At 42.3% G+C, this 72089-nt stretch overlaps 1 protein-coding gene across 1 annotated transcript; it reads left to right on the top strand.

The window, feature by feature from the left end:
- Positions 1-20511: 20511 nt before the first annotated feature.
- Positions 20512-64134, top strand: tmem121ab (transmembrane protein 121Ab). Its single transcript, XM_069515449.1, has 2 exons — positions 20512-20892; positions 59861-64134. The coding sequence occupies exon 2, from the start codon at positions 60746-60748 to the stop codon at positions 61688-61690; it is 945 nt and encodes a 314-aa protein (XP_069371550.1). The 5' UTR covers positions 20512-20892; positions 59861-60745; the 3' UTR covers positions 61691-64134.
- The last annotated feature ends 7955 nt before the right edge of the window (positions 64135-72089 follow it).

The raw sequence follows: 72089 nt of genomic DNA, 5'->3' as shown, positions 1-72089 counted from the left end.
CTCACGACACCAAATTAGCCTGGTTCACATAATCTGTCATTTCTTTCCTTTGGTATGAGAAGGGTGCAGCGTGCAAAGAGAAATCTTTTACGAATGAGGCTGTGGCAAATAGAGGCCAACGGGGGAGAACAGGGAGGTACAGAGAACTGCCACAGAGAGTCTTTGGGAATAGATTTATTTTTTTTGCCAGAGCCTGCCAGCATTAGCCATCACTCCCATGTTGCTAGTGTTAACAGGCAGCAGCGTGTGCCGAAACCGTCCTCTGTGCTTTAGAGACACAATTTGCACCTCGAGGACTCGCTACATAAAATGTTTGGAAATGTGATACGATGTCTCAGAGCACAAAATCAGTGCTCTGAAAAGTTGCCCAGAGGATTAACGTCAGATCTACGGCCTTATGGTGGATGACTTTATCAAAAAACACCCAACGGTATTTTTAGCGTTGGTGGCCGCAGCGAGATTCAGACCCCCCCCATTCCAACGATACACCTGAGATATGATTCTTGGCACGAGTTTTTCTGCACCACTGCTTTGAAACGCTTGCATTTTCTTGGACCAAAAACACTTTCTCACTTCAGACAGACTGATTGGCAGGCCGGCTGATAAACAGAAAAACAGCCCAGAACTTATAATTATCTATGTTCACTATGTACAAATACTGAAACAGCAACATTTGTTTAGAAAACATGCCTATGATTGAAGTTTCAATTTAATTATGATGTCAACACAAAGTTTGTAAATTAAATTTCATTTCATCTTGACTTACTATTAAAGCTACTGAGACGTGACGAGCAGTGATGATTAATACGTTTTATTAATTAAATGTAAGTCATTTTTGCAGTTTTTCATAAAACTTCATATCTGTGTGGTGTCTCCTCAAATGTAACTAGGTGTTAGCTTGTTTTTGCTGCTTTGTGGCTTAAAGAAGCACAGACATGATTCCTATGTTGTTTGTGGGACAAATACATTTTGGGAAGTTAATCTGTGTCTGTGTGTCCTGTCCCATATGTTGCCACATTCTCTATAACTCCTGTTGTGTCTTCATGCTGATTTTGGTTCCATACCCACAAAATGAATATGCTGACAAGCTTTTTAGTTTTTCACGGACTTGATGACATTGAGTTTGACATGACAAGATTAACTGCTGAGTGCTACTCACAGTTTCTGCATTGTTATACCTCCACCCATTGGTTTTAGCCCCTGTTTGTTTGTGAAAAGGATTTCACAAAAGCTCGGAACAAATTTCGACAAAACTTGGTGGAAGGATGGGTCAGGAGCCAAGAGGGAACCCACTCAATTTTGGTGCAGAGCTTGACTAAGTGTTGAATCCAGGAATATTTTTTTCTTTTCTTAAACATTGTGAAATAGGATGGATAGATAGATAGATAGATAGATAGATAGATAGATAGATAGATAGATAGATAGATAGATAGATAGATAGATAGATAGATAGATAGATAGATAGATAGCAACTTGGTGCAGCTTGATTGAATTTAAGAGGATTATTTAGCCATGGTGGAGGTATGTGTTCTACGTAATGAAAGTTGGTAGAAGGATGGGCCAAGGGCCAAGAAATAATCCATAAAACTTGGCTCAGATTTGGTTAAAGTGGTGAACACAGGATCTTTCAGGGCTCAATTATTTTATGATACAAGCAACCAACACCGGCTCAACCACCAGTGCTTGGCTGAAACTCCTCGCCTGTGGACAGAGCACAGCTTTCTACCTTCCCACCAGCAGCTGGAACATCTCCAGCCCAACATGCTTCCCCAAGGAGGAGCATCCACACAACATATGAAACATGCCAAATTCCCTTGGGCAGCCATGACAGGTAAGGGGAACAATGGGGAGAACAAAAGGAAAAAAAGAAACATGAAAGAGATGCAGCTGGTCCAGCGACTTAAATCATTTCCAAGGAGGTGACCAGATTTCTTGGCCACGACCACCAGCTCAGCCACCTTTACACTCTGGGCTCATGCAGCCCACCTGCTTGAACAGATGCACGCTGGGAGAACATGAAGCGGAAAGTTTGGTCTCTCTTGGGGGCCTCCGCATCAGTCGAGGTCCCACACTGAGACCACCACGGGTTCCATCTCTGAGCCATTTCTCCACAATTGCCCCCCATACTGGGTCTATCTCGTTTCTCAAAGCATTCACAGTGTGTAGAAGCAGGAGGGGAAAAAACGCTTTATTTGTCAGCCTTCATGAGTATTAACAATCACCTATTAAACTTCACTATCTTTTTCCTCCAAACTCTTGGGCCTATTCCCCGCGCGAGGCTCAGAGCTGCTACTTTAAGCTTTGATTGTCAGATGGACTGATAACCCTTCTGCCTTCTATCCCCAGCGTCTGTCAATCACCGCAGTGCCCGCGAACCACAAGGGGCGTAAGACACAGCTCAGCCAGAAGGAAAGAGAGTGACACACACACACACACACACACACACACACACACACACACACACACACACACACACACACACACACAAAGAAAGAACGAGAGGAGGGAAAGCACAAACACACACACAGAGACAGAAGAAGACACCTAGTCTGGACCCATTAGAGGCAGAGCAGAGGATGCATCGGCTAAACTCAACTGATGCCTGTTTCAGCTTTTCTGATCATTAAACTAATGCCCAGAATTAGGGACGGAGCCCCCTGTTGTCTCCATTAATTTATTAGTTTGTATTGACCGGCTCTTGCTCAGAGCTAATCGTGTTTCCCCCAGCGAGCTACATTTACCCTTCCTTTCTTTGCTGATTTGACAAAGCTGCTTGTTGCTGAGAAAGACTAACATCCCCAAACTGTCACACGGCGCTTGTTCGTCCTCCGCTGAGGCTCGGCCCGCGTCCTCTGCAGACAACACGCTAAATACCATTTGATGAGTGTGTACTGAGCCCCATCTGAGCTGCTTAGCGAAGATGATTTAACCAATACAGTGCTTCATAATGGGGAGTGATCAATAAGTTGTTAAGATTGAATTCAGCCAAGAAGAAAAATAAAGTAAAAATGTGGCTTTTCATCACTTTCATGTTAAATGCTTAATGTTTAATGTAAATTATTCTGTATTCATGAGTTTTAAATAGAAGCCATATTCAGCAGGTTTCTTGTGTCATGTTTAATTACATGAATAAATAATGTTGACTTGACTCAAATGTAATTTGATTTCATTCATTGCATGAGTACAAATAGATTTAAGATGCAAATTAAGTGAATATGAAGAAAAACTCAACAAAGACCAGGTTTATTTATTTTGGACATTTTAAGATAATATCTGATAAATATTGTTTTTAAATGAGCATCTGATGAGGGTGGCACGGTGGTACAGTGCTGATGGTACTGGAATTGAAACTTGCAACCTTTCTGCAGTGTGGAGTCTGCGCCTCTTCCTCCCTTTATCAGATTGGATTGGCTCCAGCCCCCCTTGCAACCCTCTAAGTCCAGGGGACACTGGCCCCAGCTGAAATCTGATCGGCTCCTGAAGTGCCCCTGCCCTGCAGTCTTTGTTAAAACAATAAATTAATCAAAATAATAACTTAATAACAATACATTTGAAAATTGTTTTTTTCAATGTACAATGTGCTCGAACAAGGACCAATTTACAAAATATATTCTGTGATGGTTTTGCTCAAAGCTATAGAGCTGTTAACAACTTAAAATGTGAATCTAACTGAATCAGTTTTGAATGGATGTTGGACACATAACTGGCTCCTCTGTGTAAACGGGGGCCCCTTTATGGCCCCTGATTTAGATAAATCTGAGATCCGCCACTGAAAATTGAGCAGTTTCCCTCATCAAATTCATGTTTTTTCTTGAAATTTAAATTTGGTGAACTTGTGAAAACATAAATTTAAAGTCAATCGGATGACAGACAGACTCCACCTACAGTAAGATAAATATTAAAAATTGCAACTTTCTCATGAAAACATTTTCCATACAACCCCACCAGAAGCAGCAGACGGTGATTTCTGCAAATTAACAGTTGCATGCTGCCTTCATGGCGCCTGCCCCCTTCATCAAACTCTAATGACAGAATTGAGAAAAAAAATCCAGACAGGATTACACAAACAAAGCGTGGAGGTGTGATGAGGTGTCAGAGCAAAAAGAAATAACTGTCAGCATGTGTCGCCCACCGGAAACAGAGGGTGTGTGTGTGTGTGTCGATGCTAATGAATGTAAATTAAATAATTCCCATGCACATGTATACACAATCACACATATGATTGTGTTTTACTGAGGAATGTGTATGTTTTTCAGAGGATTGTAGGGAATCCATGCATGTGAGGGAATGTGTGTAGGAGACAGTAATAAATGTGGCGAGAGGGAGGTGGCAGCGGAGAGTGATGGATCATTTGTGTGCTGCAGGCTGAGTTCCCCAGGGAGGGACAGGGCTGCATCCTAATCGGGGGGGGGGGGGGGGGGACAACTTAGAGTAATTGGGTCACTGTTACTTGGAGGAGAGTTTCCACCGAGCAATGCTTTTTAAGTGTGAGAGTGACACAGACGGTGAGGAGGAAGGGGAAGAGAGCGAGGATAAGCAGAGAGGTAGGAAGAGTGATAAATATGGAGAATGTGGTATACGTGAAAGAAGCAGGCAGAAGTACAGCAGAGCAGAAAAACAGAAGTAAGAGCAACACAAAAAAGAATAATAATAAGAGGGAGCAGAAGCACATTTGGAAAGAAATAAGAAGCTGTTTTGTTTTTGATACCTCCTTAAAAAACTGCAGTGATTACAGGAAGCCGTAGATTCCAGGTTTTTCAGGAAATACAGTATGTGCAAAAAAAAAGACCTGTCTGTTATGTGCATCCTCTTCTTCTGCAGCAGTTAAATCAGATCAAACTGCCCTTTAATGAACACAAAGACGTATAAGACCTGTCTGAGGGGGAAAAAAAGAGCAGAGTCTTCTGGGGTCTGAGAGGGAGACTCAAGAGAATGAAGATGAAGTGAGAGGAGGAGATGGAGGTAGTGAGACAGAGAAAGAAATGTGGGCGTCCTTTGCAGCTTTGGCAAGACTGAAAGGTCAGAGATTGAGTATTGTGTAAATCTATCAATGCAACGCTGCGAGGCTAATACACCAGAGCTGGCTGCCACCATGCTGGTTCCAGGCTCGTCTCCTACACCAGTCTGAACAGGTCAACTAACACTTTTGTTGAAGACGTTGAAGTGTTTATGGGAATTTTTCAGTTTGTTGAATTTGGATCTTTTGTTTGCATGTTTTGAGTTTTTGTTTTTTTCTCTAGCTGCTTCAGCCTCCATCCACAGTCTGAACACAGGCAGGTCAAACTACATTTGAAACTTCACACTTTCAATAAGTGTGAAGGTGTTTTATTGAATCTGTATAAAATGATTGAAACCAATGATAAGATTTGATGTTTAGAGAAAAGTAAATAAATACGCAGGATCCCAGATATAGTGTGAACTCTGACATGTGATTTCTTGATTCGAGTAAAGCAACAAAACATGTCACAAGAAACTTTTCAGTCTTTTACTTTCAAACCAAAGTTCGGTATCTTTCTCTACTTTGTGTCTTATCTTGCTCCTAAGTCCTTTTTTTATCTTCCCCTCACATCTCTGGTTCCATTCTGCTTCTAATTATCTCACCTGCACGTCTCCCCCTCTTGCGACACTATCTTTAATCTGTTCAACCAGCCCCCCGGCCCTTCACACTTAATAACTGTGTCCTATAGGACTGCTCTCCTCTGGATGGACACTTCTCATGAATCTGCCGGAGCCTCTCTCCCAGTTTGTGGGGGTCACAGCTCCTAAAGCTCTTATTACCACAGAGCACACTTCACCTTCCACATCTGTTCCAGTTATTATTTCTGGCTCTGGTGCCTCTCCATCGCTACATTGTTACCGTCTGCTGGGATGGCCACATCCATCACTACCGATTCTAATCCATACTCTGCACAGACGTACATTTACACAACCTCAGCCACTTGGTTCTGCCTCTAAGCTGTCCCAGCTTGAATCCTACACCCTGCTGTGCTGGACTCTCTCAGGGGCGTCTCTGCACACTGTCTGCTATAATATAAGCCAAGTATGTCCAGGATTAAGTCTGCAGTGCAAGTATCTGCAGCGATGGGGCTTTGGCAGTGAGCTGGGGGAGTTGCATCCTCAGGTCAGTGGATGCAGCGGTCAGGACAGGTGGTGGGGGTATCAGCCAGTTCTTTAGCTCTGCTCCTCTGCATCGTGAGCTGCGGGCAGACAGTGTTGAGAGTGTTGCAGTGTAACAGGCCAACAAGTCAGTGTGAGCTCTGCTGGATAATATATATGATGGCATAATTTCTCAAATCTTTTTTGGATTTATGTCCTGTAAAAAAACATTTTCATATAAGCCGATACCATCATGTCTGTTATATAAGCAGATATATAACAGGAAGAATGTGGATCGACAAAGTGAAATTGAATATAATATAGAGGCAACATTACACTCAACTCTGGCAGCAACACATTCTCTACATGGCTCTGGCAGCACGTACCGTTATCCTGCAGTTAGCTAGTCACTACCTCAAACTCCTGCCTGAGGCGAAACAGTCGAAAGTGCGGAAGGAATCCAACACTGGGACATGCAGCAAATGTTTGAAAATGATTCAGAGTGAAGGGAGGAACTCGACAAACGTACTGAAGCACCTGCAGCTCACAGGATACATTAGAAAGCAGAGGGATGCACCGTGTTTGACTGGTTCTGTGACCCCGTGAAGAGGTCATCAGCCGGCAGAGCGGGTTACTGGACCCCGGCAGTGGAGACAACTGATGCCGAGTTTGGAGCTGGAGTATTCTGAAACTGGTATTTACTGTTTATAGTTTGGTTTGGTTTGGTTGGGTGACGGTCTTTGCACTCAATTATATTTGCATATTTAAGTTAGGTATACTTTTGTTAATGTGTTAAACTTCCAATACAGCTCAGCAATAAAAAGTGTCTCTTATCGTCCAACCGTTTATCCACTGGTACTGATTCTAAAAGGATCGATTTAGGATCCATATCAGAAAAATCACAAGTGATACTCACCCCTATATACCAGTAGAGCTCTCTAAATATAATGACAAGCAAAAATCTGTTTAGCTTTTAAGATTTACACATGAAATTAAACGCATTTCTAGCCACAAACTACACCGATCATAACAACTCGTAAGTCTCATCACAAGTTTATTTATTACTGAGGTTGAAAACAAGGCTCCACAGCAACAACAAGTCAAATGATTTAAGACAGTTAAGGTCTTTTCTGTTATCAAAATCTGGTTACAGAATCTGTAACCAGATTTATGAGCAGCCGAGCCAAAGCAAATTGAATTTTCTATAAAATTCATTAACCTATGACTTCTGGACATACATTGACTTTGTGTCTAAAATGAAAACCGGCTGTCAAACGTGAGAGGCCGTGAGTTAAGATTATTCATAAATCCAATGAAATATATTTTGCAGGTTGTAATTATTTCCAGTAAATGCAATTAGTCTCTGTTGATTTGCTTTTTTTAATTTATGAGTGTGTGCGATTAGAAAATTAACTTTTAATACTCAGAAGCATCATATCTGGATGTCATTTTAAATGCAATTCCCCACATAAAGTATTCATTATCAAAGAATACATTGTAATGCTGGACTCTGAAGTACAAAACAAGTTTTAGACCAGAATAACTTAATTTACAATGTGTATCATTAGTTCTGTGTGTGCCTGTGTGTCTGCTATTTGTTTATAATTTTGATATGAAAAGAATGGTTTGAAGATGGTGCTTCTACAGGGGGTTGATTGGATCCCCCGGGTCCCTTTTGCCTGGGGCCCCTTTAATCCCTGAGAACGCTTGGACTTTCTGAATCACAAGCAATCACTTCACGGATGCTGAGCTGAACACGTGTATCGCCAATGCAGCAACAACTAGGTCTGCTGAGCTCGGAGTATCTGTGACAATGTTGATGAAACACCAGACCTGTAACAAGCCTGCGACGCTCAGCACACCGATGTATGGCAGCGAAGCGTGAACCCTTTACTCTCACCACGAACGCTGACTCAATTACTTCCATTAACATGGTCGAAGAAGCATTCCAGGCATCACCTGGCCTCTGTATTTCAGACAAGAACATTCAGATTCATGCTAACTCAATAGCGCAGTCGTATCAGACACATGCAGGATGTACCGGGTCCCCAAGGAGGAACTGTATGGTGGGTTTTCCACAGGCTCCAGACCTGCAGGAAGGCTGCGGGCGACATCGACCCAGCAGGCTGGGGAGCTTTTGCTGCAGAATGCAACAGATGGACACTCGCCATCAAGGGAGACATCCAGAGTAAAGGAGGGAAGACCTGTGGGAGGAGAAAGCGCAGACGACAGACGGCAGAATCAGAACCCCGGACTCATGCACGGACTACATCTGCAGAAACAATAACAAACTGCCACTGGAGAACTGCCGTGTTCAGCCACGCAGACTAACCCTCCGTACACTCTCAGGAATCAACAACAAACACCTGATCAGTCATTTACAGTCAACAGCAGCAAGGAGCAAAATGCTGTGACGGGCAGTTGTTAGGGCTCCTAATACCTTAAATGCTTCCAGCATCACTCCAGGCATAGTGATGTCAATGGGTCCCAACCACCGTGGTTCTGAGTGAAATATCTCTGCTGAATGAACTGCCATGAAATTTGAAATAAAAAATGTAACCATTGGATAAATGTTGACATTTTTTACATTTTTTTGTCACAAAAGTCAAAAATTAAGTTTTAAAAATTGACTGGTGCGGAACACTTTTTTTTGGATAGTATGGATGTTCGGACGTATTTCAGGAAGTTAACAAAGCATTAGGGGATTAGAAAGTTGATCACAGGATGGTTTGCAGTCTTTACCTCCGATGATATAAAGTTTGAAAGATGAATCATTTGCTTGCAGTAGTAATGATCAAAGTCAAGTATAGTTCAACACATCGCGGTGATAATGTCAGGACGTGTGTGTGTGTGTGTGTGTGTGTGTGTGTGTGTGTGTGTCTTCAGTCTAGAAGTCTTAAATCCACTCCCTGAATTACAATGTTAAACTAGATTTAATCAGAATAAAAGTTAACAATGTAACAGACAACAGCCGTTAGTATTTAATGATGCACACAAGCTAAAATCCGTCTGTTCATGTGTCACACGTTTTGTGCACCTGTAACAACTTGGGTGGTTCTGCTCTGTGCCCAGGATCCGCTCAGCTGCCGTAATGAAGACCACATTAATTACATCCAGACCAAAGTTATTAATCAGTGTTTCTGCCTCCAGGCAAACACGCAGTCGGAGAGTGTCAATCCAAAGAAACAGCATCAATCCAAGGGAGATGAAAGCCTTGTAGAAAAGCTAATTAGTGTCAGTGATGGTGAGAGTTTGAGTCAGTTTTGTTTCCAGAGATTTCATCACATTTATGCACAGATATCATCGTCTGCTCTGGAAGGGGACGATCCTATCAGACCTTTGCACTTCTGCTCAGTGTGGCTTGACCTGGCTTCACCGTCACGCCACTGGAGGCGGATCTGTGTGATGCTCCAGGGTTTTGTGGGAAGTTCCAGAGAAAATAGAGCATGGGAATCCTAGTGCAGACAAACAGCTATTGCATTGATATATTGTTTCTGATGCAATGTTATTTGCTTCCAAACCAAAGAAAACATAAAAGCACTTTGACTATTACTGCTAAATAATACATAAGATGGTTCTTATTATGCGTCTCTAACTGCATTTGAAGCCACATACAGATTGAAAGCAGTGAAAACACCAGTCAAGTTCCATTGGCACAGGAATCTGTAAAAAGACTCAACAATAAATGGAACACGTGTTCTTGAAAGCTTCGTTATGTAATGTTTTTATATAAACACTATGGCTTTATTACTGGTTAAAAACAATTATATTAACCAAATAGACATCTATACAATCAAAGACGTAATCGTAGTTAAATTGGTTGCAGCTCTCAGCTGTAAAGTTATGTGCAGATAAAAGCAAACAAAGCTACAAGAATCTAAATGATCTGTATCCAAACCACAGATGTAAAAATATAAAAAACATAAAACAAATAAAAATAAAACTGATAAATGATTAATTCCAAAGAAACAAGTCTCAGCTGCCATGACAACAAACAGCAAAGACAGATGACAAAGAGCAGCAGTGGGTAAGATATAAATGAACAACCCAAACAGTGTTGACACAGTTAATGGGCACCATGCAGCATCACATCATATCCAGCTCTGTTGTGGTGTTTGCATGGTGATTAAACTACTTCAAAGCTTAAGATAACTCTTCTCTTCACGACTTGCACCGAAACAGTAAAGGGACACAGAGCAACAATCATTTTCGATCGACACGTCTGATATGCGTCTTTGCCAAAGACCCGACATACACCGCCTGTAATCTACAGCTCAATATAGTCGCCAACAAATATTGAATTGTGGGTAGCATTTGATAAAAACAAGTATTTGTATCCTCAGTAAGATGATGTGCAGCTGCAGCTCCATTGTTCAAGTTCTCTTCCACTTAAAAATGTCTTTTGCTCACTGGCCAAACACAGACTTTAACAATTTATAATTTACTATTTTAACGTCTAAAGCACATAAGCACAGGTGCCAAATCCACTTTAGATATTTAAACTATAGAAAAAACAGTCACTGCACCGGGTTCATGGTCGTCCTTGGTCTCTTCATTAATCATGGATGTGTTTGGGAGTAACGTGCAATAAACCATCACCATTTTTATTCATCTCCTCAAAAAGTCAGGTGCACCAGAGCAGATTCCTTTTATAAGACTGCACACTGAATTCTGACATCAACACATACATAACAATATAAAGGGTAGATGTATTTATACAGCACTCTTCCAGCCCTATCAACCATTCGGAGCACTTTGCAGTTCACCTTTCAGACACACATTACTGCAGCGTTTAAATACACAATGCTTTTACCATCACAAATCATTTACACACTGTCTGCACTTTTGGAATTAAGCATCTTGCCCCAGGACACTCAGGAATGTAGACTGGAGGAGCCGGGGATCAAACCACCGACCTTCTGGTTAGTGGACAACATCCTGAGCCACATCCACGCAAAACGTGTTCATTTGTCCAACTAAGAAAAGCAACATTGTGCTTGCCGGCGTTTAGTTCCGGGTGTAAAATAGAAGCCATGTTTCCATTTCTACTAAACGAGTGTTTTCCTGTGTTCATGTTAAATCTACGTTTTGTAGACGTGAGCATATATAATTACTTTGATATCCAATCATGGTCTAATTTACAGAAATGAGATGATGGACCGTCCTGCCGCCAGAGCACATACTGAAGGAACCTCGGTGAAGAAGGAGACATATTCAGTCTGGTAGTTAAACTCTTAAAATTCTGAGCAATATTTGCATATTCATAGCAATTTCCAATGAGGGAGAGAGTGCATGTAATGTTAATATATTTTAACAAGGTAATTGAGCTTCTTTTGTAGTAGAATTTATCAGACACTAAACGTGTTTCGTTACATGTCTCAGAACGTGGCTGGAGGGGACTTTAAAGACTCGCCTGCTCAGTGGGAACCAGCGGCCCTGGGGCTAAGTACCACAGACAGGAGGAGAGTCAAAGAGAGAGAGAGAGAGAGAGAGAGAGAGAGAGAGAGAGAGAGAGAGAGAGAGAGCGGAAAGAATAACATCTTGCTGTGTTTTCATGGTATTTTTTGACAACAAGGAAAATGTAGAATATTGTCAGATCCAAACTCAATGAGACAACCTCCTGTATAGTGTCTGTGCTGTGGGCTCATTGCAGCTTTATTCCTGACACTGTAAAAGTGTCTTGCAGTGAGTTAAGACCTGCTGCTGGATCCTGGGTCCCAAGAACCCTGAAGCCTCGCCACCGCTGCTGCACAAAGAGCTGTTCACCTGTTTATTCAAAGTTCAGTGAAGCTGCAAATTATTGAGAAGAATCCTGAACTGGAGAATCAGTCGTTATCGTGAACGCGCCCACGTCACCTACATTGATCAGCCAACGCTACCGCAGAGCGCTGGTCGCCTATTTATTCCAGGTTTATCGATATTGAACGTTTCCAAATCGCACCACATGTGACGCTGCACTTCCCCCGGGGCCTTAACAACACACATGCCAACACACAGTACAAACTTTGACAAATACCAAACAAAGTTGTGAATTTGATCTCAAACACATTAAGTCGGGGCTTCTTTCATCTTGAAAAGGTCTTGTAACCTCACATTTCCTGACCAGAAATTTATCCCAACCTCCATCTTCTTTGCCGCTGTGGCTACAAAAGATTAGACTGGGGCCCAACCCCTTCTCTCCTCATCCACCCTCCTCTCAATCAGACCCGCTGCTCCAGTCCCCCACCTTTCCATCCACGATCATCATCCATCAACACCCCTTCAATCAGCCGCCGCCCTATCTGCTCAGCTACTTGTTTCAGAACATGCTGATCCGCCGACAGGTAATGAGGCACAAACGGACATATGGTCACTATGGCGATCGAGCCACGGGAGGTTTCTAGGAGCATGCCCCCCCCCCCCCCCCCCCCCCCCCCCCCCCCCGATCGACCTGTGGCCCAGTCGGTTATAATCTCTGAAAGCTTTGGCTCACCTCACGGCTCACCTGGCAGAGCAATACTGTTTCCCTTTCACTCCCTCCTCTGCTAATCCCCCTCGCTCACCCCCACCCCAACTTTCACTCGCTCTAAGCCCCCTCTCTCCCACTCTCATCCTGCATGTCCATTCAATTCATCTCTGCCATTCAATTTCATTTACTGTATTAGTGCAGAAATGCTTATCATGCCAAAAAAATGCATGCAAGGAGTAAATGGGAAAAAAAACATAAAACAACAACAGGCCATAAATATGAATAAGGATTAAAGTTGGGTAAGCCGTCAAATTTACTCACAGCCAAAAGGAAGTTTCGCAACAACGGATTCATATTCATGAAACCATATGTGCCACAAGAGCTGGATGTTTGTCCCCTGGCTGCAGCAAACAATGTTGTTTTTTACATTCGGCATAATCAGATGCATTAATCAATATGCAAAGGACTGTAAGTCAGACAAATCTGCCAAAAACTCAACATGCTGATCTAAGTCGAGCTTCATCTTGGAACAGGCCCCTTGTCTCTCCGCGGAGTGCCAGGCAAGCTTTTAATGTACTTCACCTCGCTCGTGTGCTCACACACACAAACACAGCGTCGCACACAATACGCTTGAAAGCACTTGAGTTGGTTTTAAAATTCCAAACGCCTGCCTGATAATACAAACATGTTAGCACACACATAAATAACAATGCAGCCCCTTGCTTCCACATTTCCACATTTGTTGACTATACACAAGTCAAAGATACATGTGTCAGACTGCGGCTTCTCTAGCTCAGTGGCCGCGTTTCCATGGGAACCGATATTACCAGTATTGACCTTATTCAGAATAAGACATAATGTTATTATTGTGATAGAATATGTCAGATGTCAACAACGCTTGTCAACAGAATGTCAAGTCTGTCCCACTTCCAAGGCTCCTTCATATGCAGCCAAAAAATAAGTCCTTCCCTCCCAGAGAAACAAAGGCTGATCTTTCCCAGGATTCATTGCAATTCAGGAACGAAATGCTTACTCAAAGTCGTAGCGGCACCGGCAAGTGACGAGGTGTCACCCCCCCCGGTCTTTGTGGGCCTAGACTGCGTCCTCCGAAGAATGCAGCCGTAGAAAGACACAAACATCTTGTTTACAATTGTATGTCGACGTTGCAAAATGCTATGAAAACTATATAAATAGTGCATTATATTCCAATTAAGATGCATATACAACTACATAAAGCGACTAAAGTCAGAATTTTTAAATAAAAATAATTTATTGCTTATTTTGAGTATTAAGGTCAGACAATATTCAGACTTTTGGCCTTATCGTGATAATATCAGAATAATGGTGTCCATGTAAACACACGGTTACAGCATAAACCTTAACATGTGCTTTTCTTTCACCTGGACTGTGTCTGTGTTATCTCTGGCTCTTTATCATCCACCCTTAACCCTCCTACCCCGGCCATATCTCGCCACCTGTGCACTGTGGTCTGGTCCAGTTGTCCGCACGATGTGCCGACACCCTGGTTCCTCCCGGCGCTGCCTGGCCTGATGCCCGCTGCAGATGGGAGGCAAGTGAGAGGGGACTTTACAGGTTTGAGCTTTGAAATGGTAAGAAGCTCTGTTTATAGTGGCAGCACAGATGAAAGCAAGCAGCGAGGAGATGCACCAGGCCGACGGGGAGATGGGGGCGGCAGGAGGTGGTGCATACGTGGCTTGTTTTGGCAACTTACACCTCCCCACCTCTCCTACACTACCAGTTACTGTTACCTGGGAAGATTTATTCTCTTTCCATTAGCTTTTCCCTCTTATCTCACCTCTTCTTTCATTAATTTCTGAATGGATAAATATAACAGGTTCATGTTGGGGTGAAAATGAGATGTATAAAATGCATGGGCAGCCGAATATGAGTCTGTAAATGACCGTGTTCAGCACAAATCTATATTCTCCACATGTTGCACTTGCATCATTATGCATGAGATGTGTACACTTAGCTACATTATGTATCTGTGGAAAGAAAAGGGCCAAGCGCTGCAGCCCCCTCCTCTTGTCTTATATTACATTGCTACAATTTGTTACACTGCGCTGCTCAATCTCCCCATGGGGATCATTAAAGTTTCAAGTTTTTACTGTACCTTATTAGATATCCTCAGTCACAAGGACTCAGTGGAAAATTGAGTCCATAGTGATGTTTGGTGAACATCGATTTTAATGAGCTGAAAGCTGAGGTACTAGCTGACTTCAAAAAGGTTATAAGGGGGATTTACAGGTTTCTCTTTATTGATTTTGGTGGTGGTGGTGGTGGGGGGGGGGTTATCATTATTTTATGTGTCTTTGTTCTGATGTGGTTAAAATGTTTCAACGCTCCACACATAATTTAAGTTGTATATGTATTTGGTGTAATTCATATGAAAAAATTGAGTATTGAAGTTCAACTGAATGTAACGTGCTTAAAACTTTTAAATAAAGTCAGTATAAAATCCCCGCTCACCTGGTCCAGACAGTTGGGCTGCGAAGGCACCCCGACATCAAAGCACAGCTCAGAGCAAACACAGAAGGGAAAAAAAAAAAAAAACTGAACATGAGGACAAGTCTGAAGTGAGGAAAAAGCAAGTTGTGTGTGTGGAGAAGACATGAATAATGGATTACGAGTAGGAATAATGCAGATGAGAACAAACAGTAGCATCCCAATAAGAGCTGCATTAAAACAGATATTGCTGAGGAAGAGTTTCGTGGATGTGGTGGCAGAAAGGGACACACGTGAACCAAATTGGGAATCTGTCTTCTGATGTGTCTGACAGTAATGAGGCAGAGGCAGCGTGTTGGATTTGAGAAGCAGCAGCCGAGCGTGTCAAATCACCCTTATATGGGACAAAATCATTATATCACCACGTGCAGAGTAATCTGGCGCCCACAACATGCAATTGGTCTTTTGGCAAAACAAGGGTCAGTGGCAGATGGGGGGCTCCAACTGTGGAAGTGGAGCTGGAGCTGCTGGCCACACAAACATGGCCGCTGAAACGCTAACCTCATTTACACCAGTTTCCTGTTTGGCCCCCGAAGGCGTGACCAAAGTTCTAAGCCAGAGTAAATTAAGGCCAGGCCAAGGGAGACCGCGGCTTCAACGGCCCCCTGGTCACTGGAGGGTCGCTCGCAGCTGTTGCACAGTGTGCATCAAGCGTTAAAAATGCACATTTGCTGCAGAAACTCAAGAATATTATGAGATGGTAAGTGCAGAAAAAGCAGGGCCTGGAGGTTGTGTCCAGAGACAGAGACAAAAAAATAACCTGAAGACAGGGGCTCTTATTTTGTCTTCATGAAACTGGCACAGTCGTCTGTGTATTTCTATAGCACACTTAAAAATTCTTCAACCACGCTCTGAACAAGTGCAGACACTGGTGACGGAAGAATAAATATTTGAGATTAAGCTGAGAATAGAATGTTAAATTTTCTACAGTTAAACAAATGCTTTTAAAACACAGGGAGAAAGTTTTCAAGTCGTGTAAACTGTGAAGAAGTTTGACTAAAGCGACTTTGGATCATTATTTTAAGAAGCGCACAGTAAATATACCAATTTATTTCAGTTCTAGCTTTTAATAAATTACACCGTATGCTAGTTTGAATTAATAAAGGACCAATTTAGCAGTGAAATAAATACATAACTGATATCAATATGTGTTAAAATTCAGGTCTGCATGGCTGGGTTCAATTTTGAGTCTGAGAGAGAGAAATTTGGAAATATGGTAAAGACAATTGATTTTCAAGGCTCAAGACTTTTTGTTTAGTTCATGAACTTTCGTGACAAGTTTGTTGAAAACTTTGAAAAATGTACGACGTCAACAGCTTGATTCATCAGTTTATAAAAGATTAAACAATGAAGCGCTCCTTTGTAATAACTTTATCTTACAAACTACAAGTCAAAACAAAACAATATGTGCTCAAAGATTAATTTAACTGAGCGAGAGGCCAAGGACAAAGATATATCGAAACACAATTACAGTCCTTTTACTTTCATTGTGTAACACTGAAATCTTTCTGGATGAAAACATTTTTATAATTACCTTCCGCTTCGAATGCTGCGTGAACGATTTTCTTCAAGTCCACATGACTACTTAGAATTAACAGGCGAATGTAACAGAGAGCAGCTGCCTCAGTGTGGCAGAAAATGACCCTTTGAGAGCAGTGAGACAAAACAGTGAAGCTGCAGGACGGACAACGATCTGAAACTCACTGTAAAGCTCTAGAAATCCAAAGAGAGCTCCAGATAAGGATAACTACACATATAAAAATAGATAGATGTCATCGGGTGCAGTGTAAATCACGATAATAACTAAAAGGTTAACCGTTCATGAAGACCACAGATGTCTTCTTCCCGATATGGATTCCCACACCAAGACTTTGTGTATATCAGTCATTTTTTATCAGTAGTTATGTTTTTGAGCGCTGAAGAAGAAGTGATTTCCAGGAAAAGAAGTGCATCAGACTGTCAGTGTTGTAATTGGCTGGCATATGGTTCACGCCGCTGTTTTACTTTACACTGGTAAGTCCCACAAGTAAAACAGGGACGTGTACATTATGCAGTTTGCAGCTTCATTTGAGTGAAACTAACTAACTAACTAACTAACAAACTTTAAAGACTTGGTATCACATCAGGTTTTAGATTTGCGACTTGGCATCTTCGACAGCACTGGAGGCATCTCTGATGCTGGTACTGGTTTCGTAACATCGCTAATGCAGACTAATTGAGACTAATGAGGAGCCCAGAGACACGTTCTTGCATGAGGAGGAGTGTAAATGTAGAGCTGGATATTTGAAGTACAATTTGCACTGCTGCTTTCTGTTATAAGCCATTTGAATGGAAGTAGTTTTCATTATAAACTTGGCTGGAGTTGCACAGGTAGCTAGAGTGAGCCGCGGTGCCTTGGCCCTATGTGATGAAAGCCCACATCACACAGCCAACTTCCCCTCCCTGGCAGCCAGAGGACAATCACTCCCACACCCAGAAACATTAGAAAAAAACGTAGCATTATGCTGAAGCTGGAGTTGGAGGTCTAAAGGGGGGAGAGTTGAGGGATTCCTCAATATTTAACACCTCTCATCCCCCATTCACTTTGACTCTGACTGAGGAGTAACCTTCTGATCTCGCTCCATCAAAGCTCACTCAGACAGTCACCTCACATCTCCCTTTACCCCCGAGTCTAATCGGCGCTGATTGGCTTATGAAAACCCTAATCATTGAAAATGACTTTTAATGTGATGCTGGCATGTGTGGGTTCTGAATAATTTTAAAATGACGAGCGGGCGCAGGAGGGTTTTTCTGTGCCCACTCGATCTGAAGGAGCTGTGCGCAGTCACTCTATGTGGATGTGGTTTTGAAAGCTAATGAGACAGAGCAGGCGCCTCTCCTCTATGAAGAAGGGGGCAGCCAAATCCCCGGCAAAAAAAAAAAAAGTACAGCATCCTGTTATAACCCTCGGCAGGGACGTACTGCAGCCGACCTACAGACTGGGTATGCTACTTCAACTGTGACTTTGAATATGATTCTCATCCTCTCCAGCATCATGCAGAATGAAATAAATATTCCTATACTGTCTATTGATATGGAGTTAGAGACCTTATCCACTTTCACTTTCATTTTCTATTTCTACAGCGCTGCAATAAGCATTATAATGCATCCAAGGCATTCAGCTGTGAACTAATGACCATACCTACACAATGGCATTTTAAAATTTTGTGGTATTGTGTAATATAGACTGTATTTGTCTGGTCTCACACTGTTTCTGGTATTCAATCGTGGGTATAGTGGAAATATAGCTTTATATTTTAAGCTATAGGAATATGGCTCTATGGATGGAAATGTCATTCCATTCACTGGATATATTTAGGGATTTATGAAATATAAATTATGATTCACATATTCATAGTTTCCAGAGGTTGAATCCTAATAACTGTGGTGATCCCCTGACATTTTATGACATTCCCATGAAGTTATCATTTGCAGTTTTGAGTCAAATGTCGGGCGACTACAAATATTACAGTGGGGTTTTTATTTAAATTAAATGTGCTACAGATATTGTGCTGTCAGAGGAGGCAGACTCTCAACCGTGTTAACAGTTTCACTATTACTATAGAATATGTCCACGCTACACACTAGTGGTCTATGACCTCATCTTCTATTAAAGTCTTTGAATCATATTGTATCATGTAATAGATATTAACATTAGTGTCTCCTAGTTTGACTCAGGTGATAAATTCACTACACATTCCATTTTAATCTCTTATAGACTCGCTGTGTGAGTTTATACCGGCCTGACCTTGCATTATGGTGCCTCCCAGTCGACGTCACTAATTCTTTTTATATTGCTATTCACATACTGCTGTGTTACTTCAATGGCGCCGTTTCAAAATTAATTATCACATTAGTTATTTTCTTTAGACACTAATCCCTCCGCCAGTGTTGCTGACTGTCATTTACACACAGCACATTCTGTGGAAAACTGTTCAAAACAAAAGGCACAATGCACTAAATGACTGGGCAGGAGGTGCCATGAAGCAGATGGCTGCTCCCTCTACATAAGTAAATTGACCATAAATTCAATTCATTTCTCCTCACTGTGTGTTTGTGTGTTTATATAAGTCTATGTGTGTGTGTGTGTTTGTGTGAGAGAGGAAAAGGAAGAGGAAGAGAGAGAGAGAGAGAGAAATGTAGTTTATCTTATAGCTTGTATGCAGCAGAGACCTTTTTTGGCGCAGTCTGAATTAAATCAAATTGAATGTTTCTTTATCACATCACTGCCAATAAAGCTAATGCCAAACGACATCTGTTAAAACTATTGGCAGCCATTTGCCCATGTCTATTGTAGCCTATAGGATGCAGGAGGCGTCTGGTTTCCCTCTCGTCACTACAAACATATTTGAATTGAGCAGTGATTGATGGAGCGAGGAGATGGGGTGGGGATTCTTCCCACAAGTTTGAAAAATATTGCAGTGATTTCAAAAGTTTGAGACAACAGGAGACATGACCTTATATTGTGAGGGGCAGATCCAGGAATTTCTTTAACATTGTGAGATAGGGAGAATTTCAGGGGGTTGTGTCAGTGAGTGTGTGCAATTTGGTTCGGCTTGATTGAATTTGAGGAGACGAGTTTAACAGAGGTCCCAGTCTACACCATTCCTCATGCCGGAGCGTCCTTGGGCAAAATACTGAACCCGAAATTGTGCAATTGATGTGTGTTGAAGAAAGTAGATGCTCTGTATGAATGTGTGTGTGAATGGGATGAATGGCAAAACTGTACTCTAAAGCAAAACACTAAAACAGCATCTGATCATGAAATATTATTACAACCTGATCGCTAAAATATCCCGTTTCCATGTTTTTTGTTTCGGTAGCTTTAGTAGTTTTAGTCGAGGGTTAAAGTCAGAGGATGTCGCACCTTGCTAAGCCCGCTGAGGCAAACTGATATGGGAAAATGGGCTATAAAATGAATTATTGATTGATATGCTAAATTACAATTATTGTTGTTATTATAACTATCATGGTTGTGTGACGACCCTCCCACTCTGCCTGCCTCTGCTGCTGGTTTCACATACTGGGAGTTAGCTGGTGGGTGGAGCCGGAACGATCACCTGCTCCTACCTGCCCATGTGGGTGGGGCTTGCAAAAAGGCATGAATCACTTCCTTTCAGTGAATCATTTGCGCTTTGGCAACACATGTAAATGTCATGCCAATAAAGATCACTGTTGAATAAGAGCTGAGGGACATATAGGGCGAGCGAGAGAGGAAGAGAGAGAGAGGAAGAAGCAACTGGATAAGAGGGGGGAGAGGGAAGGAAAGGGGGAGAGGGAAGGAAAGGGGGAGAGGGAGAGAGCAAGAAAGAGAGGGAGTGAGAGAGAGAGAGGAGGAAGCAACTTGAGGAGAGAGAGAGAGAGAGGAAGAAGCGACTGGAGGAGAGGGAGGGAGGGAGGGAGGGAGAGAGAGAGAGAGAGAGGAAGACGCAACTGGAGGAGAGAAGCCTCTCAGCAGTAACAGTTGCCAAAAAGCTGCTCCATCATTCAGTCATTCAGCCAGCGGGCTTCACTTCTCACGTCCCCTGCACGTTCGCGTCTGAATTCCGGATCCGTTATTTTTCCTTTTCGCTCCGTGTGTGTCGGACACGCGGCTGGAATGGGAACGTAAGTTGACGGCAGCAGCAGCTGTTGGAACACCGGCGGTTTTCAGCGGCTCTTCCCACCACCACCACCAGCAGCAGCAGCAGCAGCAGCAGCAGCAGCAGCAGCAGAAGCAGAGGATTATCCGGAGCCTGCACGGATCTTCAGCACCGTGGACAGCGACTGAGCCCCGGCTGGAGGTGAGAGTTGAACTGCGGATCTTCTCTGTGATAAAAACAATAATGACTCTCGTGTAACATGTTGACTTGTCTCAACGCTGCTGCACGAACCAGATGTCACCAAAGGGAAGAGTAAGAACCAATAAGTTTAGAGACCGGAGATTATTTGTCAGTTTCACTTTCTGCTGGTTCAGTTGGAGACTCTCTTGACTGGTGTGTTTCAGCCCTCGATCTGTGACATGTGGTGTGATGTGGCGATGGGAGCTTGGAGAAATGGCTAAACGTTATTCTGAGTGTCATCGTCGCTGCTGCGCATCGGTTCAAACCATGAAGAGCCTCCGTTATCCGCTCGTGTCAGTTTTTATTTAAAGCAGCTGTCTGTTCTGAAGAGTCAGCGCGTGCCCCGGCAGCAGCGGCTCGTGCCTCCGGTCTGCGCACAGTCAAGCACACACACGTTTGTACTTCTATCTTAGTGAGGACACTCATTGACATAATACATTCCCTAGCCCCTTACCCTAACCTAATTCTAACCCTAACCTTTAAAACCAAGTCGTAACCCTCAAACAGCCGTTTGGAGAAGTGAGGACCAGTCAAATGTCCTCACTCTGTAGGGTCTATGCTTACATGGTCCTCACAGAGGTATAAGTACAGGAACACACACATTCACAAACCTCCTACTTCTATCTTGGTGAGGACACTCATTGGTGCAATTCCTTGTAACCCCATTACAACTAAATGCTTAATCTTAACCCTAAACTAAACCCGGCTCTAACCCTAAAAACAAGTCCTAACCCTCAAACAGCCCATTGAAAGTGAAGATGTGTGTAAATGTTCTCACTGCTGTAAGTCTAGGCTAAAATGGTCCTCACAAAGATATCTGTATCTCTACATACACACACAACCTAGTACTTCTATCTTGGTTCATTGGTAAAATGAATTTCCTATAGCCCCTCGCCCTCAACATTGCTAATTATTAATTACCATTAACGTTATTTATTAGACCTTAACCCTAACCTAAACCTAATTCTAACTCTGAACACTCAAACAGCCCATTGGAAGTGAGGACCAGCCAAAATGGTCCTGACAAAGACATCTGTACAAGTACATACACAGATTTACACACCTTGTTAGGACACTGCGTTGACTTCCATTCATTATGGTCAGCGTTACCAAAATCATGACCCCCGACCTTAACAATGACAAATTCATGCCAAACATTAACCTCGCCATAATTCACATCTTCACCTAAACCTTAGCCTGGAGCTCAGACATGGTCTCATGTTGGGTCACATGACAAGGCCAGTGTTTTTAATCAAGTAAAAGCAAAAGTTGATTTTGTCAAATTATAACTTTTATAATACTCACAATACTTTGAAGGCCTAAAGAAATGATATGTGCTAGACAATCTACAGTGTGTGTCTGTATATAACAAGATGTTTGATTGACTAGATAATCCGGTTTTATCAATGAAATAGGATTGTGTGTATGAGTCCGTTAATCGATTGGGAGATTAACAGATAATGAAGTTCGACCATAGTGTGCCTGAAAAATGTCCCTCAGTTCTGCTTTACCATCTTTAAATATTTCGTCTTCTTTTTATGGGAAAGTGAAAATATATAGAGGTTTTGGATTATTTTTAAATCTTGAATTAATCGGTTAATCATGTTAATAATCGACATAGTGATCGATAATTAAACAAATAAATGTCTGCCTCCATAATTTATTTATTTTACATCAAGTGTTTGTGATACTTTTCAAGCACAAATGCTTTAGCTGGAATGATTTGAATATTCTGCTTGTCTTTATCTTTTGGAAAAGTAAATTAATAAAAGTCTTGGCTTTAGTCAAGAAAATACTCAGCACATTGCTCGGTAATGAAAATAGTAATCTTCATTTGTTTTATTTATTTTACAGCCTTGTATTCCCAGCTGTACATTAGCTGTTGCAGGGATCTTACATGTAACCTTTTGGTTTCCGCTTGAAATTGATGTGGCCACCCAGCCTCCACTTTACATGAACTGTCTGCTTCAGCTTTTCTTCGCACCAAGAAATTAATTCTCACAATGTAAAGGAAGAAAAATGCCCCTGTCAGGCCTGCTTTGAATAAGAGGTGACCCCCGTGCTTTTTGCCTGTGGCGCTCTAACAAGCTGTGATGGCTCTTAACAAACACACACACACACACTCGCTGTGTAAAGCCTCAGTTTGTCAAGCCTTGATTTTAATGATGTTCATTAGGATTTTGATTACACTGAATGTGTGATAACTCTCTGCTCGGCGTTAAGTGTGTCTGATACGTCGGCTCAGACTGTGAGTGACGAGAATTTAGTGGGTGGAAGCAAGAAGGCTGAATCATAGCGGAGATGTTGCCATAGGGTCCCGCTCCAGTGTCCTTGAAAGAAAGGAAGCACATATTGATATGCCAGTTTTGCCTCTGGGTTATTAAACTCTGGGCACTTCTGTATAGAAATTGCTGCTCTATGTCATGGGGATGATGAACTAAATGCAAATTAATCTTTCATGCTCAATTTATTATCCAATAAACAGACCGTGAATTTGAATTTGAATAGCCGTCCTACAGAGGGTGGGCCACACAATTGTCTGCTACGTCTCTAAATTGTCTTTGTCTTGTTAGGAATGAAGCTCCCGGTGTTGAAGGTCAGGAAAGACTCTGCACTTTAACGCATTTCTCTGTTCCTCTCTTTCAATAAAAGACCAGTTTAACAGTCATTTGCACACAGATGGTTACCTTTAAGTGGATCACTGTCCTTATGCAGGGCACTAAAAATGGTGCCGCACACAGCCTGAGGGTCAGCAGTTACAGTCAGGTTGACGGCCTCTGCTGATGATTTTTTATTTTTTTTTGCATTTGCAGATCGAGTTGCTTTCCGTGCACTTCTACATGCTCGTTGCACAGTGGATCATATTCACCTCATGCCTAGAATCCCATTTACGGCGTCTCTTAAAATTCAGGCCCCGCGTTGGAAACGCAATTAAATTCAATATTGCTATAAATAAATGACGGTCCGGTTTGAGAGCCAGAGAGCAGGCTGTGGCGGTGAACGCCCACTCACCCTCATCACACCACACAACCACCACCCCCACACCCCCTCTACCCAATCATCTCAGGCCTGGAAAAAACCCTCCCCCCACTTGCCCCGCTGCACTGTGAATTGTGGTCAATTTGAATGATCAACTGAAGACAGTCTAAGAGGCAATTGCTGTCGAGCAGAATATTTTGCCACAATGTGAAAAAAGCTTGTGTGTCCAGAATAGTTGATGTGATTATTCGCTCCCGGTGTTGCTCCCTTTGGCGCGGATGGAAACCAGAGAAACGAAAGTGCTCCATTCTTTGCTGTGCTCTGCTCCACTCTGGGCAAGGTTGTGCCATGCTACACTGAGCCGCGTGCCTCTGTGTTATAGCCGCGCTCCGCTCTTTGTCATTAGCTGAAACACAGCTGATGCTGCATGTGATGCGGTGAGCACTCAGCCCATCTCATCAGTTCTCTGCCACCGGTTTTCCACTTCAGAATCATTGTGCATCGGAGGGCTATAATCTCATGGACATAATGGCGTCCACTCCAATCAATAGCCAAATGGCACAGCGAATCAATAACTACCATACTGTACAATAACGTGGCCTAGAAGTGTGGGGGAAAAGAAGCAACCGGCAGCCATGTTTAACCCTGTGTGTGCCTCGAAAATATACTCCTTAATTCTGGATCAAAAATTACCAACCTTGTTAACGAGCCATGTATTATGGATTGCTGCATGATCTATGCTAATGTAGGCACAGCAGTTGGAAAAAAAAGCTGGCCCCTATTTGCTTGCTTGCCTCTCTCTGAATAATCACCACGAATACACACACACAAAAACACACACACACACACACACTGAGTATGCCCTGCAAGAAGTACTAAAGCAAAGCAAATACTAAGATGAATATCCATGATTTGTCAAAGAACCATTCAACTCTCTTTGGATTAAAACTGCAATTTATCAAAATTAATTTAGCAGATTTTATCAAAACAACCCTTCTTGACAGACGTGTCCTACACCAGAAGTTTTCAATAAACTGGGCGACAACGAAGTGTTCACACATTCAGCCCATTCAATTAACAGTTTGTCGCTTGTCCCTGGGGAGCCAGAAGATTCGTGGGCCTTTTTATGTGTTCATGAAACTTTTATCCAGGCCGTGGCTAAAAGAACTCCGATTAAAAAAGGTCATTTTATATTCAAGGCAGTGGTAAAACCTTCCTGCAGTTTTTCTAAGAGAAAACAGGACTTTAAACTATCGAGCTGTTTGAAATGTGTTATCTACAACATCCCCTTAGATAATGTTATTCACAGCAAAAAAGGCATAATGGTTTTGGCATAAGGGGAAATTGGACGGGTCAGAGCTAGAGCTCAGTAGTTCCTGTTATTCCAACAGAGAAGCAAACTGCCCTGAATGGAAGATAAGAAGTTTATCTTCCTGTCGGCACCGCACTTTAACACAGTCAGAACTGTGGTATGATTAGATCCAGCTTTTAAAAAAATAACTGCCGACCTAAACGACATTGGATAATTTGGCAATCTGCTCAGAATCTCATAAGGCAGAGCTGCAGTGACTGGACATTTATAAATCACAGACTTCAAATACGAGAGTGTTGCTGGAGGAGAAAACAAATGTGCCGACGTGGATTTTGACGAATCACTGGTAGGATTGAATGAGATGGCTCGCCGTTATGGTGTCATATAATTCTGCATCATCTGCACTGTAGTTAAAGATTATTTTCTTCCCTCATCTCTGTTTTGACTCTGGGTATTTTCTGTCTCCCTCTGAAGCTAATTTGCTTCAGTGGAAGGAATGTTGACAAGAACAACAAGACTTGTAGCAGGAGCAGAATGCAAAGTATACATGCAGAAATGTTTGGCATGTCATTAACAGAAATGTCACTGTGTCACTGGCTGCTGCAAGTACACACAGACACACACAAATGTATTTCTCTATAGTTGTGAGGACATTCATTGACATAATGTGTTCCTTAGTGCCTAACCATAAGCCACAGGGGGCCACAGGCAACAGCCACAATTTGTGGTTTCTAGTACACACAACAGTTAACAGAGTCTCAAGTCGAACATTTCTGCACACAAAACACAAACAGTGACACTTTCTGTACGTGTTGTAGGTCTACACAACATTTTGGCTAATCTCTACTAACGGCTATATGGATGCAGATAAATTGAAAACCACACAGTAGAAGCATTAGGCCTCTTTTGCTCTCTCCACACAGAACTGCAGGCAACTGAAGCCTGTTCAAACGGGATGGGTCGAACTAGAAACAGAAACCTGAAGGCTTCCAGCCTCGAAAATAATGTTCTTAATGTTCCCACAGATTCTACACATAATTCACATGTAGAATCTGTTTATAAAGATTAATCTCACCCTGACCTAAACCTAACACCAAGTCTTCACCTCAAATTGCCTCTGAAGTAGTGAGGACCAGCTACAACTCTCACATGTCCTCTATAGAAAGTACACACACACACACACACAGACAGACACACACACACACACACACACACAGAGACAGACCCATCCCTGTGTACACATACAGGCTCTCATTTATCCATCCACACCCTCCACACACACAGGAAACCATGCTCTAAACAGAGCGTAGCTGAGCGGGTATATTGCAGTGAAATATTGGAGCCATTGCAGCCCTCCAGGCATGCAGTTATCAGGGATACAGAACTGATGGGAAATCAATCAGCTCAAGTGGAGTGGCCTGGACGATGGCGCGGAGAGGAGTTCTGCAGATGCACGTCTTGATGTCTGCGGCTGACTGTTCTAACCATTGAACCAAAACATACATGCATAGAAACACACTATCTATCCATCCATCTATCCATCTTTTTGAAATACTTGCTGTCTGTACATTGCAGCTTTATGGTTAAGGAAAGCCTTGAATTCTGGGTGAAGCATGTTGCTGTTTACCACCACAGGACCCCTCCAGTGAGGAGGTCAGAGTGGATGTTTGGGTTTAGAAAGTGTTTTTTGAGAGCAGCTCGTATCCACGTTCCCATCGCAACTTAACATTGATTCCTTTTACCCATGACCTCAATCTCTTGCTAATCTTAACCAAGTATTTTTGAAACTATGGCTATGGGGCTACACAATGGATTTTACTAATACTGACATAATCGGGCCAAGTCCTCGAGAGACAACATATAGAGTGAGCAAATGTTTTAATTTGGAATTTGTTATACTTCATTTAATGTGCAAAGTGTTTTGTTTTAGTGTCTGTAAATTAGATTTTTATTTTAAGATCCAAGTCTTCTCCGCACTGCCAGAGACGAAAAAAAATCAAAGTTGGTTTAATACTGAATCTGGATGGTTTGGGGTATAAAATACCCAGGAAGTGTTGCTCTTTCCTTGAGCCAGATGAAGCATTGAGGGATGTGTCCCTCATTATATTTTTATGGGTTGAGTGCGTGGTTTCTACCACTGCTGCCAATTTTCCACCAAGGTCTCTAACAACCTGGGAAGAAAGAAGCCAAAAAAATCCACAGGACACGACCTCAGGATCAATGATGGGGGGTTCAACTACCTCAGAGGTCACAGATTAGAATTTATGTTCATACTAGACCAGTGCCCATTTGAAGCTTCCTGTTTGTTTGGCCTGTGTTGATGCTCCAAAGCTATTCCACAATATTCTGTTACTTTATTATACATGTGCTGGGTTTTGTGTGCAGAGCTTTTCATGGTGCAGAGTGAAGTTTGTGTTAATCCCACCTGGTTTATCTGCAAAGATTTTAAGGTCAATGTTTTTCGATCATTTCTTTATTATTCACGTGTGTGGGTTGTTCACAAGTTTGAATGATTGAACTAATGTTCAGAGGTGTGTTAAACAAACCACACAATCTTCACCCATGTTCCAACCTTTCAAAGTAAAAGCTCTGTAACTCAGCTGGCAAATGCATCATTTCAACAACAAATGAACATCGTGCTTTTACTTTGAAGACAATTTGATTAAGAGGAAGTGATTCTATGAAGGTTGTTTCCATGACGTAGATCAGCATCTATATCAGCTGTGAACGTCTGTGTCAGTCTGATGTGTTGAAATAAAAATAATCAGATGATCAAGAAGATGTGGCAGGAGAGAGAATATTGGCGTCCACAAACTGAAGGCCCACTGCCCCACCCCCACTGACTGCCAAATTGTATGAATATTGAACATATCCCATGTTCTTGAGACACATGTTCCACATTTAGACAGACTGGAGTTTATGGAATTGGCAGGTCAAAGACCGATCTCCTACCTGTAACAGACATGAAAGTTGTTGGTCTATTTACCTCCCTGCCCTCACGTTTGCTCTGTACAGTGTGAAGGCAAACAGATCCGTTACATCTCTATGTCAACCTCATATCTAATTCATGCACTTTATTGTTGCTCTGCAGCAGCGCATATGTCCTTTGAGGCGCACTGGCAGCAGCTCCGGCCAAAACCAAATCAGAAGCAGAAACGAGACTGTAGCACAACACTGTAGCTGGAGGCTCGACAGAATTTAAGTGTCTATAAACATTCAGATGCCGTATTACCCTGAGACTGTCTCAGAGAGATCTCAATGGCTTTATGTTGACGGGAGACAAGGAACAGGCTCCCATTTCATCAACGCTCCGTTACAACAAGTGTAACCTGGCTGGCTTACCGGGACCGTCAGTAAAACTAGCCTCTGCATTAATCTGTATCAGTGTGTGTGAATGCACATGTGCACGTTTGCAGACTTCCATGCAGTTGGGCAGCCTGTGTACATGTCATTGCCTCTGATTTCATCATTACTGTATCATTACTGCATGTGCACTTGTCCAGAGGCTGTGTGTGATTTGCGTGTGTGTACATGTTTCCATATGCATGCACGTATGTGATGAGCCTACTTGATTGTGCTCGGATGTCCGTGTCTGCAGATTTTGTGCTTGCAGCGGTTTTGACTTCCACTGGTAAGTCGTCACTGGTACGAAGCTGCCTACCCTCTAACAAATGCACAAACTAGGCATTTAACAGTTTCGGAGTGCCGTGAATCACTTCGTGCAGTAAACAGCTTTTCATTTAACATCTCTGAAGGCGAGGCAAATCAACTGAGCATTTCACACTGAAATGCTTTATGATACTTTCCATTTTTGTGGCTTTGGAGTTCTGTAAGTCTGCCAGATAAAGCCACAGATGCAAAGGTGGGAAACTAAAAGGAAATTCAGGAGTAATCGAGTGAGAGAGAAACAAAACAAGTGCAGATGCTTCCAAGGGGTCATTAAGTATTAAAATTAGATTGTATGTATGCTTAATGCTCAAAGGGCAGAAAACAGGAAACAGAAAGGAAATAGGTTTACGTGTCTTTAATAAAAAAAAACACTGCAACTGATTAGAATGTGCACAGATAAGAATATTACTCATCAGTCAAGCATAGCAAAATAGTTTTGTCCCAGATAGTTTTTGGCCCATATCACAGCCCACTTACCGTGTAGAATAATGGCACTTGGGCTCATGTTTGCCAGATCTGGGCCACAAATAAGCCATAGCAATACCGCATGTCGACCAAAGGTGCCAGAGGTGGCCTAGATTTGTTTTGTCCTGTTTGGTCCATAACCACAATTTACCACTATAGTTTCCCATCCAGATTACACCATGCCTAGAGCTCTGCATGTTTGCCAAACAACGCCAACATTTTTTGCGAGTCCGTCTCAGCTGTCAATCATGACTCCACTTGTTTTTTATAGCATCAAATGACTAATCAAAACAAAATTGATCAGAAAATGAACATGGGCGTACATCAGTGTGATAAGGATTATTTTTTAGGTTTAATTCAGCACCTGCAGATCGACTCACGACACATCATGAACATAAGATATGAAATTGAGAAAAGGGAAGAAGGAACATCAGTGATTTACCTGTTTGTTATCTAACACTGAGTCATGCGTTATCAACACTTTGAGTACAAAAACAATATTTTAGTGGTGTCATATCATTTTGTCCTGTCCTTGGACGTGCAATGAAGTGCTGGAGCTTACGTAAGCGTGTCGTGCAATACTCCTGAGAAGGATCCTCCTGTTGGTTGCCGATCTATCCCAGGATTCATTGCTCTTCTGTGACAAACTGTCTTTCAAATAGATAGTGGCGACAGCAAGCGACGACAAGTGCGATGCATTCACTTTTAAATGTAAGTGTCACGCTACAATTCAACCTAACAACTAAGAATACACTCGTTACAAAACAAAGGGGCTTTAAAACTTTGTCGTCCTAACAAACTGCAGCTCTGTTGCTAGGCGACAGTGGTATGGGCGGGACACGCTTGTGATGCAAATCATGGAAATCTATAGCAGCGTGAAAAACTTAAGGAACACTTAATCCTCCACTTTATTGGAAAATGTCAAAATTCAAGGTAAGAGTCTCACTGTCACATGGTGTTCTGCTCTGTGTTCCCAGCATATAACCAACGCTCCCTTTAACTAGACCGTGTACTTCAACCATCAGTGCTCTGCTCACTCTTTCCTGCTACATCACTTAACTGAACGTTATGCTGCCACTGGCTACTTGTGTTCGTCTAGCATTTGAAAAACCCACACGCAAGGTCGCCCTGTAAGGAGCTTCCTGCTGTGAGGTTCAATGTCTGCCTCTCCATGTCTGAGTGAACTTAGTATTCCTCTCAACACTCCCTCCTGTGCACAAGGTCACAACCAAGACGCCAAACATGGCTAACTGAAATTGTTTTCACTGGACAATGATGGCACAATATTCTGTGGCTTCGTCACTCATCACCTCTCGACCCAAATTAGCATTTATAGGAGCTTTTAGAGCGACGTGTGAGATGTTGCTGTCTGATACTATCATTAAAATAACAAATGTGCTGTACTTTGAAGAAGAGTGTTTATTCCTCCAGTGGGGTTCCGTTGACTTGTTGAAGAAGAAAGATGTTTTTGAAAGACTTCCTGCTGGGTTTTACTTTAAAAGGAGACATATTATGATTCTCCTTTTACTTTAGAGTGTTATAAATGTTGAAGTTCTGCAAATTTAAAAAGCCTAACGTCTGTGGTAAAGGGACAGAAACACTGATCCTGAAGTTCCTGAAATGTCTCGTCATTATTCCGACTTATACTCCTGCATTATTGTGATGTCATACAACATGACAACGGCACACATTTGTGTAATGCACCCCTTGCAGTACACAAGGCCGGCACGGCCCCTCACAAAGCCAGGTGAAGAAAGAGCAGAGGCTGACATTACCAAATCGCAACAGAGCGAAAGTTGGAGCATGTAAACCTTTTCAAGTTATAAACACATTAAATGATATGAGCACAGTATGTCTCCTTTAATTGGTCAAACATCTGCAGAAATTCGGATCTTTTAGATTTTATTGGCAAATGCAGAAATGTATTTGTACATCACATCAGAAAAATGTCACAGTACGTTTCATAGTGATTTATTTTTATTTATTTCTATATCCCATTAGCCGTGTAGTTGGTTTGACCGTCCGGTGACCCGTCTGTAGGCCGACATGCAGGTTAAGAAGCAAGACGAATGGAGATGATCTGGAAAACAAGCTGATCTGAGACCAGATGCAGCTCATCGCTAAGTGTGCATATAATGCCTGGATGCGTTTGTCTAGTTGTGAATTTAGAAAAGTGTGGCTCTTTGGACGATGTACACATCTGTGTGTATGCAAGTAATTATGTGAGACCATATGTCTGCCTGTGCAACTGCATGCTGCTCAAATTGATTATGGCATGGTCCAAAAAGTTGAATAAAAGGTACGTACACACGTGACATATTCCGCCCAGCTGGAGGACATTAAAAAATATTATCATAATAGCCGCAACATATTGTGCTGACAGTCTCCTGCTGTCCTGTTTATCTACTTGTTAATGGAAACAAACAGCCCGAGAGAAGGTTACATCAGTTAAAGCGCTGAATTCATACAGCAGATAATTGGGGAAAAGTCATCGGGTCGTCCTCAACAGAGCAAGTTGAAACTGTTCCCGTGGAAACTACTGTTTGGACGACTTCTGTCGGAGCTGCTGCTGTTGTGCAGGTGTGTGTGTGTGTAATTACAGTGCGTATGTTTTCTGGTAATTAAGTCGGGCCCAGCGAGTCAGCACCTGAGCTAGTCTAGGCTCCGAAACTGAGGCGCTCATGATTTAATTACACACACACACACACACACACACACACACACACACACACACACACACACACACACACACACACACACACACACACACACACACAGAGACAACAGAGCGTCTCATACCCTCTTGTGCAGCCCTCTGTATTCCCCTCTCGTTTGTCACTTGCCCTCCACAAGCTCACTGGCTCTGTGAGGTGCAGGAGGGTGGAGAGGAAGGCAGGGAATTAACCCGGCTGCAACAGGCCACCCGACCCGTCCACAGGGCTTTATCGCCTGTGTGTTGTACGTTTCAGCCCAGCGAGCGTGGTAACTATTGTGTATCAGCGTCGATACAGATCAAGCATGACGAGGGGAGAGAATCCAGACTCCCTCAGCCGTGCCGTGAAACTGGGGCCGCTGGTCTGAGTGCTGGTGGTTGTTGATGTGGGTTTAAACGTTGCTTCGTATGACAGCGACTGTGGCTCTGAACGGCAGAAGCAGCTGCTGCTGTGTCACTGGCCTTGGGCTGTGGAGGGCATGGGATGGGTACACTGGAGATACTCTCCTCCTTCTCCCACTGCTCTTTCTGACATTACTCCTCTCATCCTCTCTCTTTCTTTCTTTCTTTTTTTCTTTTAATCTCAGCTGGACTTTAACACCAGCACCAAGAGGCAGGAGATAATGCAAGGACACAAACACTCTCACGTGTGCTGCTTCGTTTTCTGTGTGTGGGCTTGAATACAAAAAGTCCCTCGTTTCTTTGCTGGCTGTGTCTATGTCCATGTGTGGTGTGTGTGTGTGTGTGTTCTCAGAGGGAAATAGAGAAGAATTAATTTTCATTCGATGTGTGTGTGAGTGTGTTTCTTTTTTATTTTATTTCCACTGGCCTGTCTTTCAACTCAGCGCTGCTCTAATAGGCATTCTGCAAACCACTCTGCTCTGCAATTAGCCAAAAACCATGGGAAGAACATTGATAAACAAAGATGAAACAATTCACGTCTTGCCCGTCACAAAACCCTCAATCGAAGTCAAATGCTATTATCATCCCGACAGTGCATTTCGGCAGGTAGAAGCAGGCGCAGCAAAACAGACTCTACTATGCCCTTGAAACACATCAAACAAAAGCAGATGCAAGAGCCTGTTTGTTCAAACACTTATTAAAAGCCCATACAGGCCATTTGTGTGTGCGTTGTAACTGGAGCCGGAGCTAAGGCGGCGGCCGCTTCATCCTTGTCCACACAGCTCTCTGGCAGCGTGGACCTCGGGCTGCTGCCCACAGTTTCATGTCAGAGCCAGAGACGGGGGACTGCAGCCGCCACCAGGCTCGAGAAGCTCCATCATCCAGCAAACATGCTCATCCATCCCGTGCTGGCTGCAGAGCTCCAAAGATGGCTCCAGGAAAAAAACATGCACATGAATTGTTCTCTTTCTTTTCTTGTTGGCTTTTTATCTCTCCCTCATTTCTCATTCCTGAGATTTCTCTCATTTCAGGCTATTTCTTTCTTGAAAATGTTTACACCGAGACGGAGTGAAACCCCACCAGCCAACTCCCTGAAGCCCGCTGCCTTTGAACATTATGCTCGGCCTCAGCAGATCAATATCAACTAGGTTCCCCGTCCGTCTGTTCACATTCTCTAAAACTTTGTAGCAATAAATACTTTTTTTTTTTTTTTTTTTTTTAAACTGCAAAACTGCTCTGGAGTTGTCTGATGAAACCAGAAGCTTCTGGGTCCTCCAGTGAGCTTTTCCTCTGAATGCTGTCATGCCAAATAATATCTCTTGTATCTCACATGGCTCATAATCTGTCGCCAATTATTGAAGTGTGATGGTAACGAGATGCTCACATTCCCAATCACAGCGGCCCCTCACAGTGATGCAAGCTGACGGAAATCCAAAGCACAGGCTGAAATTGGACAAGGGACCGAGTTGCATCATGGCAGCCAACAGAAAGCATATTGTATCGGTCAAACGAAAGCTCCGCCAGCACTGTGCTTACATCAGAGCCAGTCAGTGGGAGCCGTGGAGGTGAAGCAGAGGTTGACTGCTGCCTTGCTTCGCTGGACTCAGTGAGTTTTACAAGGTCTCTGTCAATAGCCGTGACAAGTTACAAGCGACGTTTCTGCAGTCTTGACTGCACTGGGGATTCTGTGGATCTGATGCTCAGCGGGCAGAGTTGAACACTAACGATTCCCACCGAGCCTGCAAGATTGTTTACAGTGTGTATTTGCACAGTGATAAAAATACAGGAGTGAAAAAGAAAACAGGAATAAGGTGCGGGTAAAGGAGAAAAGGCAGCTATTGGGATAGAGAAAGAAAAAAAAGACCTTGTTAAACCAAACTAGAAATGGCACACGGAGGCAGAGGCAGACTGAAAATGATAAGACCAGGCACAAAATGGGATTTTACTAACGTCAAGCGCAGCTCACACAGCGGGATTCAGGGCTGAAATTCTGAGTTTGAGCTTCTCCATTGTGGGAATTCATTTTCTTTTTCTTTCTATGATCATACCTAGAACTTTTTTCAATTTGGGATTTTTAGTTCTGAAGATTACACTTTTTAAAAGCTTTAAAATGCCTGTGCCCTCCCTGAAAACTTTGTACAAGTATACAATCTAATGTAAGACAATAAAATGGATCATGTGTGTTCATATAGAGTGGAAACTGCTTATAGCGATCAAATTTGTCACTAGAAGTGGTGGATTGCTATAACCTAACTGGTTATAGTTTGGCTTCATTCAGTTGGCAGTGCTCAGTGCAAATCATAGAGACACAGAGAGGAGCAGTAAATTACTGACAGAGCTGGTACAACATGTATCGAAGGACATTGGTCAAACGTTAAACTGATCCTTGGGACCAAACTTGGTCTCTAAACTTTGTTTCCTAGCAATTTACTAAGAGCGCAGATTAAGAGGAGAGCTGCTGATAACCAGCTTGGCTGATAGTTGTGCTTGTCTCAATAGGGGGTGACTCAGTTAGGTGCTTTATCAGCGGGTGTGGGATAAGCACTTAGATCCCGGCAGTTAGAAACTAAGCGTGTCTCCTCACCACCAGATCAATTAGTCTTACAAACTTTATTAGAGTAATTTTCTTTGAGGCTACAAAGTCTGATGCTCTAACGGGTCCTGTGCTGGGTTAACCCTGGGATCCAACAGTCTGTAAAGGAGGATTATGTAAAAACTACTGCAACAATAATCGGGAAATTTAGTGGAGGGGTGGGACATCACCCAATAAGACGAGCCACTTAAAGTTTGGAGCAGATCCAGATAAACGGGAGGATCCATGCATTTTTTTCCACTTTCTTTCACATGGTGAGATGTGAGGTCTGTGTTCTCCGAGCATCCTCCTAGTTAAAATATGTGCTTATTACTGATGGTACTTAGTGGTGATGTTGAACTGGACTGTATTATATTAGCACAGATTTCAAATTTTCTCTACCCTAATGTTTGTAATGTAAATGAAGTGGGCAAAACATTGGAGAATAAAGTGGTCCACTTCAATGCAGCTAAAAACGACTGGTTTAATAAAGAACATTCAGGTAAATTAATATCACCCTGACAGTGTCCATCAAAACCGCACATAATTATCTTTTTAAAATGTAAAATTTCTGGCTGAGCCGTTTAATCAGACAGGATTAATTTGAACAAGTGTGAATATTCTGTGTTTGAACGTTATATTACATAGTAGCAGAGCCAAATGAAAATGAGTTTCTCCTCCTCTGGCCTTTGAATTCTCTGTGTCTGTATTAAAAACTAGTTTGCACAGATACAGCACAGCTCCCCCCGTTCTTCATTCCACAGCAGACTTACATGATTCATGATTATTGTCCGACGACAGCCCTGCATTATGCTCCCCTCCCTATTGCAGCTCCGTCACCGCAGCTGTGGTTTGTGCCTGATCAATGTCTGTTCTTAGCAACTCCATCTCTTTCTAATTAAGATATTTCATTGTGTTCACCTCAAGTTTTTCACAGAAAGGTCACGCTGACTATTCTGCCATTTAGGCCTCAGAGCGCTCACAAAGGTCTCGTTCGTGATGATGACGATCCAATCCCAGTATTTCCACGTGAGGAAAATGCCAGCGACTGATGACATTGGGGGTTTTGGGAAGTGTGCGATGTTGGCCCCTGCCTTGTTCAACTAGCTCCGACTCCGTCAGACTCACTTCCTTACCTCATGTTTCATCAGAGCCTTCTAATAGGACAAATGATCACTATAAAATACAAGGAAACAAATTAACCACCAGTGTCAAGATTTTAATGGTTCCAATTAGTCAAAACTTCGGGGAATGCACATTATTAAGAACAATAATACGTCAATTCCAATCTGTAGATTCAGCCTTGTGCCTTGTTCTGCAGTAGTTGACATGATTTCCTACAGGGACAATATTACTGTGAATAGTGTTGATTAATCACATTGTGCGTAATAGAAGAGCTAGGTATTTAGTCGGACTGACAATGTGTCTCTAATGAATGAGCACACACAGACACACCATCAACAACATCAAAAAGAAGTATCCTGTGTGCATGCTGAAAATTATGAAAGTTCTCCACTTCGCCATCAAGTTTCTGTTTGTTGTTGATGAGTTGCAGTCAAACATTCCACATCAGGAAACACTTCAAGGGATTTGAACCCCTACATCTGGTGCAAACGGTTGCATATGTCTGCAAGAAACTTCTTTGTCAATTTCAAGGTACAAAACGATAATTGTGACAAGTTAGCAATGTTGCAAAGTAGGGGTGGGTTTTCTGATGGCAGTAAGTCCAGTCCAGACCCAAATAACAGCTACACAAAGAGCACCAGTGTTATGCTGAGTTCTGGCTTCCTGCTGAGAAGTGCATGGTTATCACAGAAATGCAGAAACAATACAATGGAAACTACTGGTGTCTGTCTTCCTGTTGATGACAGTATTGGATAATGGATTGTCCATCAGGCCATTGATGCAGCAGGAACTCTCCCTGTGCACTTGATGGCCATTCTGAGTATGACAATTGTTCCACTGGGCAATTGTTCCGACAGTGGGCCAATTGGAAGAGCTGAGCAAATCAATGTGCTTAGTGCAGCGTCACAATGAAGCGACAGCAGAAAACCCAAAGGGATCTTTGAGGTTATGAGTATTGCAGATTTTTGGTTCTAGTTCATAATGAAACTGTGGTAGGCCAGTCCAAGTAATTAATTCGGAAATATCCATCTATCCATCATATTCTACTTATCTGAGCTTCGGTTGCAGAAGTACTATAGCCGACTACGTAGGGTATTCCGGACATTCCTTTCCACAGCCAATCATTCCAGCTCTTCCCAGGGGACCCAAAGGCATTCCCAGGCCAGATCGGATATGCAATCCCTATGAGGTCTAGGTCTCCTCCCAATTAGACATGCCTGGTAAAAACCCAATGGAAGGCTTGATTAGATGCTAGAACCACCTCAACTATCCCATTCCAACATGGAGCAGTGATTATACTCTGAGCTCCATCCTATCTTCATGGCTTAGCCCAGGCACACAACAGAGAAAACTAATTCGGCCACTTTTTGACAATCTCGCTCTTTCAGGCACTACTATAAGACACTGCAGTAAATATTCCTGAATTACGATTCCATATATCATGAGTGTTTAGAGAAATGAGAATAAACTGCTTGACTGGTTCTTCTAGTTTTATCATTGTCTTTAAAAATGAGTACCACAAGTCTAGCAACACCTTTTTGCAAGCAGCTAGCTACCTAGCAGTTCTATTCTATTCTATTAGGTTGGAAGGGACCTGACGATCTTGCACTTACAAGAAATAACTATAAATCAAGACATTAAACACAAACTACATTAACTAAAGACAAACTAAATGAGTAGCTAGAGCTAGGTTGCAACAAGCCTGCAACAAAGGGGAAAAAATAATGATATGCATACAGAAAAGGCAAGTACGGGAAACAAAATAAATGTATTCTGTTTGCTAAACTAAATCTATGAAAACATTTCTTTTGGGCCCTGACTGCATGAGATTGAATGAGTCTACAAATTTAAATGTACTGTATTCTTTGGGATACTTTTTAAGGAGAGACCAACCAGTCAATCTGCAGGCAGGAAATATGGTCACAATCTCTCCCACTGCTCCTGAGTTATGGTGTTGAATAAAGGCCAGTTTCTACAGAACAGCATGATGTCATGATAAAATTGACCTTCATATATAAATGCCATCACTATCATTTTATTCTGTTAGACATTGGTGTGAAAATGTTCCCACAATCGGAGCAATAAGAAATTAGTTATGGCCAAAGTGTTATTTTGTGAGGCGACTTTGACCTTTGACCTCCACGTCAGTTCATCTTTGAGCCAGAGTGAACATCTGTTACCTAATCAGCTTCCAACCAAATGTCAAATACGTTTGCAATGTTCTCCTCTGCTGCTGTGGAGCTGAATAATGGTCAGGAAAGTGTTTTGGAGAACATTAATAAGTCACAGTGAAGTTCACCTTTCGACTTTTTGTAAATAAAATGTCATCATTTCATCATATTAGGCCCTTTTATTTTCTGTCATCATTAGCATATAAATTCTTGACTTGTGGCCAAAAATGTGTTGTGAATGTCACTGTGACCTTAACCGTGACAGATCTTAGTCTAATCAAGTCCTCCCTATGTCTGTCAGTGGATGTTTGTAGCGGATGTAATGAAATTCCCTTTGGGCATTACCGATAAATCACGTCATAAAACATAAGGTCACTGAGACCTTAACTTGTGAGATTTGGTCTCTTAAATCAAATCAATTCATTTTTGAGTCTAGATGAATTGTGCTAAATTTGAAGAAATTCCCTAAAAGCAATCTTAAGATCAAAATTCACAAAACTGTGACCACCAAACTCTGTTTATGTCTAAATGTTTATGTCTTTGTTACACTGTTTAAATTTGATCTGGGTAGTTTTGGTTTCACATTGAAATTTAGTGAGTGGACATAAGACAAACAAACCTTCTGGACCAGACTGTGGTCTAAGGCACCTTTCACACCAGTTATTGTGGTTTGGATTAATTTGAAAAGTAAGAAGGCCCAGACTTAACAAGATCAGTGTGAACACATGCTAAGTGTACAGATGACCTTTTGTACCAAAGTTGAAGGGATTCCCTCAAGGTTTTCCTGAAATATCTCATCTTTAGGGCCAAACATGTACTTTGTGAGTGACCTTAAACTACCACTACTACTAAAATCTATGCAGTTCATCTTTATGTCCTAGTAAACCTTTGCACAAAAGTTTAAGAGATTCCCTCCTGACATTCTTTAGATATCAGGGTGGGACATAAAGACAAATAGATGGCGACCTGAAAACCTAAGACCTCTGCCTGGAGCAGTCTCTGGCACAGTGGCATAGAAATTAGCGCACATTCATCAGACATACTTGGCCTGTGTTTGCAGAAAGTAAGAAGCACCAGCTGCTGTTTGGAGCAGATGTTACACACCACAGGCCCATTAGCCAAACAGCACCAGAGTGAAGTCTTTTGCTCCACAAAGCGTCAGCTGGACTAAAAATGTCCCAAAATGACTGGACCACAGAGAATCCGACTGAGCCGGCCCATTGATTGTTAAAGAAATGTGCTCTTCCACATACGGTCTTAAGGCAAAGCCCCAGCTGAGAGACCAAGCTTGTGCACATCTAATCATCAGCTTCCCAGTCCCTTTCCCTCCCACACGCCACGGCTTATGGAGCTCTACGCTTCAGACAACAGACGGCAGACGAGGGCTCTTCCCGGCCCCCCCTCTGCTTGCATTGATAAATAGCATTACCAACTTGCTGTGTCATACAGGGGATTCTAGAGGGCGGGGTTGCTGCTATTACCCACTCACCCTGCCCACACCCCCAGCACCATCCCACCCTCTCCTTCCCCACCTACTTCTGCCTCCTCAGCTAAAAAATACCTTACAGGAGAAGGGCAGAGGAGACAGGCAGTCGAGCGAGTTTGTGTTTGCTGAAGATAAGGAGGATGTGGGTCTGCGTATTTTGTGCGTGGGCATGTGTTTGAGACGTATGCACCATCTGAGAACATGTGTGAGAACTTGTGTTTGTGGTGGTGTGAAGCAGCAGGAGACTTTAAGTAAAACCATAGAGAGATAGAAGCAGAGACTTAAAGGCAAAGTGCCGCGGCTGCTGCCGAAGACGTTCAGCCATGTGTGAATGGTGAAAACGCTTGTGTCGCTCATCGTCTTTCTGCTCACGGCAGTGGTTAATTATTCACCGGGGTTGTGCTGCAGAGATGAACTGAGGGGCTCTGGGATAAAGGCACTGGAGGAGGAAGATGAAATTATAAAATCCTAATGACGGAACTCTGACTGAATGGTAATTTCTTAAATAGATTTTGAAGAGGTGCCCAGACAGAACGGACATGGAGAGACATTGAGAAAGGGAGAGTGAGAGAATTCCTCCTTCGCTCCATCCTCTCTTCTCGGCACTCATTCTCTCTCTTCTCTGGACGTTTTCCAGCCATCCTCACCTCTGGCCTAATCTTCCTTTTTATCTCACACTTAAGCTTCATTGCCACACATCTGTCCTTTTGTTTCAATCTAGTAAACCTCAACTTCTCACCACCGCTTTACCCTCCTAAAGATCATGTGATGATCTTATTAACTGTTCTCTCATTTTACTCCTCAGTGTTATATAGTATACTCTGTCTCAATCCTGTTTCAGGTAAACTGCAATAAACTTGGACTTAATTATCAAAGTAGTGCCTTTCAAAGTAGTGAAGGCCCCATTACAGAGAAACGAAAACACGCTAAAACAGACCAAGATTAGAAAACAATGAATCTATGAATTAGAATATTTGCTGGAAAAGTGAAAGAATATCCAGAAATGGGACGTTGCGGATCTCCGCAGGACGACAGTTCCAGAGGGTAGAGGCTGTCACACTGAATACTCTGATGATGCCCACTGTAGTGAGCAGACTTTTGTCCCGAGGACCACAGGTTCTGGGATAAACACACATGAAAATATTTTAGATACAGGAAAATGAAAGTTGACATCTGATGGCCAGTGGATCAAAACCTACAGCAACTCTGCTGTCGTACTCAAGTTTAGATTTTCCATTAAGTGTTTACAACTGGTAAAGGAGGTAAAATAAAAAGACTGCAGACATCCATCATGTGCACAAATCCAGTAAACCTCAAAACAGTTGTAACTATTCCATTAAATAAATTACTACAAATATATATGCCAGTATACACATTTTTATAAGACAAATATTTTTTCAGTGAGGAGTTTGACTGTTTCTGAAGCTTTGCCTTTACAATGAGAATATCAGTCTTCTTTAATATGCCCGATTTATTTTGCCATCATGATCCATGAATTACTCCCTGTCAAAAAAAAAAAACCTGTATTGCGAGGTGTAAATATTCCTGAGGTCACACCAAGTTTCAGGAAAATGTGTTCATTAGTTTTTGCATATTCCAGATGTCAATCAAACCAACCAACCAAAATCAATACATACATATCTTTTTTATAGATATGTCATGGTTTTCATACATTTGTGATCCAGTTGTGATCCATACAGTGGGAGTCAGAATCCAGCAGAAATCACTTGGATCACCTGAATGGAATTTTCAGATTTTACCACTTGAGTTCAATGTGATCACCAAGGATAGTAACATCTTTAGCATGTTAGCCGGAGCCAGTGTCTGAAAAGCTTGTGTGCTCTTCTCCTAGTTTTCATCCATTTACAACGATACACTTCATGTTCCGCAATTCTATCATTTTATTTTCGAGCGCGGCAGCAGCCTCACGGGAGATAAATGGTATTGTGAGTGAGAACCATCAATAGAAGCAGCTAGAAAAACGTGGGAGGAAAAAGTAAATGAATAATACGGAAGATATTATGCATTTATTTCACCCTCCCACATTTATCTAGTTGCTCAATAGCTCTCAGTGAATAGCTACTGTTGAGTTACCTTTGAGCAAAGCACTTAACCTCTAGCTGCTCCAATGGAGAAGCTCTCTGGTTTGTGTGGACGAGTCGGTGAATGCTGAGTAGTTGAGGTGAAAAAGACTTTCTCACATCCTCCCTCTCTTAGTCCGCACTCACAGTTAAACGCCACCGTTTATTCATGCTTCGGTACACGAGCAGAGATGTACAAACACGCCTCTTTGATGCTCCCTCTCCAAATATCCCTCTCCTTCTGTCAGCTCCCTTTGGCGTTTCTCCCTCTCTCCTCCCCCGTCTATCTTCGCCCTCGTCCTCCGTGACCAACACGCCTCCCTGGCCGGGGCCCTGTTATCCGTGCAGCGGGCCACAGAGGAGATAAAAAAAAAGCACTGTGATTGACGGAGATAAGGCCTCTAATTAGAAGCCGTGATTGGGGGCTCTGGAAGGGGCTTTGCTTCCTGGCAGGCAGAGACAGACGTATCCTGGGCACCCAACCCCTCTGCAATTAGACACACATCTGCTATCAGCGATCAGCTCGGTGTCCCTCAAACGGCGAGGGGCTTTGCTGCATGTTGCCCGTCAATGTCATTCATTGTACCTTTTCCCTTCCTTTGTAGAACCCATCTCCACCCCACCTGATGGTTTGAGGAGATAGTGAGAGTGTGCCACACAGAAACAAAAAACACAGTCAGAGAGAGCGGGCGAGCGAGAGATGAATATTCATACACAGTTTTAAACAGGAGGGAGAAACGCCATCACACAGGCTGAGAACACTCATGCAGAAAGTTAAGATGCCCAAATGCATCTTGTGTTGGGTATCGTAAATGGTGCATGCAAATTCGCACACACATCACGAGAGGATGTCTTTAAGGACATCGACATACTAATTCCATAAACATCTGTCTGTCCATTTATCTCATTGGCTTCACACTTGGCATGTTGCCAAAGAAAGTGCGGTTCTGACTTTTGTGAGATTTGGATATTTTCAATATTTGGGAAAACTGGATAAACAGACGACCAGTAGCAGCCTTGGATACACGACAGCAGTGGTCAACAACTGCAGAGCCTTTATTTGGAAAAGTTTGAAATTGGAGACCTCTGAAAAAGCAACCATGTAATTTTTGAAAAACACAGGTAAAGTAAATATACACCTGAACTGTAATAAGGAAAATTCAGTTTCATTTTACTAAATACATTGACTTTAAAATCTTGATTGCAGATAAACCAGGTAGGATGAAGTTTTCTAAACCATACACTGTTTATAAAATGCTCTGAACACAACATCCATCACTGAAACAATAACAAAGATTATTCCAAACAGGCAGGTTTAGAACGGGCACTGCGCTCGTGTGATAAATGCACGTTCAATCAGGCACATAGAAAAACCTCGGCCTACTGTATGCGGACAGTTAACATACCATTAGCATGCACAAGCCTGACTCAGTGCTCTTACTGCCAGCTTTGAAATTACTGTACAAAAGTACCATCCGCCTGCAGAGATTTTACAGCCCGGGCGAAATGTCACATCATCTCTGTGCCAAGTTTTATGACTCTAATCTGGGCGGCTGACACGAAACGCAGCACCCACTAGCATGTTCAAAATGGAATAATAGTACATTACGACATACAAGAGCATACATCACAGTGGTTCTTTGCACTTGGAGTGTGTTGTCGGATCGAGCCAATTTATGAGCCGATATGTCTACAGCCTAATTCCACATATGAGGGAGCTGTCATTTGAATAATCTACACCGAGCAAGTGAAAGGCTAAGGGATATTTAACATGACGAATAAGCCTGAGCTGTACAACTTGCACTATCCACTGACGTCTTAAATCTAGAGTCCTGGCCTGGGAGGAGAGGGGTGTGACTGAGGATAGAAAAAAGTCCATGTCGGTCTGAGGTGTTAAGAAAGAAAGGAGGAAAAAAAAAATGGCCAGACAGTTGAACAGAAATAAACTTCAGGAGGGAGACACAGGGGGCCGGTTACACATAGTCTCTGACTAAAGAGATTTCTCAACAGAGACTTGCCTGAAAAGGCAAATTAGTGTTAGACCAGGAATAATCCATGTCTGTGAAACTGGCCACGAGTGTTTTCTCTCTGGGGAGCCAGGTCTTCATTATAGACTCGCTCTATATTCTCAATATGATATCCCAGTCTGCACAGGGGCCGGCCTCCTTAGCAACATTTGCCTTTAACATGCTATCGGCTTCACACTCCACATGTGTATTGCTCTTTGTTTTATTTTGAAGTTCTGAACTTGTGTTTAAATATTATGTTGCTTGATTAACTGACCTCTCAACAGGCAATATAGAAAAATAATAAACAGCAGCTCAAATCATTCAGATTTAATTTAACCAATGAACAATTATAAATCAAAATCAATTTTACTTTATGGAAAACATTGACTATAAAATCTCCATTGCAGTTAAACCAGGTGGGATGAACACAAAGTTTTTTCACTTCACTCTGCACCACAGACATTACACACTCTGCACACAATGCCCAGCACACGAACAAAAAAAGTGAGAGTATATTATGGAACTGTTTAAGGAGGAATCGCTTATAAGGATTAATTTTGAAAGTAAAGAACCCATTTGGAACAAACACTGCACCAGTTATTAAAAACATGGAGGTTCAATTCTGATAACAAGCACTTGTTCATCTTCCTCTTCTTGCTTTGTAAACATTAACAGCGTGAGCTAAGCCTTGAATAAGTGACCTTGAGCGAGGTGTGAGCTGCAAACGCTCTGCATAATGGGGAGCAGGAGAAGACTGTTAGCTCAGTGTGGTGAGGGGGAGAGAGTCGAATCCCCTCAGCGCAGGTCAAACATGGAAGGAATCAGGACAGAGAGCGAGAAGCTGCAGGGAGGGAGCGACCAAGGGAGGAGAGCGGGAAAGAGGGGAGAGATCTGTGAACTCGCTCAAGGAGAGAAATGGGAGAACTGGAGCATTTCCCCCTTGTGGATACTCAACATTTATGACCAGACTACGAAACAGAATACAGAAATGGGGGAAAAAGAAGAATAGTATATGTATTCTTTATGCCAGTGTTTGGGAATGTCACTCACACTGATTTCTCTGCAGCTTTAGAGATGTAGGCAGAATCCCTCCTCGACTTGAGGCTTTGAAGCAGAACTTGGGTACAGTTCATGACTAGAATTGGTCGAGCTCATGCCTCCATCAAGTCCCAACACTCCCTTCAATTCAATCAAGCCTGATAGCTGAGCAGACAACAGAATTCAGGTCATAAAATCATGACCTCCATTGAGGAAGAATTATTTTATTCATCAAGATCCATGAATTATTCCTTAAGAAATCTATGGAACCGTCAAAAAACAACTATCTTAAAAAATAAATCCAGGATTAGCCCCTTTGTCTGGATCTGCACTAAAATTCAATAAGTTCTTCCTTGGCCCATGTCCCATCCTTCAACCAAGTTTCATAAAAATCCATTCAGTAGTTTTTGCATAATCACAACAAACGAAAGAACCAACCAACCAATAAACAGAGGGGTGAAAGCACAACCTCCTTGGTGGAAGTAATAAGCTCAACGTAGAACGCCAATATTAAATAATTATGCAAAATCCTGTAATACTATCAATTACCATATTTATTACTTTTGGTCACGATGGTAAATTAAAGTTGCGGCAAGGGTGTGCTATATTGAATTAAGGCTATGGTTATGGTAATGCCTGACTCTATGGATTACTGATAGGCACCTGAAACACATTAAGGTTCAGAACATATCGTGGCTACATTTAAAATAAAAGTGACATTTTACTGTGAAACTTTGTGGAAGGATGTGGTATGAGAAAGAAATCATTTGAGTGGATTGGATCAGGCAGCAGCTCCAGAATCTTTTACTTCCCTTTTCTTTAACATTGGGAGATATAAGGTTTTTGGTATTTTCAGCATTTTCCCATTAAATAATTCATGGATGTTGATCTGAGAATAAATAAATCTGGGATATTTTGGGTTCTGATTTCTCTGAGTGTGAGTGTTGGGCCTTGGTGTGGATATATGTACTACTGAGCTCTATTCTATCAGGTGCATCAACAGAATCCTGCATGAAACGTTGTTATTCTACATGACGATTCTCCATCTCAGATGTAAAACTGTACTCTCCAATAGGCTGCATGAAGGACACATTATTCCCTGCATCGGAACTGAAGGATTGGCGCTGTATACATAAATCATTTTGTCAGCAAAAAGGTGTTGCTGAATATTGACCACAGAAATGATGCCCAAGCCTCGTGGGAGCTGTAGTTGCAGAATGATTAATATAATAAAAGAAAACGATGTAGAATTGCAGAAGTAATCTCACCGGACAAACGTAACATACTATGGATATGTTTTATGTCTCAAATCCCCTAAGGGGTGAATTGGTACAAGTCTACACATTTAAGTATGAACAGGATGTTAAAACAGCTACAATAATACAAGCATTTAGTCAAGTGTACATAAAAAATAGTAAGAAGAAGTATTTTGTGAACGTCCTAATTCTTTTTTTATCCTCTCTGTTTGGAATGACCCGATTAACGCCAAGACATATAGTGAGAATAACATGTTGTATATGTCCACGCAGAAGTGACTTAAATAAAAGGCTCAGCAGGAACGATCTTAACATATCTTCCTCCTGCATTCAAACTGAAAATGGCAGCTCTGTAAATGTCTCATTACGCAGCTTCTTCTTCAAGCTCCTGCCCCTCTTCTCTTGTCATGATACATTTTATGTTTCCATCTTTTGCTGTTGTGATAATTTAAAGCGTTGCTTGTGATATGCTGAGGCAGTGGAGTCTCTGTGAATCAGAGTGAAGGCTGGGTATTTATGAATGGCCTTTAACAGCAGGGGGGAGATGAACTGCTGGTTTTTCCCTGGTCTTGTTTCTCTGTCTGCTCTCCCCCTTTTCTTCCCATTTTCGCTGCCTGTCAGCCCCCCCACCCCCAGTCAGTGTGCAGCGTCTTGCTGTACGTGACATCAGCAGATGGGTGATTGTGTTTGTATGGTTAGCAGGATGTGGGTGTGTATGTATGTGTGTTTCTGTCTGTGTATGTAGAAGGAGAGTGGGGTGGGGGAGAGCAAAGGAGCAGGGAATAATTTATGACCACTGCACCCTATAATTAGCAAAAACTAAATTGTGTGTCAATGTAGGAGGCAGTTAAAGAAGGCTCCGCTTCTGTCAGAGGACATTACAAACCTCGAGAAGATCTACAGTAGCAGGCAACACTGGATTTCCGCTAAGTCCTGCTCCGAGCTGAAAAATTGGATTGCAAAAATAGAAGCCCATGGCCTGAATGATTTTTAGACCCAGTTTGGTGAGACTGAACCAATAACTTTTTGATGAATTGCTAATTCTCAATTACTCTTTGGCTTTTAATCTGTTAATAAAGGCAGCAGCACGGCCCAAAGGCAGAATCACACTTGGAAACACTGGAGCACGTTCTGGAGAAAGACTGTTTTTTAATTCTTCCTCTAAACACTCTGCTGCCTGTTACAGGGTAGCCTGAGGTCTGAGTGTGTGTGTGTGTGTGTGTGTGTGTGTGTGTGTAGCACTTCCACAGAAGGAGGGTTGTTCTCATTTCAAAAGGCTGACAGCAGTTGGCTGATTGATCTGATTGACTTATTCGCTCACGACGCCCCTGAGCTTCGTCTTAGACCTTGACGAAGAATGACATGATATTTAATCCCCTCACCCTTCAAACTAATTCAGGATGCAGCTGCTCACAACACAACACAAGCAACATTAGATATAAAGAAGTGATAAAACTTTGACCAGGAGTAAATAACCAAGATATTAATTTTTGCTTTAATTTCTAAAGAAAACTAAATCAACTATTGTATTTTAGTGTAACTAACACATTTATCATGAAAGGTAAATTGAAATGTCTGATCACCATCTCTATATCTGACAGCTACAGAATGTATCAGTTTTAAATTCCCAACACATTCAGATTCAATCTAAATTTAAATATAAAATAACTCATTCATTAAACTTTCATGTAAAACTTGAAGTACTTGAGGTAAAACTTTTCCTCACCTTCTCTTCATCATTGCAGCCATCCGGGTTGAAGCCAGAGGCCACAGGAGTTATATTTTATTTTGAGGAAAATCTGACATTTTAGATTTTTCCATCTATACATTATTTACCCACTTTTTTTACGGGTTAGAGTCGTAGCCTTTTGGTACTTAAGTCACCAGAATGTGCGTAATAAGCAGAGGTGATGCATAAACTGACCTCCAGAATGACGAGTCCACATCCACTCCGACCTCTGCGCCTGCGAAACCTCCCGGCTCACAATCCTCCCGCTGGGAAACCTGTTTTGAGTATTAAAGGGCTGCGCACAAACTCTGAATGCTAATACTTCACCCAGACCCGCTGGCATACCAATAGTCAGTTTAAAAATCTTTGTGGAGCTGAGGAGATTTGTCGAGCAGAGAAGTTGATGTCTGGATCGTTGTTGTATCTGAGCTTGGCCCGATGACAAACTGCAGATATGGCTTTGTGGGTGTTGGAGGTAATCCATAGATTATTACGGGAGTTAAGGTGCGTTCAGTTATATATTAGGCACAGCAGTGTATTTCTCAGTCTTTTGATGCATATCATTAACAGACTCCCACACAGAGCCACTAACTGGCCCACAGGAGATTCTCGTTTGCATGAAATTTATCTAAAATAAAAACTATAACTGTTAGAACATTTATTCTTTTTGCAGTAGAAAGCCAAAAGCATCTGTCGTCTACCTCATCATGTTGTACACCCATGATGACATACATCATATATTCAGTGGAATACCTGTTAATAACATGTGGTAGCGCCAGAGAGTGGCGGGAGAGGGGCAGAGAAAAACAAAAAAACGTACATATTTCAAATAACTTAATAAGTGTTGAAAACTATGTTGTTCATGTTTTATACTTGGATCAATGCATTTAATGTGTTTATTAGTAATTGTCATTTGTTATGGTTCATGACATCACAGTAAGGAACTAGAGTGCATGGAGCACATACTTCCACCAAGGCCCAACAGTGCCCTCATGAAACCACAAATTCACAAGATCCAGATTTTTATTTGGATCTGCATCACCCATGAGTATAAGTCCCCTCTGAGAAATCAAGAGAGGTCAAAGGGTTAAGTTTTACGTGACAATATATCATGAGATCAATACTTTTAAGGCAGAGAAGAGCCACAGACCCCTTTGTTTTCAGTACCGTCCTGAAATCTCAGCACATTCCTGTTACTTACATGTAAACTGACATGAAACATACAGTTTTTACAAATATCTCTCTGCACTTCTTCAGTTGAATTCGTCACAGTTGCATAATTAAAGCTTCAGAGTGTAATTGCTTTAATGGCTTGGCAGCATTGTTGATTGTGTGTAAATGACAGAGTAGCAGTGTTTGAATAGTGCGATATAACAGAAGTTTATTAATGTGCCCCACCTGCTTGAGGGCCCCTGTAGGGTTGATTGCATTAGACGAGCTGATGTTCATGTCAGTCTTTGATGCCGGGCCTTAGATCTGCTTAATTGATGCCTGTATTAAGAACAACAGAATGAATCGTTTCCTGCAGTGGGTGTGAATGGAGCTTCATGTCGTTGACAAAGCACATAAAAAGGGTTTTGTGGCACATTAAGCCTTGTATACGAGAACTGTTCATTACTTTTAGCATTTACAGTATATTAATAGCTCAAGTCAATTGTGATTAAGATATCTATGATAATAATCAGTTTTAATCTGCATGACACGATGATTTTCTTTTAAATGCACATAAAGACATGCATGACTATTATATATTAATATCTTGACACATGAGAAAGAGAAGATTTGTCTACTAGTAAATCCAAAATATTATTTAAATGCCGTGATTTCTTAACTGACTATCTAGCCAACTGTAAAGAATGGAGGGTGTGTGAAACCTGCACATTCACTGTGGGGCTAGGACAAATTATCCCATCAACATCAATTACCCATCAAACCCTGCACACTGCAGAGCAGATCCACAACAACTTGCCAAAAGCTGCAGCGGCCTGTTCACAATGACACAGCCAATAACTGCCAGTAAAACCTTGGTAGACAACACCACTTGTAATAAGGCCTGAAAGAAATTACCGCTACGAGCCTCATCAACAGCCAGTGGTGAAAGGATCACAGCTGCACTGCAACACAAATCCTTCGCTCACAGTTGCACAGAGTCCAACCCACCCGCACCTCGGCAGAAGCGGTTGCCAAGAAATGGAACCGTCCTCAGCGAGTTGTGCGGCAAACATCTGTCTAATCCTGAGTGAAATATTTCATTATCATAAAAAGCAGGTGTTGCCTTTAGCAAACATCCGCCCCGAGCGACGCATTCAAAGTTTTCGAATGTTTTGTCAAGTACCAAGTGATAGAACGCTCGGGTCCTCATTCGCTGCCAAACATCCCGACTTAAGGTAAATGATCTTGTATTCAGTCTTAAAGAGTGATCACTTCGGAAATGGGAACGTGTCCCACACCATGAATGGACTCTCTTTACTTGCTTCATGGGAAATACGTTTTTAAGACTGAATTGAAGATGAAATGACCTGTTGAAAAAGGGACATCTTTTCTTCTCCTTTCTGCCTGTTTTTCGCTCTCTCATCATAAATCTCGGGCTGCTAATACAGTATTTAATCTGTATCCTCTGCAGAGCTATCCATTTTAACTCCCAGCTCATTAGCCACACTTCAAAATCCTCCCAGTATCGCATCTCTTTCGCCTTTTATCCAGTCATGTGGAAAAGCAACTCTTGCTCTTTCGCATCAATCCCTCTCTTCCTTCTCCATCTCATTTCTTCGCCTGTTTTATCCTGTTACTTTTTCCTCCGAGGATGCTGCATGAAGGTGAGCGGTCTTGCCCTTTTACCCGGCAGTGCATGTGTTTTTTTTATATGCAAGCCAGTGCCAACGGCAGGACGGGTGACTTTCTCATTCAAATTCATTCAGAGCCTTGGTGAGGAAACTCGCAGGATTCTGACTTTCTCCGTTTCCATCCACTATTTGCTGCTTTGACATAATGCAGATATGATAAATATTGAATGGGACCTCTGAGGTTTCGATGTCTTTGGGAAGTTATTTTACCCTCAAGTGGGATGCAAAGCAAAGAGAAGTGCAGCGTGACTGGAATGAGGTACGGATGCTACCTCCCCCGGGGCGGCCAGATTAGAAATGGCGACAGTGAACACAGGAGGAGGGATTGCAAAGCATGGCAAAATAGCAAGCTTAAGAGGGAAGGAGAGGGGCTGAAAGGAGGGGGCCGTTATTGACACAAAGATTAAATGGAGCTCTCTGTAAAACCGCTGGATAAAAATCACTTCTGTCCCTGGGTGATCACACACACGGCCAAATTATCATTAGGGAATGAATATGAGGGCTGGTATCACATGAGCAAATCGATACGCTAGTTAAAGGCTTGCATCTTTGCATGAGAGATTTAAAAGCCAGGAGGAGTATGTAATAGCATGTTAGCATGTTCCAGCTTCATGCCACAGATCTTGACTGAGTGTATATGTGTGTGTATTTGTTTTTGTTGCCTCTTTAGGACCTTTTCCAGCATACACACTGACCAAAGCCTGGTCCTGATGAGGCCGCTCCTGGTTAAGGTTGGGGCAAGATGTGAATTTGAGTTGGGTTAAGGTTAGGGATGAGGTTTTGGTGAGGATGTCCAAGATGAATTTGTGTGTCCCTGCATAAATATCTTTGTGAGGAACATTTTGAGCCTAGACTGAGTGACGACATTTTGTCAGTCCTTACTTTCTGACTGACCTTCCATGAGCTGTTCGAGGGTAAAGACTTGGTTTTAGGTTTATGTTATATGATAGGAAACACAGTGTTTTTTTTAATATATGTATATTTATGATGATTATATTATGACCTACAAAGATTGCAGGAGGATATCCGCATTTTTGGAACCCTGAACCCTGCCCCTTTATGCTGTGATGATGGACCACTAGACGGGCGGGAAGGTTCCGTTAAAAGGAAATGTATAATTCAACGCGGGGTTAGGGTTAGGCATTTAGTTTTGATGGTTAAGGTCAGGGACTAGAGAATGCATTATGCCAATGAGTGTCCTCACTAAGATAGAAGTGCAAACGTGTGAGTGAGTGTGTCTTTAAAGATGCAGTGTGTTGGTAATCACTGCACCACCTCAGGCTCTTTTGTGACCCTCACTTTAAAAACATTAATGGGGCGTCCATCGAAATTGAAGAAGACAATCCAATTAATAGAGCTACAGTCTGTGCTTGAAGGTACGTTTTCTCAACATGAGAGATTAAAAAACAAGACGTTAAAAAAAAAGCTTAATTATTCAGTAGTTTCTTATTGTTATTACTTGGGTTTAAGTCGTAAAACTGACAACCAGGGACAAAGCAGCTGGGATTTATATGAAGTTATGCTTCACTGACTCCTATCTGCGAAATTTGGTTTAAAAAAGTCAGGGGAAATGAGGGGTGTTTCTCTTTTATAGAATCCATTTTGCAAAGACATCCTACAACTTTAATGTTTTTATTCACACTCGCAACTCATCTTGACCCTGCTCCCAGCAGATGTTTGTTGCAAAAGACCTTCCAGGGATGAACCCATTACGGTAATTACCCAGCAACAAACAGTCGACTGACAAAGCTAAAGACTATTGTGGAGTACTTAAAGAGCTAAGGAGTCGGTGGCAACCAAAACAGAGCTAAAAGGAGGCGGCTGAAAATAATTGAAAATTATATTTTGTTATTTTCAACGTCATTCCTTTAATTTGTAATATCGTCATAGCTCAATTTTATTTGCCTTGGAATGATTTATATGTACTGTATTTATTTAGTGTTTATCGACCACTCAAAGTGCTTTGCAGTAAAAGTTGCATTCATCCATTCACACGGCACTTCTATAAATAGCACATTTTCTATCACACACTGTTTATACACTGTCAACACAGCTGTCAAGGGCAATTCAGGGTTCAGTATCTAGCTCAAAGAACACTTCAGACAGCAGACCAGAAGAGTCAGGGATCAATCGACCGATCTAGTTAGTGGACGACCCTCTGTACCTCCTGAGCCACAGGCACTCACAAGCGTTGCTTGCGTTACTTGAGCTCTATAGAAAGCTTAAAGTGAAAACAGAACTAAACAGTGAAGCTAAGCTAAAAGGGAAATCAGAACTTTATGAGTCTGTGAAGAATGAAAACTTCTTTCAACATCACAATGACTCTGTATGCAAAATACTAACAATTGTGGCCCCACATGAATTTGCACGACAACGTGCCTGCTAGAAAGATCTCGAGAGAATAAAAACATGCAATATGCCTTCTACACAATTTCTTCACAATTTCCCCAAAAGCCAAATGTCACCAAATTGACAGACTGAGGCCAGTTGAGTGACGAGTTATTGGAGTATGACGCAGACAAGGGAACAGACTGACGTTTTTCAGACTGCAGAGGTTACAGCGTGGGTGGAAGAAAGAATACTTAATAGGGTACATATTGTGAATGCTACACAAACTAATCATTGTTCAAGTCTCATAAAAACATAAATGGTAGGAATTCAATAGCAATTGCGGTAGCAGGTGCTTACTGATAGTGGAATATGGACGTTAAACCCCAGGATACACTTTTTCAGAGAGGCAGATGAAAGAAACCCTCGATGAGTGTCTGCACAGACTTTAATGGAATAGAAGCATGGGCTCCCAGGACAGGACTCTCTGGGCGGAAGAGTAACTCTCAACATCTTTGATATCAGCCTTGTGCAGGCTGCATATTAGGGAAGAGAAATTACAAGCTGCTCAAACAAAAGGTTAAACTTTTCAGTTACATTTAACTGGCTAACATGCTTTTAAAGTCATCATTTCTGGACAGTAGCTCAAGGATGTCTTGTCTCATGCTCGTATATGTCGGGCAACCAGTCATCTTCGCCCCGTGTGCCAGTGATTAACTGCCGGGTGGGATGTCAGAGGGCTGCTCTTCACTTTGATGATGACTCACTGTGCCATGGCGCTTTTGATCCTCTCCCCAGCTTTGTGAATAAAGAATACACTTTGATTGACGCTGTGCACATTATGGCCGTTTGAGGGTTGGCAGGGGAGAAAAAGACGCGTCTGTCATGTTGAAAAGCCCTGTCTCTGCTGCTGAGGGCCAAGTTGGAGGGAAGCACTTTTTGAGCTGCTGTACAATGACTATTATGAGTCATACCCTGCCCGGCAGCTATCCGTCCTTTGTCATGTGCAGCATGCTTGATTTCAGCTGTGTTTGATCAACACCCACAGCTATTTAAAACACACAGAGAGCCCGAATACAGATTGGGTTGGTTCCAGTTATGTGCTGAGATGAACATTTGGTGCCCATCATGCACTCCATGTGACACGCAAAAGAAGAGTGAGCATCAGCCTTAATCAAACATAATTGATGATAAAAAATGAGCTTAGCCACTTCTATAAAACACGGCCCCCTTCTTAGTTTCCGATCCTCTTCAGTATTCTCACCCAGTGCAACCTCATAAGCATTACCAGCATATAATGCAGGGATAACAAGAAAACAAGAAAAAGGGAATCTAAGAGCAAGTAACATACAAACCCTGGGTATTGTGTTTCGACTAATTGTGTGCGCCTATGAATTGCACAAACTAGGGAGAAAGGACTGAACCTGCCAAAAAAAATAATGACAACAAAATGTAAAACAAACGTGTTTAGAATTTCAATGCGCCACCACGGTGATCCATTAGATACAGTAGATAGCCACTGGGGTAATGCATCACAGACAAGGCCCTGTGAGAGAAGCTGAGGTGGTTTTAATTCAGAAAAGGAAATTTGCTGAGCACCTAAGAGATGTCACGGTCATTCGTCAGTGCAGCTTGTAGAACCGAGCAGACATCTTCTTGGTTATTGGCCCCAGCAGGAAACATAAGACAGGTCTTAACATGTATCCAGGGATTTGAGGATATAGTGGCGTCCTGTGTTATAATCAGTAGAGGATGTATGCGATCAATGTGCGGTTAGAGAATGTTATCAGGCTGTGAGAGATTGGATAAAGACGTGACCCGCAGACTGTGATCCTGTCAGCAACCTTTCAGGCAGGGGAAAATGTGGGGATGTGTCTGAAGAGCTTTCATACGTGCACACCATGTGAGTGCACGTGTGTATGTGTGCATTTCAAACGTGTGTGCTCAGTTTCTGTGTGTGTGCAAGGCTTTGTTCAGCTGAGCTGTGCTGAGCTGTGCTGAGCTGTTCTCTGTGCAATGGGCAAATTCAAAGCAATCTGCCACCTCTCCCAAAACTAGCCAAGCGCTGACTGTAACACAAAGGATGGTGCAGAACACCTGCTGAGATGATGGAGATGGCTGGCATCCAAGACAACATATGGGCCTCATTCTAGCCCTAATGAAGACAACCTGACATAAATATCGGACAAAACAGTCTGCTCTGAAGACCTTCACTGTCCCACAGCAGTGTTGCTGACATTGACGTAAACATTTGATCATCCTTGGAGTGTCGAGGTGGGAGTAAGGAGAGCGAGCACATTAGGGAGAGTTGATGTAATACAATTCATTTAATGCAGCTTCGGAAAAGCACAAACATCTCAGTCCCCTTTGAAGCCCACAGGTAACGGAGCACATCATCCACAGTTGCAGGATGAAATGATTCTTGCTGCTGTAAACAAGCGATAGCTCAGCCCTCACAAGGTGCATCAACTGTCAGAACACCTCAGTATAAAGAGAAAAGCTTCTTGGAGCTTGAAAGACTTGACGATTCTTAAACGGTGAGGTTATGTCAAAAAGACAAACATCAATCTATCGAGAACACAGGTAATAAATGGTTTGTGTGTGTTCAAAAGCAGCACCACCATGTGGTTGTACTTGAACAACTTTCCGGTTGCACTGACTAGAGATGCTCTGATGCCATTTTTCTCTTCCCAATACTGATTCCTGGACATGACGAAACAGATCAAGTACCAGAGCATTTAACAAAATTAAAGCATTAACAGCTGAATGCTACTAACCTGTATGCACGTGATGATTGCTATCATTGTTGAATGGCCTGGCTCAGGTTAAACCCACTCGAAAACAAACAGAACGAATACCATAGAACTCCTTTTATTGTTCACTCTGACAGTCATAACTACGGTTCCTTATTTTAACAGCTCTGGCTAATGCTACACTACCGGAAATCACTTCTTTACTACTCTAAAAAAGGTACTTGCCAGTGGCAGTAGAGCACGACTTTGGAGCGGTAAAAAAGAAGAAATTTCCAGCAAAAGAAAAGTGCAGTTTTGTCTGGGTTAAACTAATTTAATTTAAAGACTTGGTTTTGGGTCGATACATAGATTTGTCTAAACACCAACCAGGCTGTATCGGCAGTCATTTCTGATGTTGGTATCAGAATGTCTCTTGTGCTGAGTGGTTTGTTCTTTAGTCCAAATAGATCTGCACTGTGTTCTTTGGTACAACTTGTAAAAAAAAAAAAAAAAGAAGCACTGATGCCACTTTCTTTGTCCATGTTGTGATCCATATGGAAGCCTGCAGCCAGACAGGGAGGCTAAGTGTTAATACAAGTGCCCGACAAGGAAACTCTGGCTATTCAGAGAGATAATGGCCTGGGCCACAGACACAATAATAGCCTCCCTCTGTGAAATAATGTTGTGCTGCCAGTTCACAGCCCTCTGTGTTGCCTATTTATAGTACACCATAATTAATACGCTGTAATTGAAGCATATAAGCATAGCTGAAACGTACAGGCGGCTGTACGCAGTGGCCCTGTGCTCTTGCAAGAGAATAGTTGGGCATCGATGTGAGATGATAGTCGTCACAGCTGTCAAATTACATATCAACCAGCATTTCTTTGACGTCTTTTTTTCCCTCCAAGTCTGCGGTGCAGCCATGTCCTAATCTCTAGCCTCGAGTCAGACATCGTAAGTGCTGAAGAGAATATGCAAAACAGAGCTGGGTGCCGTTGTCGTTTCACACAGACAAAGACACTTTTGTACTGAATATGACAGCGAGGATTAATAATCATCCATTACTGTCAATGTTCATCAGCTTCCTGTTTCATGTGGCACCCATGCACCATCTTATCACGCCTTGAGATCCGTGTTTCACCGCAGAAGTCATAACTCCTGGAGGTCCAATTTAGCCCATGTGTTATCACGTAGGCGATAATCCGCTTATTACAGAAACAATCTCAAAGTCTTTTTTGATAATTAATGGTGTTTAAATGATGACATGATGTACTGTAAACATGAGAGCAGTCGTCCGTACAGCACATTAATGATCCATAGCTTTCTGCTAATCAGTCAATTAATCACCATCTTATGAATTTAATGTCTTACTTAGGCCTCGTTCTACATAATGGGTTTTAAACATTCAAATCCATGCTCGGATTACAAATGAGACTCGTGGTGGTGGCTCGCTCGTCGTTAACTGGGCTTCAATCAACAGCCTTTGATTTGGGATGTTATTTGATGTAACATGTTATTTTTTCCCCTCAACAAACGGTTATGTTGCAAAGACAGTAAATACTGCATCCACTGAAAGTTATGAAAGAAGCTATTAAATATAGTTTTCCCCTTGTTTCCTTTCAGGGTGTACATACAGTTCATGTTCTTTGAGGTTGGAATTTTTCTGATGAAATATAACCCCCCCACGAGCTTTTGGATCTCAGCTCAAAAAACAGCTTAAAAGCCCATATTGCTCTGGTGATGTCACACAGCGCCCCTGAAAAAAACCCTCATGTTTATTTATTACTTATTTAAATTTGTCAAACGAAGAGCTCAGTTCGTCAGAATGAATTTGACTTTGACTGACAAAAGTAGGCAGTGTGATGGAATAATTTGCAACACATTCCTGGATTGGCTTTTAAACTGAGGTCAATCAATTTCACTAAAAGGTTTGCAATTGTTTGACTAAAATATTTAGCAAATGGCAAAAGCAAAGATTCAAACTTGGTCTGCAGTCTTCGCTAAAAGTGCTGTTGTTGACATTTTGTGTTTTGTTAATGTTTTTCCAACCTCTAACATTTGTCTAATTAGACACCCTTCATTTCATTCATTATGAGTTTCAGAAAAGACATTAATAAGAACAACATCTGGGTGGTGAAAGCTGTCTGACCACTAAAAAAGACCTGCACACAATTGATCCTTTCATCAACAACATTCTATCATTTGCGTATGAGTATCATGGATTACACACATTTAAGACTGAATAAAAGGAATAAATTACTGGCTTAATTGTAACAGATCTATAAACATGAAATGTTTATTAAGCATTGATTAAGTCATTAGAAGCCTAATCTTTTTCGATAGATACATTTCACATGTATCTTTAACTTTTAGCCATGCAGGCAACATTGCCCTGTTGGTTGGTCTGAAATATTTCCCGGAAGATGAAACCTTGTATCTGACATTTTTATGTCTCCATATCTCTTACAATGATGTGTGACACATATTCAAGTCATGACTTTGACACAAATAAAATTTGTGGACTATTTCGGGATATCTGCATGAGACAGAAGTGTTCTGATCATTCACCTAAATCCAACAGCTTTGTTTAGAGGAGCGTTGGCTGTGCTCTCTAAATAATACAGTCATATCTGTAGTTGGAGTTTACCTCAGCTGACAGAAACACTAATGTGATTTATTCCTGTTCTGCCTGAAGGAACCAGTGACGGGGGAGAGCGACAGATAAATTGAAGTTCCCCTTTAAGCCCAAACTTAAACCGAGGGAGATGTTTCTGCTCAATCAACACATTTTACTTCTTTTTTTTCTACCCACGCTATTTAGACATGCTGTGTTATTCATGGATGAGGCCAGTGAACGAGCAGGGCTCCTGCTGGCTAGTCAAGCACTCAGCATCTGTACAGTTTTGTTTTGCTATTTTAAGTATATGACGTAAACATCAGACTGGACTATTGATGAGAGCAGCCCCCCAACCAGCCCGTCACACGCCTCAACGCACACGTGAGGCGGAATACTGAAAGAGGTCAAAACAGAAACACCTTGAAACATCATTTAGTAAAAACAGACTGTAATCGGAGGCTGTAAAGGGAGTTTGAGCTGAATATAATTATCAGTCTACTGTTTGAAGACTCTTGGACCAGATCAAACTGGTTTGTCTGCAGTGTAAAAACTGTTTTTTTCAATAGTTCGGAGCAATTGCAGGAAGTCGACATAAAACAATAGAAGAAGAAAGAGTAGTGGCTCGCAGGATTGTTGTGTTCGCCTCAGACAATGTTTGAACAATGAGGGATGTTCAATTTAATAAAGATTTACAGTGGCAATAAAATTTACAATCTGAACAGGTTCATTCAAAGAAAGGACAGACTGAAAGACTTCCACTTGTCAGATGCACGACAAGAAACCCTAAACCGCCTTATATAATTAAAACAAAATCTATTGCATACCGGGCATAGTGCAATCGTGATTTCCTTGTTGCAGTTTGGACCAAACTGGCTCAAAATATATGCAGGAAGTGTACTCTGCCATCGTTTTTCCCATTTACCCTGGCTTTAAGAAGAAAATATGGTGCCAAGTAATGCAGAGAAAAAGAAAATGAGCTGCCAACGACTCAGCTCCTATACGAGACTATAAAATTGGGTTCTACAGTTTCTAGTAATAAATCTGCGATTAATTTAACGCCCAAAATGAAAACTAGTGGGTATTACCCCAATATGCTGAATGTAATAATACAATCATCGGAGCATATTGAGTCATACATCCAGATGTCCCGAGACAAATTATATACAAGAGAGGTAATGGCATCCTGAAGCAGTTATACTGTAACATGCACTGTGTTCTGTCCTATCTCCAGTGAAATAGGCCATGTTTGAGGCCAAGCTGACACATTACTTGGCTCCTCATACGTTGAGGGCTGTTGGCAATGAAATCTATGTTATATGGCCCAGTAGTGCTGACAGGTTTCTTTCTCTTTCTCCTCCTCCCTCCCCCTCTTCTCCTCTTCCTTTATTTCTCCTTCCTCTAGGCTGAGGAGAGGCTGGCACGCGGCAAGACGAGTTAGAGAGAATGGATCTTCAGCCCGGTGTAAGAGCCTTCCCCCGGGGAAGCCGTCGTCGGACACCAGGCCTCATGGGCCACTGACCTGCTGTCTCTGTGATTTATGGCGGCTGGAGGCCTCTGGCCACTGCAGACTCCTCTCCTCCCTCTTCTCCGTTTCCCCTCGCACACGCTGCAGGATCGCAAGGAGCCACACACACTGCACCACCTTCCACAGGAGTATCCAAAGAGGAATTCCTCGCACATGCAGAGCAGCAGCACAGGCGTACGCACGGATATAGTCTCATGCCGCGCTGTTACTTCCTCAACAGTCTCACGCAAAAATAAACACCCCCATAAACATTTACCCACTGCAGCACCGTGTCCTGCAATCCAATCACATGTCCATTAGCTGGAGCTCACTCAGAGTATTCTCCATTTGACTACGTGTGGATTACTATCAGTCATGGTATGTCAGCTGTAGAGCCCTCGGTGTAGCTGCTGCTCAGGGGCAGGGCTGGATCAATGGAAGTGCGCTGAGTAACGAGGTGATGTTCCCGTTTTCCCATGGTCTGAGAGCAATCAGCAGCCAGCATCTCTCTGCTGACTCCACACACGGCTCCGCTTTTAAGCTGCAATAACACCCCCCCCATACTGGACTATTAGTTGCAGTGACTTGTATTATTTCACTACAAATACACAGTAGGTTGATGTTTGCACCTGTGCACACTAGAGCTGTCAGACCACCTTAAATTCCCTTTTTTCTTCAACTATAAAGGGTTTGGAAGGGGCACACTGCTGCGTTTACCCTCCAGACTTTTCTTTTTTCTTTTAAAAGCTGTGGGTAGAGTGAGAGCCAGCCGGTAACCTCGCCATGGTGTTACCGCCCCCAGACAAACGCCACGTGTGCCTGACCACCATCGTCATCATGACCAGCATGGCCTTCATGGACGCCTACCTGGTGGAGCAGAACCAGGGTCCCAGAAAGATTGGTGTGTGCATTATAGTGCTGGTAGGGGATGTATGCTTCCTCATCGTGCTGCGATATGTGGCGGTGTGGGTTGGAGCAGAGGTGCGCACCGCCCGTCGAGGATACGCCATGATCCTGTGGTTTCTCTACATCTTTGTTCTGGAGATCAAACTCTACTTTGTTTTCCAGAATTGCAAAGCTGACAGGAAAAGCCTAGAGACCGTGGCACGCAAGGCTTTGACGCTATTATTATCAGTGTGCGTGCCAGGTTTATACCTCGTTCTCGTGGCTCTTGATAGTATGGAATATGTGAGGACTTTTAGAAAGAAGGAGGACATGAGGAGCCGTCTGTTCTGGGTGGCCCTGGACCTACTCGACCTGCTGGATATCCAAGCGAACCTGTGGGAGCCCCAGCGGACGGGCTTACCCATCTGGGCTGAGGGCCTGATGTTCTTCTACTGCTACATCCTGCTGCTCATCCTGCCCTGCGTGTCGCTCAGCGAAATCAGCATGCAGGGGGAGCACATGTCGCCCCAGAAGATGATGCTGTACCCGGTCCTGAGCCTGGTCACCATAAACGTGGTCACCATCCTCATACGTGGCGTGAACATGGTGTTGTTTCAGGACAGCCGCGTGTCCACCATCTTTGTCGGCAAGAACGTGGTGGCCATCGCAACCAAGGCGTCCACCTTCCTGGAGTACCGCAGACAGGTGAAGGAGTTCCCCCACCCGCAGAACGCCATGGCGCTAGAGCTGCAGCAGAACTCCGTCAGCCACACACAGCCGCTGCCCAACACCACCAGTTTGCCACATGAACCTTCGCCAGCGCAGGACGTCATTGACACATGACCGCCAGCGCTGGACACTGCACCATTACAGACCGAATGCTTTTTTTATGAAAAGCTCCAGGAGCGGATGTGGATAGAGAAATCAGCTGCATGACAGGATGATATTCTGCTCTTGTCAAGCCCACTTGAACTGCTGTGAAACCATAAAAGAGATTTTCAGCATCACCTGCCTGTCAGAACATACTGTAAACCTACACTTGACTCTGAGTGCAGTGTGCAGACTTAAAAAAAAAAAAAAAAAATCAAAGGTTTTTATCGTGTTACTGTGTTTTTAATTGTTTCACATGTTTTAAAAAGTTCAGACTTCATCAAAAGACAATCTGCACAGTGTGCAGCCCGGTGACATTACATCGTGTAAAATGGTTGGTTCCCCCCCGGTGAGTATCCTGTTTTTTGGGGGGGGTTTTAAAGGTCACTTTTTTTCCCCCCTTCCGACAGTGCATCTGTGGCATTTCCTTTGAATTCCAGCACCAAAGGACGCAGCACTCAGCGTGAAGCACTGATGGAGAGGAGGAGCAGAGAGAGTCAGTGAAGAGGGGCTATCTGAGCTGTGCTAGATGGAGGCTGGTGGCAGACGAATGCTTTTCCCCTTGTGTGTCTGGTTCTGCTGAGAATGAAGCCGCTGCATCAGTGTGATGCTTTATGGCCAAAGGTCTGATTAAAGCACTGGAGCTCGGCACTGTACACATCCACCGCAGGCATTGAAGCTTGCGTTTTACTGTGTGTTTGACTTTAGAGTATGCCTGAAAGAGAGGGTGCCTTCGCCACGGGAGGTTAATGTTATTTCCAAACCCTTTGGAAGATTTCACGAGCGGATGATGTGTGTGATGACTTGCAAATGAGACCAATAATGTTGTGATGTCAGAAGAAGAAAAAAAAAAAAATCAAGATGGGGGGAAAGATCATTTTTGATTCCTGTACTATACATTCCTCTAAAACTAGCTCAAGCCTTGAAGTCAGAGAATGCAGAGATCCAGTGAACCAACAAAAGATTAAAAGATAAACAGAAAATGCTTTTTTCTGATGTTATTCAGTTTATTATTATCATTATTATTATAATTATTATTATGTACATTCTTTACTTGTTGGAGGTCAATGATGTTTTAATAAAAGATAATATAAGAATAGTGATGACGGCATGATTTCTTTTTCCACATTGTTGATTATGATTAAACTCAATTGTATTAAGTGCTCTTGTTCTGCTTAAAAAGCCACAACTACATGACAGTGAAGTCATTTCCATTATGTTTTGCTTGGAGGAATCCACACAGCACATAAATATTTAGGCTGAGCAGCCTCCCCCTGGACTCCGGCATTAATTTTCCCCCCCTCAGGCTACATTTGCAGGAAGCCAGTGAAAGATTTATCTCTAAAATGTGATAACAATGTATGCACCTTTCCTCAAATTGTTTTTCTCCTTTACTTTTCCCAGTTCTCATTATCACGTCTCTACGAGTTTATTTATTTATTTTTTGTTTGGTTCACACTAATCTTCTCTGCAGCGACTAGCATCGGTTAATATACATAACTTTTACAGCAGGTGACTGGTGTTCATGTGGCCCGGCAGATAATTTTGTTGACTGACCCGAGTGTTTGTCGCGGAGGTGAAGAGGTCAGACGAGAGAAGTGGCTTCACTTTCGTGAGGTTAACTGAAGGTTAACTGCTGATCTTGACACTCATGCGCTGAATTGCCCCAATTCTGATAATGGTCAGCTAGACAGTGACAGAGAGACCGATCACAAGAGACAAGACATTTTCCCTTTACTTTAAATGAGCAGAATGTAGGACATTTTTTTGGCTGTAGTATTCCTCACAAATTCAGCCTCGTCCATATTAAGGCTCATTTACGTTAGAAAAGAGATACGTCCATTTCAAACAATATGACCATCACCGCCCACATACTTCTATGCATCCTGTATTTTGACATTGTTATTCTGCAATATATCCACTAGTGGGCAGCACAGAGTCAAGTTTTTTTATGTTAAGCATAAATGAGCCATTAGTGTATTGGACATGGACCGAACTTAAAAGTAAAAAGTACATTTTCCTCGAAGATCTTATGCAGCTGTTATCACACTGATGTATATTCAAGTTTTCATGTTTCATGTTAAGTTTGTTCCTAGTTATTTAATAAAAACGAGGTGAAACCTCATGATCGACAGAGACTGACTCACGATTGGTCAAGAGTGCACCTCGGCAGGACCTTGCTACTTTAGCACCATCCCATGATTGCTTCTGTGCAAGATGGCAGCATTCATATCTGGGACTTTTAAACTTGATTTCTAGACAGTAGGAGGAAGGGGAGACTGGTCATCCATCTTTAAAAACAGTCTATGGAATATTGACTCTATAGCTGTGTCTTAATTAAACGCGTACACCGCTTCGTACAAACCGAAAGAAGACGGTCTGGTCTTCCTACTGCGCCACCAGCTTGTCCTGCCATTACAGCAGTCGCCTAGCAACAAAGCTATAGACGAAAACACAACCTTCATTGGCCACATTTGGAGGAGCCTTCAAATTGGGAGAGTCTAGTTGCGCAGCTGTGATGCAGTCGGTCTACGAATGCAGCCGACCAAGGATGCGGCCCTGAATGGAGAAACAGTGAACGTTTGGATGTTAATAAGAACAGAAACAGAAAACTGTCATTTGCTGCAGTGGTGAACCGACAATAAGGTGAAAAGTCTGTTTGTCTATTCACCAAATGTCTTCAGCAAAGGCAGACGATGTAAAAACGTATTTATATCTTTAATCAAATTCAGATAAAGGTGCGCGTGCTGTTTCATTGTGTTTACCTGCCCTCTAACCATGGAGGTTATTCTGAAGATAGGAAAAAAATACAGTGCTGATTTCATTTCCCATTTCCACTATAAATATTGTACTCTTCAACCTCATCAAACATCCGATCTCTGAACTGAGCGAGCAGGATGAGTTTGGGATTCACAGATTCTGTGCAAACTGCCAGTCTCTTCTCTCGGATTCTTCTCTGTAGAAACATATTGATTGTTCTTGCTGGTGGAGTATTAAATATTTCTCAGGCGTATCTCTCGAGGGCTCGTCCAGTTCATAGTGTTGTCTGTTTTCAGTTCAGCTCCTGTTTCACTGTAGCTCTCCATCACCTAATAACTAACATGCAATTAAAAAAATGAAGTAACCCTGTCAGTAGCAGAGCAGTCTTTTATATGGCACATTATACATATTTAATAGGAGTTTTATTTATTTATTAATACATTGCTGTAACTGGAAACTCAACAGCTGAAACTGACAGAAAATAGTAGAGAGACAGAGAGAGATGGATTAAATGACAGATTTGATGATTTTAAACCTTCGTTTGTTTTTTTCATTCAACGATCAAACAAAACAATTTAAACGCAGACTCAGTATTGGGAATAAAAAAATGAAGAAAGAAGAATGATCTGCTATCTGCTAAAATATATTCATTAGCAAAGCAAATAGTTCAATAAAATCCAAAATTACAAAAGCTGCAGGCCGACAAGGCCCCTCACATCCCTCTGTTAGTTCTAGGTTACAATTCATTTTAAACAGTTGAAAGAAGAACAATGATTTTCCTGTCACAACAAAACTTAATTAACACGTCATTGTATTTCCTCAACATACTGGCTTTAATTGTTTTTCTGAATATAATGTTTGTGTTAGTTTCTTTGTTGAGATTGTTTCACAAATTCATTCCTTTCAGTGGAATTTTTTCCTTTTATTCCTTTTAATGCAACGTTCCATGAATAATGGCTCTTCTCTTTTTCAAATCTATTCTGGATGTTGGTGGTCAAAGTTTTCTTATGATTTTTTATTTGTAGAATAATGTGATCGACTAGTTTCTGACTTTTGAATGAATACTGGATCTGTACATGGACGTCTACTAATGATTCTTATCGATCTTTTTTGTCAAATGAATCAGTCAAATAATACTTGATCTCTGCAGCCAACATGGTATTACACACACGCCTCAACAACAAAACAGCAACAATGCTTTTTATGTTACATCACAAAAAAAGATGAGCACCTATATGGGATGTATGAAACGCAGAAAAACACTTTTTTATTTATCAGCCGGCCCTACCCCCAGGACAGTTCAGCTTATTTTAAAGAGAAAATAAAGGGTACCGGTAAAATTATTACAGTGATGCAATTATTTCTAATTATGGCCCTTGGTGGCACACACACACACACACACTCTGTCCTGAGTTAACACCAAGTTCTGCGACAAAGAGAATCAAAGTGAATTTGTAATCAGACATTCTCACCTCCACAACACATCCAGTGGACCCAGGCCTCGACAGGAGGTTTAAGTTGTTAACGAAGGAGATCTCACAGTTGTCACTTTATTCTACAATCCCACTAAACTACATAAGATCACTCGTTGCAGCAGGTTGGTTGTGTCCTGCTCTCTCTGCACTGCCTCTAGCAAACTGTGCCATGATGTCAGCATGACCGAAACCATCCATCACAGTTCACAGACTCTCCAGGATCAATTTGGACCTGGTGCACTCACCACATAGTGCACACAGTTTTCCTCTGCAATGAGAGATTAGGTCACTACCAACACTCACTCACTTTTAGCTCAAACCTCCAGGGGCCTTGTGCTACGAAACAGGATTTGGGTTTAACAACCTCAGGTAGGAAAACCCAGGGTTAACTGAGACAGTTGATAACCAGCTTTGTGAATCAGGTTATCAGAACAGCCACTGTTAGGTTTAGTGAAGCCAGATAAAGAATAACCCTTGTGGGTGCTTCATAGTGCAGGCCCGAGGTGGTTTAGGTCATTTGGCTTAAACTCCTTGCCTAGAATCTGTTTGTAGAAAGCAGGACCCCCCCCCCACATGCAGGCAGAGAGAGAAAGTGGGGAAATGTAGTTAAACGTTCTGGCTTACAGTGTTTCAAGGCAGGGCGGCAGGCAGGAGGTAATCCACAGTGAAATAATCCAAACTCAGAGGGAAGAACTCAGGAACGTGAACCAAACAGAAAGTTAAAGAAACTCCAGGTACTGAGACCGAGGAGCCGGGTGTGGACACACAGGCAGGTGGATACGATTCAACACAGGTGAAACATGAGGGTGAGACAAACAATCACACAGGAAGGAAGAACACACAAAGACAGGAAGTAAAGCAGGGGAAACAAGGTGAGGAACTTCAAAATAAAATAGGAAATAACAAGGCCAAAATCCAAAGAACTGACAAGAAATGACACAATCAAAAACAGGTCCAAACCATAAACTGTGTGTGACTGGATGCCCATACTTTCATGGTGATACTTTAATTTGTTGTGGTATTGTGTTATATCCTGTAGATAATATTTTTACAGTCTCATACTCTTGTTTAAGGTATTTAATAGTGGGTATAGGGGAAATACAGCTTTATATTTTTAGCTATAGCATTATGGCTCTATAGATGTCACTACATACACTGGATGCATTATGGGATTTCCAGAGCAGTTGCAGATCATGACACTGGAAGAACTCGGAGAAGTGATGATTCTGTATTTTCCAGATATACGCATTTAGTTTGGATAAAAGTATTAAAAAGAGTATAGCCCTAAAGCAGAATCACTCTTAAAATGTGACAAACTTCGTCCTCAGTGTCCTCAAACCAAGGACATCAGTGTTGCATCATTACATAATAAGCTCTTGGGTTCTATTTCTATGCTTAACTTCACAAAAAGAACTACATTACACTGTTTAATGAAATTCAACCATCATCAACAGAAATACGTATAAACTCTCTTTTAAAATGTTGTCACTTTGCATATTTTACTGTCACATGCAGGTCTCTCATATTTAGTGTCCTTATTAGCAGTGACGGCAGTTAATCTAGGTTTTGACAACGTGCAACATAAAAGTAGATTAATAAAATATCTAATTACACACCTCATGCACAGCAAAATTATTTGTTAAAATTAGACGAGCAATAAGTCTAAATGGTGAAGTGACACCGATGTTATCTTTTAACTCTTAATGAGCCCGGAGATGCAGCAACGTGAGGTGGCAGCAAGTCGGACAATTTGGCAGTGAGCGCGTGATGCCCTCCTTGGCTCCGAGCTGCAACTCACATTATTACATTATTATCCCTCTTATGCAGCACAAAGAGTAGACTCAGCAAAATGTTATTTATAAAAAAATGAGAATCGAATCCAGGTCATACATTTAATTGAAAAACTTCCTCATGTATGAATAAGTCGTCAGTGCTACTTAGAGCAATTTTACGTCTGCGACTGAGCTCAAATCTTTGCTCTGGTTTGAGGGACTTGCAGCATAATCGCACCACTGTTTGAATAATTCTTGTTAGCGCGAGTGGTTGAAGTGGAAAAAGTAAATGGCAAACTTGGGAACAGAATATATTACCTGCAGCTGCCTCTGCACCACATCACCTTTCCGAGACCCTGCAAGCGAGAGATTCATCCATAAATCACCAGGCCTGCACATCAGCAGCGTAATTGTGCTCTCTGTGTATAATAAGTCAGTAAAAGCACTTTTTCTCTCTCTGCCTTTGTTTTGCTGTTTATATCCGACTTGCTGAAGGACTCAGTCTCAGCAAAATTAAATCAGAACCAGGCCGAAATCAGCGTTCTTCAAGTACCTCTCTCGACCACCTTTGTATTTGCTGACTTGAAGGAGTTTTTTTGCTTCAGCAGTTGCCTCCTACTTGTTAGTAAATGTCTATGTTCTCGTGCAGTAATCACTGTGCTGACTACCTACTCCTTCCACAGTAATATATATGGAAATGGCTTCTCTGTCTGTGCTGTTCTCATAAACCTGCAGTGTATTTAATGTCCACTGACGGCTCGGCCAACAAAGAACGACCTTCAGGCTGCACAACGGTGCTAAATGACAATTAGTGGATACTTACAAGAAACGATAGACTCCACATAAAGATGGACGACACGTCTCCACTTCATCTCACTATCTAGAAATGAAGCCGAATATCCTGGATATGAACGCTGCCATCTTGCACATTTGGAGCCAGAGGTCAGGGTTAACCATGTGTCCCTCTTACTTCAATCTAAGCTCATTAGAGGCAAACAAATCCCTCAAAATATTGGTCTAAATCTTAACTCCTGAAGTGCTTAAAACTTTTGTGTATATGGTGCAGAGATTAATCACACATACACAAAGGAAGCTTCCCATTTTCACTATCAATAATACATTTAATTATGTTCGTGGTTTTTGCTGAAAACCAAAATGTCAGAGTCAGCTTCACGGTTTTATTTTGAAATGAGCTTTGATTCTGAGCGTGAATCCATTTTCCTGGCGACGATAAATGCAAACACTGGACTCCCTCCAACACTAATGTGTTCCTGTAATGATGGATGTCTGTGGAGCATCCCCACAAAAGTCCACAGCGGCGCTCGGTGATCTATGAGACGCGACGCATCCTCACTCTAACTTTGATTAAAGGGCTGCGTGCATGACTCGCCATTAGCTGATTTTTTCAAATGGTGTTATCGGAAGTATCTGTCCCCGCTGCACACAGCTACCTTCACCAGGGCTGACTGCTTAATATAAACACACACATATAGATAAGACAGTATTGTGTTACCCTCGTGAACTGTGCAGCATGTGCAGGATGGATTAATCACCAAGCCACAATGCACTGAGGGAACAGACCGCGGAAGCTGTCATAAACAGATAAGCATAAATGAAAGCTGGGCGTGCATGTGTTTAAAAGTCCTGCAGTTCGTCTTGAAAACAGCTGACTGTCCTCTGAGTTTATGACTTCATTCCTACGTTTATATCTTAAAGTGTCTTCATTAACGTTTGGGTTGATAAAAAAAAAAACCTCAAAGTGACCTCAGCTCACAGCTCTGATAACCGTCCTCATCGCTATTCAGTTACTTTTAATTTTATCAAGCCACAAAGTTTGCAGACGTTTAAATGCCAGAGAAAAGGTCACGTGGCGGCAGCGGAGAACAAGAGCAATGAACCACAGGGGGGTTGCGGACTGTGAGTTCAGGGACTTTAAATGGACTGCGGCCAGTGGAGTGTTACAGTGAGGGAAAGGTGAGATTAAAAAAGAGTGTGTGGGCGAAAAACAACAAAAAGAAACCACATGACAAGAAGAAGGTTAAGAGTACAATTCTTAAATGATTAAATACTACATCGTTAAAGCACAATGTGCTTAAGAAGGAGTTCTCCAACAATAGAAGATAAAGAGATCTACTTCTAGTGATACAGAGAAATCACAGACTGTATATAAAGATGGACGACGCGTCTCAACCCCCTCCCACTATCCAGAAATGAAGCCAAAATCCCTGATATGAGCGCTGCCATCTTGCGTATTTAAATAGTCTATGAAAGAAACCTAAATGCCGTTTAAAAATCTCTTGAAAATCTTGTTTTTCCTGACCCCTAGTGGTTTAACAAAGTATTTCTATTTGCATTTTATTGCCTTTATTGACGAGTTAGATTGTAAAGGGGGAGGGAAGTGGATGTAAAAGGGGGATGAGAGAATCTACAGCTGCTGCAGAGGACTGGAGTTCCTGCAGTGACGTGCTGGCGTACCCCGGGACTTTATGACATCACCAGGGGGGCGTGGTTACTACTATCAGGGCTGGCCCAAATGATTTGAAGCATCGAACCAATAACACAATTAAATAAGAGACATTACACATTATGCATGGACATGAATTATTATTGGTCGGGCATGAACATTGTTTCACAGAAAGGAACAGAAGATTCGACAACACTAGCAAGATTTTGAAAAGTCAAGCATCTGGAATAACTTTGTGTGTGAAGCGGCAGAAACAGACAGATGCAACATTCAAGCAGTTTGGAAAAACAGCAGTTTCAGTGAAAGGTGCTCACAGCGACGTCTGCAGGGACATTCAATGTATTTTGTCTGAATCCTATTCACTTCTATTGAATCAGGTCAGAGGCAGAAATCCCTATAACATGGAGTCAGTGCTACAGAGGAAGCCAAACTAATCCTGTAGTTAAAGACACAGGGCCAGGCCTGTGTTCGGGATGCCCTTATGAGGGACTGCAGCAAACAGCAGCAACCCAGTTTGTCCACCATCCATCACTGCAGCACAACAATTTTCCCACACAGCAGAGTCGTGTCGAAAAACACTGGAAAGGAACAACCAAGGAAAGAAAATGTCCCCAAACTGCAGCTGTGGGGGTGGCGGGTGAACAAATAAACAACTTTTCAAAGCACAACTGGTGCTGCCGTATATAATGGAGGCCGTGATGTGTGGGCACTGTCTCTCAATGTGACACAACAAATGGTGGAGGGGAGTTAAGCTGGAGCTCAGGGGGGAGACAAACCGCGGCTGCCCAAACGGCCTTGTTAGGGGGCAGGGAGGGAGCTCATCAGTGAACGGGATCAGCCCTGACAGAGAAGCTTGTTATCAGGGGCACAGTGGCCAAGAGAGTGGCTCATTAGGGAGAAGCTCCAGTGGCCTGCGCATGCCATGCTGCTCTCACCAGATGGTCAGCTGTCTGAATACGGAAATGGACGTCCCATCATTTTGATGATTTCGAAAAACATTCACTCAAATCATGTTTTGACTTTGCAAAGTTTGCAGAGTCTTATTCCCTGAGATAAAGAAGCTCCATCTTCAGTTCACACTGAATCATCTATGATGCCGCGTGACACCACAATCCTGCTGCAGCATTGCCCCCTGCTGGTGCCGCACACTGGAAATCCAGGTTGATGGCAAGATGCAATCATAACATGAATTTTCCCATCATCCCTCTCCTCTCGACGGACCCTTCACATGCTGCCAGCTGTCACGGTAAATAACAAATAGTTTGCAATCACCCCTGTCTGGATAAGTGCAGCACTTTTGAGCTTGATTACTGCACCATTCATTTTTTCTTCTCTCTTCCACAGCGAGAGGTTCAATAAATCATAATTCAACTTTCACTCAGGGAGAAACAGACAATGCCACAGAGCCACATCAAAATCCGCAGTGGGACTTGTTCAGTTAGATTCTCTTTTCAGACAAATGCTTTCGTTCGCTGTCTAATCTCACACATATCGCAGAATTAAAAAGTATTGTTGCATGGTATTACTTTGAGCTGTGAGCCGAGTGTGAATCCATCCACCGCTGATGTGATTGGGAAGATGCTGGACTTTTTAATTAAAATCAGTGAATTTTCTGTATTGACGAGGAGCTCGGGCAGCAGAATGGATGCAATCACACCAGGGTGGTACGAACACAGGAGTTTTTATAAGGGGACTGTACTTTTCTGGAGAAGTAGCTGTAATCACAACAGAGAAAGGAGTATTAAAACTAATAAATTTTACCTTAAGGTCATTTCACCATTTTTTTGCCTTGAAATCAACAAGGCTGAAGTTTTCCCCGATGATCTGGTCGCTTTCTGTTAATTAAATCTAACATTGATAAATTAGGATGAATTACAGATAAGAAGGAAGGATCAGATAGA

This window comes from Paralichthys olivaceus, chromosome 19 (assembly GCF_024713975.1).
Source record: "Paralichthys olivaceus isolate ysfri-2021 chromosome 19, ASM2471397v2, whole genome shotgun sequence".
NCBI classification, from domain to species: Eukaryota; Metazoa; Chordata; class Actinopteri; order Pleuronectiformes; family Paralichthyidae; genus Paralichthys; species Paralichthys olivaceus.
This window is presented reverse-complemented; position numbering and strand designations above follow the sequence as displayed.

Coding starts and splice junctions, on each gene's coding strand:
- tmem121ab (XM_069515449.1), top strand. CDS start 60,746: ATGGTGTTACCGCCCCCAGACAAACGCCACGTGTGCCTGACCACCATC.